The 72,089-nt window shown below is 35.4% G+C and overlaps 1 protein-coding gene across 1 annotated transcript; it reads right to left on the bottom strand.

Annotated features, from left to right (window-relative positions):
- Positions 1–29,805: 29,805 nt before the first annotated feature.
- On the bottom strand, positions 29,806–64,038 carry LOC127859583 (GTPase IMAP family member 8-like). The gene is made up of 7 exons (XM_052397085.1): positions 62,124–64,038; positions 61,817–61,864; positions 59,525–59,563; positions 59,236–59,372; positions 49,026–49,584; positions 42,719–42,852; positions 29,806–35,237 (listed from the first exon to the last, which is right to left on the bottom strand). The coding sequence occupies exons 1-7, from the start codon at positions 62,146–62,148 to the stop codon at positions 34,329–34,331; spliced, it is 1,851 nt and encodes a 616-aa protein (XP_052253045.1). The 5' UTR covers positions 62,149–64,038; the 3' UTR covers positions 29,806–34,328.
- Positions 64,039–72,089: the final 8,051 nt, after the last annotated feature.

Below are 72,089 nucleotides of genomic sequence, written 5' to 3'. Positions count from 1 at the left end.
AAAATTGTTTCCGATCAATAACTCATCAACTAATTGATCGATTGACTTGATACTTCACATGCGCATTGGCCTTGGACAGTAGATGACCCCCATGAAAATTGGGGTCACTAGTTCAAAGCCCTGTTTGGAGGGGATAATTATGTCCCCAACACTTGTTGAATATTTCTTCCAGATGCATTAAAAGCTTTATGTATGGCCAAAGGTTACTTCTAAATACTATAATCTGGTCCTGTTCAAGTGAAGGAATTTTGTGAGTGATTGCAACAAAGTACTTTGACCAGTGTATATGATGATAATATGTTTTCACTTAATATGTGGATCATTAAATCAAGTTTGATCTTGTTTTTTAAATACAATAAATGAAATTTGTGTTACCTTTAGATTGAATAAAAATGCAAACATAACTGTCAGCATATTTTACCTACCAGTAAACTGTACTAAGATTGTAGACAAATTGGTTATGAACTTTTCCTATACCATTTAAACAATAACTTGTACCTATTCAAAATGTCCAGTTTAACAAAGGCATGCATTGTTCACATGAGATAATATCAAAAATTTCAAACAAGCCGCTCTCAAATTACTGTTTTGTATGCTTGCATTAAATTTTCATCTATTCAATGTGACCTTGACCTGAAATATACATTTCAAAGATGTATTCATAACTGCTCATAAGAGGAGATCATTTTCTCTTGGCTTGCAAATTGCATCTTCCAATTGTTTGAAACTGAATGAAGATAATAAATATGATATTTGTGAACCTATAATAAAAATGGATCATTTATTTAAATAAAAAATGTTTTTGAAATAAATTAGTGGCAATCTGTGTTTATATTTGTAAACAATGCCCAAAGTTATAATAATATAAACAGTGATTCTGACATAACAATTTCTTATTATATCCTTTTTAGATGCGTGTTTTAATAAATGTTCCATTTGGACAAACTCTGTTTTACAATGCTAGCTTCCCTTAATGCACATTTGTACTTTTATTGATTTAAAGGATTGAATTTCACTAATGTAACACAAAAGTGAAATATTCAAGTCTATGTATTTGTGTCGCATAATTGATGTATTTCATGTCGCATAATTGGTGTATTTCATGTATATTCCTTGTTCGGTGTAACTGAATACATAATATCTGTCTTCATGAAGAAATGCATAAATGGGCATCATATGTTGTCGTCAAATTAGACGAAAAAATGCACCAAGTTATGGCCCATGGCTGGGTTCACTAATTTGTTATGTCTATTGTAAGCACATGCAGCACTGTTAATTTGTGTATATTTTCATGTTAAATGACAGGTGACAGTTAAACAAACGTGGTCTCGCTTAATTATTGGCATATATATGCACAAGATATGTAAGTCACACATAAAGCCATCCCGTATCAGGTAATTCAACTCATGTTAAAGTCAATCATCCAGACAGCCGTCACCCAATTTATTTGTCCATTATTGTATAAATTGGCATCTGCGTTGTATGAAGGACAGTCTTACTTAAACGGCCGAACATACAAGTCGCATTATTGCTGGCTTTCGCGGGATGGGCCCGTTGCGGGCTTCGCATGTATCTTGTATTTGACAAACATTTTGGAAACGTGTTGTGTTAATAAGCAGAAATAAAACGCAAAGAAATCAGAAATGAACTTTGTTGGTTACTGTGTCTTTTCCACGAACGATACATAATTACGTGACATTTTGTTTGTTTCTTTGTTTTAGATGTGTCATTTTTAACAGTACTTCAGTCATATCACAGCGGTCAGTTAACCTGCAACTCACTCTATTCCTTATTTGGCTGGTTAAGCAGTACAAAATTCATACTTAATGTATGCTAGTTGAGTAACTGACTGTTTTTGGTACTAAAATTCTCTCACGCTCCACACTGGTAATTGAGAAGAACAGAGCTATCTTGCAAAGCATAACGAATTCTGTCAAGTCTGCATGCTGCATGCATCAAGATGCCATCTTATACAGATCCTGATTTGAAAAATGAGCCCTGTAACATGCCGCTCTTACCTCTTTTTAAAGATTCTCTTTGTCTTACAATTTTGCACCACTTTGGATTCTATATCAAATCCTTCCAAAAGATTTCCATCTGTAATTTTGGTTCCTTTATTTTCTGCATACAGGATACCAACTTTTTCATAAGCATCCAACAACTTTCTCACTGGACACTATCAAAGGTTCAAGCAACAAGCTCAAATCTTTAAATATTTCACTGTCTTCCTTCAGAAACCTGTGCCGGATGTTTTTCTGTACTTTCGCCTCCTAGCATGTTCTCAATGATGAAAACTTATTATTAATATTTTCTGAATATCTTAAAAGTTTTTCTTCATCTAGATATTCAACTGCCTTAAAATCTTCTGTTTGAACTCAATACACTGCTTCAAAAGTTTCAAATTATCAGCATCATGGGACTCTAAGCGGTTATGTTGCCTTAGTGTGCCATCAACAAAGTGTTGTATCTGACGAAAAACAAAGATTTTGTGGCTTCAGCTGCTGGCTGAAAATAGCCACACACTCATGCACATCTAGCATCAGAGCAACTTGAAGAGACCTTTTGCTTTTGGAGATTTATCTGCGAAGCTTGTGAGTGTAGCCAAGAGGGAGCTGTATGATTCATGTACTGCCTTAACTGCATTTCTTAGACCTAACCATCTTAACTTATAAGGTTGTTTGATATTTAACTTTGGTTTCCTTAACACTGCTTACAGTCTTTTTAGGCGTTCCATTGGGATCTTAGAGTTGCTTGTAAAGTGGTACAATTCTCTCTTTAAACTTTTCAAAAATGTCATCTTTCTTAATAGAGTCAGTTACAGCTAGATTCAACCTGTGTGCAATACAATGAGTTTGCAACATAAAGGGTGACAATTCAGATCTTAGCTGCACACCAACACCTTTCTTTCTGCCAGTCATTACGGAGGCACCATCTGTAGCTAGAGACACAATCTTCCCTTGTCAATTTAAAACTCATTTTTTACCAAAACACACATTTAGCGCACTTAAAAGTGCATTAATTCTGTGATTTTTTTTAATATCTGTGTTTTCATTGTTCAAAAGTGCATTTAAGTGTGCATTTTGTGCGTTTTTTCTTTCCAAGTGCGTTATTTAAGTGAAACAGTTTGTTTTTTGTGTGTTTTCTTCATCTGTAAGTGCGCTTATGAGTGTAGATGTGAGCAGAATGTGTGTTTTTTATCTAAGAAGTGCGTCTTTTATCAAGGAAGTGCGTCTTTTATCTAAGAAGTGTGTTTTAAGATTTACAGATGTGGGTTTTTTCTCACAAAAGTGTGTTTTTCTTTTTTGATGTGCGTCTTTTTGCAAGCATAAGTTAGTCTTTTATTTCATAAGTGCGTTTTTATCATATGATCTGTTTTAAAAGGATTTATCTAAAAAGACACATGTTTAACACACTTCTTAAAGCGGGTATATACAATTTTTTATATGTGTTTAATTGTAATATATTGATAAAATATGTTACAATAACACAAAATAGGCAAGAAAAATTATACATTTAAGCCGAATTTCATAAAATGCAGCAAAGACAAATTAGCGCCCCGAGCCGATAGTGACGTACACATTTTCCTACAATAACCGAAGCATTCGTCTTTGTATTAGGATCGGAGATAGTGTTCGTGTGTCGTATGAATAGATATCGTTGCAGGAATTCAAATAAACCGTTAAACTAAGTTTAGATGCACATTTACATGTATGGTATACATGCTGGCGAATTCGGCTGTACAGCCGTTTTCAATTTCAGAATTAAATATCTGGCTTATTTCGCATTTTTCGACATATGTTCTTCTTAACTTTTATTTTAATTTATATTGAAATATATATATATAATAAGTTTTTTACACAGTTTATATAAATTCATAAATATTTGACAAAATCGTATATACCCGCTTTAAAAAGTGCGTCTTTCACAAACGTTTTGTTGTACAAAAAATTGAACAAGAAACAAAATTGTTGCAGTCTCTAACAATTTATTTGCATCAAATGAATAAACATAGACATATACCTCAGTAACCTGTTATAATATAAGGTGCAGTTTGAATTCAAAACGGTTACTGGTTGTGCATATGAATCTTTTTAATGTTAACATACTTTATACTGTGAAACCATTTATTTTCGACAGCATAAAATTTCGTCATTTTTATAAAAATGACGATTTCGTCAGCACTTAAATTCGCCGATTTCTGATTTTAAATTTAAAACAAAATGCGTCAGTCAATATCCGATTTGTGTGTAATACATATTCGCGATCAATCGCAGTTGCGAAAAATCGTTCGAATGCGGGAACACACTTGAGAATCACTGCAGGAGGTGGGGCCTGTTTGTCACATGCCAATTAACTTAATCTTTTGTTATCAAGGGACAGTAATGGACCCTCTTAATGTATGCCATTCACACGTTCATTGTTATCATTAGCGGACAAGTGGGATCGAATAACCGTTAACGAGTATTTGTAACAACGAAGCCAATTGCCCATAGTCTTTTTCTATTATTATAATTGCCATACTGATAACAATCGTAATTCTAGTTGGTGTGATTTTTATTAAAATGCTGTCAATACCGTTTTAAAACTGTTTGTGTTATACGAAAGAGGTTCCAGTTTGTTAAGTGTTTTTTTTTTCAAATAAAATGCTTTTTTTATTCTGATATCAACATTAAAATTATAAACTCTATGTGTGTGTTTGTTCTTAAAAAGTAAACTACCGGTATAAAAATCAATAATGTCAATAATTTACAAATAAAAAATTGATACATTTAAAATAGTAATAAGTGTGGTTAAACGCAAACAATCAAACAACAAACAGCAATTAAAATATTCTTTATTAATTTGTGATAAATACGCATCTTGATCACACATCATCATCTTTTCACTTGGTTTATTGTCTTTCATCGGCATTCGCTGCGTGATGGCTAATATGCAACACCCCTGAAAAACACAATGCACCTAATGGGTAATAAAGTTATAAACAATTAGCGCTAATTCATTACCATTCTACATAAAAGAAGTCAACGCATTCGATACAGCTGTACTGCACACGCGTTTTAAAGAAGTGTAACGTGTCAGTTAAGTACCTTGTGTAATCTACATCCCTTTGTGTCAAAACCGGATTAATCTTGATTACGAAACAGCAGTGATTGTGTGCATGGATTATGTTGGAATTTAATGCCTCATGTCTATGGTAAAGTTTTAAAATATTGTTCAACTCAGTGTTTGTTTTTGTTCAAACATAGAGCATGATTGTTTGTTAGGATCTTAAATTCGCCGATCGGTCGACTGACGAAATTTATGAAAATTAATGCCTGACGATTAATAATGGTTTCACAGTAATACAATTTCAATGCATATAACAGTGCTTTCGTTTTAATCTCAAACATTTCTAAAAAAATTCCACCTAAATCAGGCTGTGGGTAACTAATTAAAAATACTGAAAGTGTCAAAAATAGTATGTGGGCTTGCCAGCATCAATTTTATTTCCTCAACATAAAAAAATGGGTATTTGAACTTTCTTATACTGATATTTATACCCCAATACAATTAATGTCTACCACATTGACTATTAACATACATTTTAAAAGGCAATTAAAATTTGCTGAATGGTGATTCAGTATGTTATATTAAAATATTCACAATTAAATATAGTATGCTAAGAGTGCTGTGTATTATTCAATAAATATTTTGGTGTTGAAGTGTGCCTAATTATCAGTGGATATTTCCAAGATTGAGTAATTGGCTGAGACAGTATGATATCAGATAAGAGATTAGCATCATAAACATTAATCCCTATCAGTGCTCCATCTAAGCCTAACAAAGGGGTGTTGATAGACTTTTGATTGGTTGAGGCACCATCTATTTGAAAACAAGACACTTTTGATTGGTTAAAGGGCAGGAAGTTATTGAAAACAAGCTGGCTTCAGCCACTGACTTTGAGTTAAATTTTAGGTATAATAACATTAAGACATATTTCTAGTATAAAATGTCTTGAAATACTTTCAGCATGAAGTATTGTGTGATGAAAACAATGTTTTTTTACTACAATGTGTAAATCAACAATATGTTTGTTGCAAAGGAGATTCAAAGTGGGTGGTTAAAGTGATACGGTCTAGTCCAGCATCTGCCTGTATTTTTGGAATACTGAAGAACAGTCTGTTGTAACAGGTTTGTATTTTCAATTCTGCATGCCTTTTTTTTATTTAGTTTATTGAATTAATTATGATCATTATCATATTCATGTATTGTCACTGGAAAATGTAAATGAATGAGTAAATGTTATGCAATTTTAAGGAAAAACAACACCATTTGAATTATTATGGCTGTATTTTATGGTTATTGTCATCTTAAATGTTATTTATACCTATTTCTGGTCATTAATGAACAGATTTTCTCCCCCATATTAAATGAGAACTTTTATATTTTAAATTTAAAGGTTAAACCCCATGGTGAAATTTACATTGATCGGAAGATCCTTTGGAAAAAATGTGCATCATCGCCTGCCAAAACAGGGAGCAAAAGGGAGACTACCTGATGTATTGACTTGAATACCAGGTTTTACCCTGCAGGAGCTGGCCAACGTGAGGAGAACAGGAGTGGGAAAACCGTGCCCTGTCCTTGACCAAGAAAAGCTGGATTTGTTTAGAGGTAAAACTATACAGGGTACTGGTTATTGCATTTTAAAGGTGTCACACTTCCGACCAGTCCACACAGCCAAATGAGACCACGTATCTTATGACATTTTCAAACAGTATTTTCTACCAAACGTATTTTCTTTTAATTTTTATTAAAAGCGTAAAGTCACATGTGATCAGGGGATTAAAATTGCAAAAATTAACAACCAAAAACAACAAGAAAACAAACTAGTTTTGATTTAAATTTATAATTTTTATAGCAACGAGATTACCATAACAGCGATATTCAACACTTACATTATAAAATATCTTTCAGGACCTGATCTCAAATGAGATCATGCACGAGACGCGCCGCGCAAAGGCCATGACAGTATAATAGTTGCAAAGAAGTTTGACCGGCTGGTGGCAGACGTGGAGAGAAAGATGAGAGCCGCACTCTGCCGCCTCAAAGAAATGAAGGCCTTGATTGATTCTCATTGTCACGTAATCGTTCATAGTTCATGGACTACACATAGTTATTAGCAATGTTCATTACTCTTAAATTACTGGTGTGTAGCCTATCATTCGATATCTCGTCATGCGCGTATTGCCATGATGACGAGATTTGCATTAACTTCCATTTTCCTGTGTCGCGCATGGGACAAGTCAGTCCCTCTCTATTAATGTAAATTTCTCTGCATAATGTGGGATAAAATATTCAACAATACCATATACCAGTTTCTAGTCCAATTTAATGTCTGACATAACTTTTCAGTTATACAAATACGTTGTGATTGCTACATGATCGTGTCTTTTTCCATCTGTTCGCCATCTAGATCTTAATGCTAACTGATTATTTTCCTCCAACATTTGCCCCGTGAAACTCAGATATGAATTCCATTGGTCAGTGTTCTATACGTGCTTAGTGCTAGTTGGTTGGGTTACACCCGGGAACAGAGCGTTCAAGCTTTAACATGCATCGAATAGTATTGTTTCTGTACAAATATTGTGTGTAACTAAGGCAAACAAACACCACCGCCTAAATCCTTTATGTCAACAGCGTCGAAGCCAATATTAGATAAGAGTGTTGTTAAACACACAACCTATCTATATACGATATTTGATCTTTTACTCTGTTCTTTGTGTGACTGCACTTTTGTGACTGTCATATTTCATACATAAAGTAATCCCAAAATATTCCACCTACAAATTCCTACCATAACGTGACATCATCTTTCTTATGTATATAGATGTTCCTGTGTATATACTGTACATGTTATTATTAGTATGCTATTATTGTTTGTTTATTTATAATCTAATTATGCTAATATTTATTTCATCAAATTATCATTGATATTTAATTACTCATGTATGTTAACAAATGTTGGTGTACATAAAATTGAATTATCTTGTAATTATTTAAAATATACAAATATATTTTTATATAATTATTGGTTTTTATTGCGTATCTGAATTAAAAAAAATCTTTTAACAGCATATAATTGAATCAACTGTTAAGGAAAAAGATACACCTTTAACGCACATGTGTGTAAAATGTGCGCTTTTATGTGGGTTATAACTGCGCTTTAAGCGAGCTAAATGTGCGCTTTTTATAGGTACGGACTTATAAAAAGTGCACGTTTAACCCACATAAAAGCGCACATTTTACACACATGTTTGTTTTTATGTGGGTTGAAACTGCGCTGTAAGCAAGTTAAATGTGCGCTTTTTATGAAAAAGCGCACATTTAACTCGCTGAAAAGCGCAGTTTTAACCCACTTAAAAGCGCACATTTTACACACATACATGGCAGTCAAAAACGCACTTATAAAAATGCACACATTTAACGCACATAAAGCGCACATTTCTTGTTTGTTTGTTTTCGTTAAAAAACTCACTCGGTAAGAAAAAGCGCACAGAAAACGCCACGTTTAACACACTCAAAACGCACTTAAAACATACATTTCACACACTTTTTTGAGAAGGGTCAAGACCTACTCCCTCACGAAAACATATTACCTCTTGAACTATGGTGTGGGCTTTGCCATCTTTAATGTGTATGTTTCCTAATATTTTTGTTACAGATTCCCTATCCTTGACAAATCTTACACATAACCGATATTGATAAACTTTTGCTGTACTGTAAGTTCAGTACTCTCATCCAGCATAATGGAGTAAACATCTTAGGTTTTAAGTTCTGCTACAAGATCTCTTTGAAATACAGTCTTGATGCTTCCTTGAATTTTCGACACTGTATCCCAGCTTAGATTTGTATATTTAAAGTCAATCCCATTCAATCTCTTATGCTAAAGTAGACTATTTACTCTACCTGAGGGCAGTTACTCCATGCAGTAAAATAAACAGAGTGAAACAATTAGGTGTCATCATTCGTCACTTTTTATGCCTCCAGATCGAATGATCAGGGGGTATATTGTTTTTGGCTTGTTTATCTGTCTGTCTGTCTGTAATTGTATGTGTGTGTCTGTCCCAAAACTTTAACCTTGCTCATAAAATGAAAACTCTTGGGTCTATGTTCTTTAAACTTCACATGTGCATGCATCTCATTGAGATCTACAATCAAACATGGTTTGAGGTCACTGGGTCAAAGGTCAAGGTCACTGTGACCTTAACATTAAAAATATAACCTTGTTTCTAACATAGCTGCCGTGCGGCTTGAAAGCGCAGTAGGGGGCATTGTGTTTCACAAACACAGCTCTTGTTCACTGGTATTAACAGGCTGACTTCACCAAAACAAGAGGTCGAAGCTTCTGCTCTGGAAGTTAACATTTGCTTTTCTGCATCCTAATGTTTGGTACTATTATTGTGTTTAACTTGAATATAACATGATCCAGCCATAACCCATTCTGTTGTAACATTACCTTTCTTACAAATGTTGCACTTAAGGCACATTTCCAAACTCTCTCCATTAACGACAAGCCAGTGGAGATAATTTTTCCATGTAGGTATTTGTTTTGCAGATGCGGCATTATATGCTGTGATATTTTGTGCTTACTATTTTAGATTCTGTCACTACATGTGCTATTTAATCTGAATGTATACTATTCACAACGTCTTGATAGTATACTTTTCACGTCTTTTCCCTGACGGTTCTGGTCGCTGAACAAATTTTTAAAATATTGGGGTGTACATGCTGTTAATGAATGTTTTCTAGCCCGCCCATGTTAAGCAGCAGACATTTCTCAAAACTTATTACAACGACAGTAAATATTTATAAAGACACTGGTACAAACCCGTGTTTATATAAACTTACTACAAATAGGACCGCTGCCCTTAAGGTAATATATACTTATTCAAATCAAACGCGGTATGGTGGGAAATGTTAAACGAAAACAATTAAGTTTGATTGCGATTCGTTATTCCATTTAAACCTTTTCAGGACCATTAATTTTTTCATTTCAATTTGTTTTCTGTCAAATAGAAATCATAAAATAGATAAAACGATTCTTATCTGTTGCCCTGATATCTTTTTTAAAAGATAATTCCTTTTTTAATCTACCTCACAACAAAGTTGAAGGAGGATATACTATATATATATATATATATATATATATATATATTATACATTGATCATGACTTGCAGATGACCCCTATTGATTTTGACGTCACTAGGTCAAAGGTCAAGGTCACAGTGACTTGAAATAGAAAAATGGTTTCCGGATGATAAATCAAGAACACTTACGCCTAGAATCATGAAACTTCATAGGTACATTGATCATGACTCCCAGATGACCCCTATTGATTTTCAGGTCACAAGGTCAAAGGTCAAGGTCACAGTGACTCGAAATAGAAAAATGGTTTTCGGATGATAACTCAAGAACGCTTACGCCTAGGATCATGAAACTTCATAGGTACATTGATCATGACTGGTAAATGACCCCTATTGATTTTCTGGTCACTAGGTCAAAGGTCAAGGTCACAGTGACTGGAAACAGTAAAATGGTTTCCTGATGATAAATCAAGAACGCTTACGCCTAGGATCATGAAACTTCATAGGTACAATGATCATGACTGGCAGATGACCCCTATAGATGTTCAAGTCACTAGGTCAAAGGTCAAGGTCACGGAGACTCGACACAGTAAAATGGTTTCCAGATGATAACTCAAAAAAGGTTACGCCTAGGATCAGCAAACTTCATAGGTACATTGATCATGCCTCGCAGGACCCCCCTATTAATTCTCAGGTCACTAGGTCAAAGGTCAAGGTCACGGTCACAGTGACTCAAAACAGTAAAATGATTTTCTGATGATAACTCAAGAATAATTAGGCCTAGGATCATGAAACTTCATAGGTACATTGATCATGACTCGCAGATGACCCCTATTGATTTTCAGGCCACTAGGTCAAAGGTCAAGGTCACGGTGACTCGACACAGTAAAATGGTTTCCGGATGATGTCTCAAGAATACTCATAGGCCTAGGATCATGAAACTTCATAGGTACATTGATCATGACTGGCAGATGACCCCTATTGATTTTCAGGTCACTAGGTCAAAGGTCAAGGTCACAGTGACAAAAAACGTATTCACACAATGGCTGCCACTACAACTGACAGCCCATATGGGGGGCATGCATGTTTTACAAACAGCCCTTGTTTTTAGAGTGATTGCCTGTTATTTATTTTTGTATTAACAACTATATTAGGTATTTATTTGTAACTCAATGGGTCAGAAGATCTCGTCGACAGAATGACTTGTGCAGTGTACAAGATCCACAAGTATTGCTTCCATATTTTCAGAGATATTGCCTTTCTTAATTGTTGAAGTAATTTTGTCTGGTGCATACCTAAAATACTCAAAAGGTGTTAACGTGAAACTTCTTAGGTAGATAGATCTCAAAGGTGGATTGTAGTTCACAAGAACCAAACCAATTGCTTCCCAATTTTAAGAGTTGGTGGTCTTTGTTTTAGTTGAATAATGTTTGGACCATTTCATCAAAACTTTAAGTGGAATCTCTTTGAAATTTAATATACAAGTAAATCTCATTAAGAGAAAGTTAAGTGCTTATTTGCCTATCTTGTTCCCTTGTTCTGAGAGTAATTGCACTTTATTAATTTATTACATTTAAAGTTTGTCTTGGGTGTGTCTTGCAATCTATATAAGGTGTCAAATTTTGAATGGCCAAAATGTGTTGGTGGTCTTTAAGATAGGAATAAGATGGCACATAGCAGTGCACTGTCGGTCCGTATGTCCGTCTGTTTGGCATTCTGCGTCCTGAGCTTTTTACTTAACGCTTGCAGATATTTACCTGATTTTTTGGTGTGTGAGTCTGCCTGCATAACTTAAATATCACGTATGAGTTTCATTCTGGTTCATTAATTTTTTTGCAAAGTTATATGGGCCTTGGACTTAAAAATTTTCTTTGGAATAACAGTTTTCAAATCTATTTCCATAAATTTCTGCAGATATTGACCTGATTTTTGGTGTGTAAGTCTACTTACATGTTTTATAGATCAAGTTTGAGTTTCATTGCAGTCCATTGATTTTTGACAATGTTGCGGGCCTTGGCCTTAAGAACTTGTTCTAGAATAACAGATTTCAGGACTTTTTTTTCAACACTTGCAGATTGTCCTGATTTGTGGCATGTGAGTCTACCTATATGACTTACAGATAAAGTTCGAGTTTTGTTCTGGTCCATTGATTTTTTCAAAGTTACGGACCTTGGAACTAAAAATGTTTTTTTTACAATAACAATTATTTTCGGAAATTCTTTCAGATACTGACCTCATTTTTCGTGTGTGAGTCTACCTACATAACTTACCAATCAAGTTCAAGTTTTGTTCAGCTCCATTGATTTTTGACAAAGTTACTGGCCTTGGACTTAACCATTTTTCTCTAAAATAACACCTTTCCCAAATTCTCTTGGTTTCTTTCAAATTTGGCTGTATCATTAACTATTTAGCACATTTTCATTGTTTTGTAAAAAAACAATCCCACTCATGTTCGATGTTCGAACCCACTAATGTTCGATGTATGAACCTACATATATTTCCTTCCATCCCCCTTTCGAAGAAGGCAGCATATAGCAGTCACATTTTCTGTGCATCTTTGCCAAACTTCCCATCTTCCCATTTTTTACCAAAATCTTACCTTAGTTTCCCCCAAAATTGCCACATTTTCCCAATAAACTCAATAAGATTATAAATGTTATACAGCAATTATTCAGTAGAACTATTGCCAATGGAGCATGTCAATTGTTTGCCGAATGACAAGTGACTTAACTGTTGGGTCACAAATCTAGCCAGATATATGCGATTGTACGTTGCTATTCACATCTCTCTATATTGAGGAGCATACGGGTCAATGTATCAAGATTGAGCACGCCTGTTTTTACGTAATAATCCAAAAAGGCAGACAAAAAGAAGAGAAATTATGATGTACATTGAAAATGAGAAATAAAAATCAAATTAATTGCGGATATCATATACTTAGTAGGGAATAATGACATGCATGTGTCAATTAATGATTAAGACTACATTAAAGATATCTGCACGGTGAATGTGTGTAACGGAAACCAGTGACAGTGTTGGAATATTGGTGTTCAGTCTACTGGCAAAGTAAAAGCATTTTAGATGAGTATTGTCCGTAAATGTAAAAAGAAAAACTTGATTGTATTTATATGTTAGTGCATCTGTGTATAATCAGATCCATATGCATATTCTGCTTTAATATGTTTGTCACGGTGTACAGTTTCCTGGAATAGCATTGTACTGAAGATGTGAAATGCAAGGTATTGAAAGGTAATCAGATTGAAATTTAATGTTTATTAGCTCAGCGTTTTCTGAGAAAACCCGAAATATTGTCATAGCCAGCTCGTCGTCAACCGTCCGCTGTCCTAGTTGTGCTAAAACATAACATTTTGTTAAGGTTTTGAACATTGGCTCTAAAATAAAATTGCTTCCACCTTCAATTTTGAAACTTCAAATGTAGATGCACCTTGATGAGTTCTACACGCCACACCCATTTTTGGGTCACTAGGTCAAATGTCAAGGTCACTGTGATCTTTAAAAAATAAAAATAAATAAAATTCTTACAAGCTTTCATTTATTCAAAACTGCATCTGTAGCTGAGTGTGGCACCCGCTATGCGGTGCTCTTGTTATCCCCACGCTTTTTGAAAAGCGTGGGGATATTGTGGTTATCTACGCCGTCTGTCTGCCGTTTGTCTGTCCGTCCGTCATGGCCACTATTATCTCCTACACTATTAGCACTAGAATCTTGAAACTCACACATGGTAGTTTATAATGAGCATATGTGCGACAGTGCACTATTCTGAATTTTGATCTGACCGCTGGGTCAAAAGTTATGGGGGTTGGGGTGGGGCCATGTCAGAGATTTTCACTTATTATTATGCCCCCGGTATGGTGCATTGGCCATAACTATTGAAATATTGAAGATAGCAACTTGAAATTTGGCATACATGTGTATCTTATGGAGCTGCTCATTTTGAGTGGTGAAAGGTTTAGGTCAAGGTCATCCTTCAAGGTCAAAGGTCGAAAAAACAAATCCAAGGGAAGTAATAAGCTTTAAAGGGAGGTAAGTAAATAACCTGCCAAATTATATTAAAAAAATTAATAAATCAAAGCGGCGCAGGAGGGGGCATTGTGTTTGTTCATCCTTCAAGGTCAAAGGTAAAAAACAAATCCAAGGGAAGTAATAAGCTTTAAAGAGAGGTAAGTAATGAACCTTCCAAATTATTTTTTTTTAAAAATAAATCAAAGCGGCGCAAGAGGGGGCATTTTGTTTCTGACAAACACATCTCTTGTTTTATGTTATTTAACATTAACTTCTTTATTTCTACACAGATTCACTTCCAATTGATACTGGACATCTCTTATGACAATACAGTCAATCTCAACTATGCATGGCCCCATTACAAACCCTGGGGTGCCCCCTGGGTCAAACATGCTGCGTGGGGATACGCGTCAGCCTCTGCCGCGCCATTTCTAGTTTTAACTATATTAATTAAACTCTGTTTAATACATCATTACCACAACAAGAACATTTAATATTTTTAAATATTTGTTAATGTTTTCTCCATATGGTATTTAATAAATTAGTCATTTACTATATTAAATTCAAGCTATGTTTAAATTGTGTATTTAAGAATCTATAATCTATTTGATGCATGTAAAAGGATATAAACTAAACTTTCTGTTGATTGTAAGAAGAAATTAAAGCATCATTTATAATATTAATATAAATGTAGTCAAACATGCACTTAAAAAGAATTATCCTGATTTTAAAATTAGGGTTAATGGGCAACTGAATAGATAGTTTCCATTTGGGAGTCATTCCAGACATTTCCAATTGTATTTGGGGCTAGTAAGCAATGTTTAAGGTCACTCTTACTGAAATGAAAAAAAACTTTTTCCCCTAAAAAATTTGAGTTTGGATGGAAATATGGAGCTGAAATTTCAATTGTAGGTAGCATACTCATGCAAAGACCAAGCTTGCGTTGCCCGATGGCTATTTTGTGGGTTCTATCATGGAAGAAAAACTCAATTTTCTAAAATATATATTTATTAATGATATTATAAATCATTAATATATCATAGATATAAACTCTTTGAAAGTAAAGCATCAAATGACTATAGCAATCATTCAATGTACAAGATGGACATTGAACCTATTAGTGCATAGTGGGAGGAGTGATATATTTGTTCACAATCATTGGACGGTGTGTCATGCAAAAGAATTACGTCGATATCTCCAAGGTCAAGGTGGCCATGACTAAAAATAGATTGAATTTGACACAAGGGGGGTAACTAGGAACAATCAGTAACAATGCATATTTTGAATTATCTCCCTTTATTAGACTTTTTTTGAAATTGAAAACCTGATTTTGTGACAATTTTGTCCCTCGTTATATTTATTTTTCCAGAAAACCACTTAGTGATAAGCTCATTATAACATGAAAAACTGTTTTATATGAATCCTATTTGATCTTTTATCCAATATATTTGGTATTTCAGTAGCTTTCATTGGAATCTCTCCATTTGATCTAGAAAGAATTCACAAGTGACAAATTGAATATTGTATAAAAAGCCTTTTTAGCCAGAGATACAACCAGCAACTGAGTTATCTCCATAAATGAATCTAAGGTTTTGAATATGAACATATGCATTTTTTGTTGGAAATATGTTCAATTACCAAAAGCTTGTCATAATATTAATGAAATATTTATGTTTATATAATACATGTATTCTTCTTAAGTCCACCTTCTCTAAATAGATTAGTTCCTTCATGTCTCAGCTGAGCTTCTTTGGGCCCATGGCTCTCTTGTTTATTAAGTACAAGCTCAGTTTTAGTGGTTTGTAATCTTTGTAGCAAAATTCCTAGCGCAAATATTCTCTGTGTTCTCAAAATGCAGTTGCCTGTTTCTCAGATGATTTATCTTTCTATTGTAAAAAATGTTGAATAGTTGTTTGTAATATATTGCACAACGTAAAATGTGCGGTATAATATTACAAATAGAACACCCCATTGAGGGCCTCCTCGAATTTTAACAAAAAATCTTAGTCAGCCCGTAGACTCCAATCAACAATTTAGAGCTGACTGATCTCTGTCACAGTAGAATGTGAGGAGGCCCTCAGTGGACTGTACTATTTCTTATATAATGCCCATTTCTACTGTTTGTTACCCTTTTACTTATATTTAGCTTACATAATGCTCTTGGCGAACTTTTTGGATACTGTGCTGTTCATCATACGTCAGTCTGTGCTTATGTGAATGTGTGCGTGTGTCTTTTAACTTGTGGTCCTCTACTAAGTTTTTTAAAAGAATGCCCCTTGGTTTAAGGGGCCAATGATGTAAAAAGACTTATATAGAAAGTCACCTAAAAAAGTGTCAGGGCTTTATATTTTGGTGTTATGGTGGTTCTCTACAAAGTTTGTTCAAATATTCCTCATTGGTTTAACATTTGCCTCATCCTGGGGGTCGAGAGGTTTGGTGTTTGGCATGTAATATTATATGGTGGTCAAATCTTCTACAGCAAATCATGCCCCTGGGGTCAAAAATGAAAACTCCCAGGGATAAGAAGATATACATAGCTTTTTATACTCAATATAATTTAAACTCATTTTCTTTGAATTTACCACTAGGGTCCAACTCTACCAAGTTTGTTTCAATCATGCCCTCGGGGTCAAAGTTGGCCCTGCCCTAGGGGTCACTTGTTTTCCTTACATGTTTACAGTGTAAACTTTAAAAATCTTCTAAAAAACCCCAAGGCTCAGACATTTTTATTCGGCATATAATGTCTTATAAGAAACCTCTGCCAATTCTATTCAAATCATGCCCCATGTTGTAAAAACTAACCATGCCCAGTTTTTAGATGATTTATGTAGACTTAAATGGTAAGCAACGTTAATATTATTCTCTGAAGCAAGGGTCAATGGTTTATTTTTGGTCTTTGATATCATATGGTGGTCCTCTATTTTTAGCTCACCTGAGCACAATGTGCTCATGGTGAGCTTTTGTGATCGCCTTTTGTCCGTCGTGCATTGTCCAGCTTGCAGTGTCAATATTTGCCTTGTTAACACTCTAGAGGCCTCATTTATTGTCCAATCTTCATGAAATTTGGTCAGAAGATTGGTCTCAATAATATCTTGGATGAGTTTGAAAATGGTTACGTTTGCTTGAAAAACATGGCTGCCAAGGGGCGGGGCATTTGCCCTTATATGGCTATAGTAAAATCTTGTAAACACTCTAGAGGCCACATTTGTTGTCCGAAGATTGGTCTCAATAATATCTTGGATGAGTTTGAAAATGGTTACGTTTGCTTGAAAAACATGGCTGCCAGCAGGCGGGGCATTTTTCCTTATATGGCTATAGTAAAACCTTATTAATACTCTAGAGGCCACATTCATTGTCTGATCTTCATGAAACTTGGTCAGAAGATTTGTCCCAATCACATCTTGGATGAGTTCAAAAATGGTTTCAATTGCTTTAAAACCATCTCTACCAGGAGGTGGGGCATTTTTCCTTATATGGGTATATATGGCTTTTATAAAACCTTGTTAACTCATTTATTGTCCAATCATCATGAAATTTGGTCAGATGATTGGTCACAATGAAATCTTGGATGAGTTTGAAAATGGTAACGTTTGCAAGAAAAACATGGCTGCCAAGGGGCGGGGCATTTTTCCTTGTATGGCTATATATGGCTATAGTAAAATCTTGTTAACACTCTTGAGGCCACATTTATTTTCCGATCTTCATAAAACTTTGTCATCCCAATAATATCTTGGACAAGTTCAAAAATAATGCCGGTTGTTTGAAAAACATGGCCGCCAGGGGGTGGGGCATTTTTCCCTATATGGCTTAAGTAAAACCTTGTTAACACTCTAGAAGCCATATTTATCGTCCAATCATCATGAAACTTTGTCAGAAGATTTGTCCCAATGATATCTTTGACAAGTTTGAAAATGGTTCCAGTTGCTTGAAAAACATGGTCACCAGGGGGCTGGGCATTTTTCCTTACATGGCTTCATGAAACTTTGTCAGAATATTTGTTTAAATGATATCTTGGATGTGTATGAAAATGGTTCTGGACTGTTCAAAAACGTGGCTGCCAGGGTGTTCACTAGTCATGAAAGTTGTTTAGAACATTTTGTTCTAATGACATATTGGGCTGCAAAGAACAGGTCAGTTCCTTTGAATCTCAGGTGAGCGACTTTGGGCCTTTCAGGCCCTTACTCTAGTAAGTTTTAAAACTTTTTTTCAAATACTGTCATTTACCACATTACGTCTGTGTAATACAGAGTAAAAAACTTAGATAAAAACTATATTTATCACATAACCATACATAACAGGTTAGTTTCTACATGCCTCAGGTGAGCAACCTAGGGCTCTCTTGTTTTAATATTAATTTATAAAGTTAATTGAAACCTTGGCGCTAAGGTGCACATATATTATAAATAATCTTTGCATACAACCTAAAGTGTAGCAGGCCCTTAAAAGCATTGTAGTGTAGTCTTAATGTAGTTTTTAGTTCCCAAGTGCGAGCTTATGATGTTCTGCAATTTTATGGTTTCAATGAAAGCACACATAATGTTAAATTGGAAATGTACCAAAGGTGATAATAATGTTATAAAATACAATTAAAGGGAAGTTAATATTACATTGTTAATTTGTTATTTTACCAATATAATTATGCCCCTTTTCAATAGTTCACTATTGAGCAGTTTAAGTAATGTACAGTGGAACCCCTCAAAACCGGACATCCCTGGGACCAAGAGGAAATTCCGGTTTAGAGAGGATTCCGGTTTAGAGGGGACATTGTCTATTTTACTTTCAGAAGCTCAATTACATAGCTGATATGGAAAAAACACTTTCAGCAAAATTTAATAGTTTATTTACATATAACATTTATTGATATTGCATCACATAAGAACAACACATGTCACTTAATCTATTGATTCGAAAGCAATATCATTCACAACATAAAACAAACAGTGCAACCTGAAAAACAAATAATTTTACACATGTATGCATTTTTTAGGTGAATTTAGTTCATTTTTACACTGAAAAACATCTTCCAACGACACAGCCACCCATTAGACGCTTTAAAGTCACTTATTCCTAGTTCCTTAGCAAAGCTCTGTGCCTTTTCCTGTATGATCGGACCATAGATCGGCATTGACTTAGCCCTTACAATACAGAACCAGTCCCATACAAGTTCGTTGATGTTTCTAAATTTCATTTCATTGTTAAACCGGCTTTTGTTTGGTGAAGAGTTTTCCCAATGAGATATGTACGCAGACTATTTTCGCACGATAACCCCGATCGTCGAATTTCCTACCCTATATTTCTCTGACAGAATCTTGAGTGAAGGTTTAGGGAACATCTCTGATTCTTTTATCAATTTGATTTTGTCTTCTAGAGACAATTCCACGCGCCTTCGCTTAAAATGAGGTTCGGACATTTTTAGTCTTAGTTATCTTAATTACCAATTTGAAAATATAAATGAATTACTTAATGCAACTGCTTCAAGAACTCTGCAAATCACCATTTTATATGACACTAAATTAGAATTTGTAATAAACTACACAAAATATAATAGCATTAAGATTATTAAAATTTAACACGGCTTCCTACATCAACAACAAAACACACTAAAGAACTCTATGTTTGTTATCAGTTATTATAATCAGTATTATCACCTCTATTGATCGATATATACATCACAGGGCAAGTATCTTTAAATTGGTTTGCGGTTTTTACAGTTTACAAATTTTCGACCACCTTTATTAATTTCACGATTCTTTAATCCGCTATTCACAACTTTTCGACACTAGGTCTGAGGTGCGATAAACCGGCCCTGAGCGGTTTAGAGGGGTACAATTACTTTTGGAATGACCCAATTTTGATCCAAAGAATGACAGGTATTCGGAATTGAGGGGATTCCGGTCTCGAGGACATATTTTACGCATGGTATTATAGGGAAAAAAATGGGACCGGACAATTGGTCCGGTTTAGAGAGGATTCCGGTATAAAGAGGATCCGGTTTAGAGGGTTTCCACTGTAGATTGAGACTTGATCATAGTTTCTGTCTGAAAGTAAACAAACCATTAGAACAAATAATATTCAGCAAACTCTTTATATTTTTAACCAATATTGGTTGTGTGGGGAAAACAAACTTGACCCATCAGATAAGTAAATTCTTTATAAATTGTCCAGATAAAACATTGTTTACTAGTTTGACTACCATGAATGTTAAGTGCTGGGACAAGATCACTCTGACCCAAAAAATGTTCCGCTCAGTAAATTAACTTAGAAGTATTGTGCTAAATTGTAAGTGTAGATAGCCTTATCTGCAGAGCAGACTATGAATTTCACTGTAATTTAAAGAGAAATTAAACCTGGCATTGTGTAATGGCCGCATTTTTTAAATATACATACATTTCAAAATAACTTGATCGTTGGAACTGCAACCTTCTCAGGTTCCATTCTAATATCCTCTTATGGTACTCTACACAGTTTGTGCAACATATTTCTTTTTGACTAAAACTGGCCACATTCAAGGGTTCACTTGGTTTATATTGTCTGAAATAGTAACACCACTTTACAAATGTGCCTTAAATAGCAAGCCCCAGATGTTTCATATTTGGTATATAACAGTGTACAATGGGCCTTTGCAAAACTATGCCATTATTGTTAAATGTCAGCATGCCTATGGTTAAATACTTTTTAAGAGTGTCACTCTGAAACTGAAAGGGGTTCATATAAAGCATGGGAAATCGTATCATGGGCCTCTACAAATACATTCAAGTTTTACCCCTGACATAAATAAGCCATTAAGCAATTTTTAGGGATACATTTTTTAGTCTGGTTACAAGGTATTGGGTGAACATCCGGAGCCTGTGGGCTCTCTTGTTTGGGTTATTGATTTGGTATTAACATTTTAATTGTACAAATTGTGTTGATAGTGAAATGAAAATGGGGTCACTAATATACCAATATATACGAAGACCATACATGCCATACGTCCCGGATTGTCAGGGACAGTCCCGGAAATGAAGAACTTGTCCCGCTGTCCCGGAAATCTGTCAAATGTCCCGGAATTTACAAAATCCATATATACATGTACCTTATTATAGGCTTAACTGCACCTCGAATCTGTGTATATCTGCAGCGTCTCCATGACAATGCCTACCCGAATAGGCAGACTACGCTACGTGTCAAAATCGATCAATTAACAGGGGTCCTGTTATCATATCGATTGTATCACGTTCGTGATCAAGCCGAAAAGGCGGCATTGTTTAATGTGGTTGTTAATTGACCTTAATCTACTACGTCATTATTTCCCGCTGCGTAATGGCAAAGGATAGTTGTTATAATGTGTGTAGCAGCGAAACAAGTGTGTAACGAATGTGTGACTGTCCGGATTTTAAGTTGACGATCTACCGGTACTGTTTTGTTGTATTTGTTTTATTGTGATTGGTTGTATTTATTGTAAATTGATTTGAGTTGACGATCTAACGGTACTGTATTGTTGTATTTTTTATTATATAAATGTTATAAATGAATAAAGGCGTATCAACAACTACGTGTTACACACCGGAATTAATAACAATAACGCAGTGACGTCACCATCTATGTTTAGAACGCTTGCACTGAAAACAGGTGGCTTGTATCTAGTAACGGAAGTAGTAATGTTTAATTTGACGTTAATAGATCAAGTGTATTTCGGATAGGCTTTCGAACTTTTGCAATTAACGATGCGAAACAAAAAAAAACGTACCAAAAATTGCATATATCTATAAATATCGCTACATTTTATACATGTCCCGGAAAATCTGCAAAAGTCCCGGACAATTTAACTCAACGTCCCAGAATTGGTCTGAAAAATTATGGCATGTATGACGAAGACTGACTCTTGTTTGCTCTTGACTTATGTCCAATTTATCTAGTATTACAATTATGTAGGTGCTTCTGTATAACCCCTGATGTTTCTTGTATGTTTCCAGCACATTGTCGTTACTCCCAGCGCCATGATGGCTGTGTTCTTAGCCAGCACCACCAAAGATCATGACACTGTTGGACCATTGTTGTCAAGGTAGGGAGAATTCATCTTAATTTACGATGTATAAGGACTCAGCTAAAACTGTCTTTAAACAAATCACAGTGTCTTAAATTTCATCCACGCAAAAAAGACTACTTTTTTCAGTAGACCATTGTGTTGCCATATGATGAATATAGGAAGATTTTGCCAAAGATCATGCCATTCATTAATAAACATGGATCCTGCACAAAGAAGGCAGTCCTGTTAATTGGTATGATGGCTACTTGGGGGAAAGATAGATTTATTATGCCCTCCTTCGAAGAAGAGGGGGTATATTGCTTTGCTCATGTCGGTATGTCGGTCTGTCGGTCCGTCCACCAGGTGGTTTCCGGATGATAACTCAAGAACGCTTGGGCCTAGGATCATGAAACTTCATAGGTACATTGATCATGACTCACAGATGACCCCTATTGATTTTGAGGTCACTACTCAAAGGTCAAGGTCACGGTGACCCGAAATAGTAAAATGGTTTTTGGATGATAACTCAAGAATGCATACGCGGCCAACAGGGCGAACTCTGAACAATATAACTGAAGCAATTGGTCTATAAACCTAAATCTATAATTATCAGTCCAATGAAACATCATCCTTTGAGTAAAATAAAGTGGATCAGTAAAAATATTATCAGAATATGAGATATTTTGTATATTTTGTATATTAAATATTGTGTTAATGTTTAATTTTGTTGATTAATATAATTATAAGCAGGACAGGGGAGGTAATACACTATTATATCTTTCTTATATACAGGGGAAACAAATGCAATAAGTTTAAATTTCATGTTTAATGAATAGAGGATATTTATCATGTCAGTGTGAGATCATTTGTTATTTTTTATGATCACATTTTATTATTACTTTGACAAAACAACATTTACCTGAATACCACAATGGATTCCACCCAAACAATACCCCACATCCCTACCAGACTCCCTCCCCCCCAAACTCACCCCCCCCCAATTTTTTTTAAACATCATCTAATAAATTTCCACACCCCACATTTTACCACCCTCTCACCCCCCCACCCCCCTACCCCCCACCCCCCCTACCCCCACCCCCCTCAATTATTTTTAAACATCTAATAAATAACCCCACCCCACAGTATACCTCCCTCTCACTCCCCCCTACCTCCCCCACCCCCACCCCCCAATTTTTTTTTAAACATCTAATAAATTACCACACCCCACATTATTACCCCCCTTCCCCCCCCCACCACCACCCCCCATTTTTATGCATCTTATAAATTACCACACCCCACATTATACCCCCCTCTCACCCCCACCCCCCCACCCCCCAAAAAAAACATCTAATAAATTACCACACCCCATATTATTACCCCCTCTCACCCCCCACCCCCTACCCCCCTCCACCCCCCACCCACCCCACCCCAATTTTTTTTTTAAACATCTTATAAATTACCCCACCCCACATTATACCCCCCTCTCACCCCCCACCCCTCTACCCCCCCACCCCCAAAAAAATTAAATATTTTTTTAAACATCTTATAAATTACCACACCCACATTATACCCCCCTCTCACCCCCACCCGCCCCACGCCCCCACCCCCCCCCCCCCCCCCAATTTTTATTTTTATTTTTTTAAACATCTTATAAATTACCACAACCCCACATTATACCCCCCTCTCACCCCCCCAACCCCCCGCCCCCCCCCCCATTTTTTTTTACATCTAATAAATTACCACACCCAACATTACACCCCCTCTCACTCCCCCTACCCCCCCTACCGCCCCCCCCCCCGCCTCCCCCCCCCCAAACAATTTTTTTTTTTTTTAAACATCTAATAAATTACCACACCCCACATTATACCCCCCTCTCACTCCCCCTTGATCATGACTGGCAGATGACCTCTATTGATTTTCAGGTCACTAGGTCAAAGGTCAAGGTCACAGTGACTCGAAATGGTACAATGGTTTCCGGATGATAACTTACATTATGTCAAAGGTCAAGGTCACAGTGACAAAAAACGTATTCACACAATGGCTGCCACTACAATTGACAGCCCATATGGGGGGCATGCATGTTTTACAAACAGCCCTTGTTGATTTCCAGGTTGAAAGGTCAAAGCTTGTCATCAGCTTAACTGGTATGCTGATTACATGGGAGGAAAGGAAGATGTATATTTATTAAGAGGTCACCTGGTCAAAGGTCGCATTTTGTAATTTGGTTTTTCTTCAGTACATAGACAACGCTCAACTTATGATAATGTAAATTAGTATGCTGATTAGTCTTGAGAAAATTATGTTTTTTAAACAAAAAAGAATATGTCAAGGTCACAGAATATTAAAAAAACAAAAACAAAAGACAATTGCACATTATTATAGACAACTTGGCCTCAAGTCATTGCTGCTAATATTTTATTTAACTTACACCACTTGTCCATGTAAAAAGTATAAGTATGACCTCCATGCACAATTAATTAATGCAAGTTGACAAAGCTCTGACAATATTATTACGTTAGTAAAAATTAGCTTTTTTAATATTTGAATTGGTATTTTTGACTTGAGTTTTCTCCGATAAACAAATGCAATAGAGAACAATTTCAGGTCTTCTTGTTTACTCATGATGTTCTTTTCTTGTGCTCTTTTTTTGGATTGTATTGCTGAGGATTTATTTCATTTAATTGACATGACATTGTGTGGATTTGGAAACTCGATCATATTTGTTGGATCTTCAATTCGTATTTTTTTGTAATGACTGATATAAGACTTGAGACGTAAATGTTTCTAAAACATTTAATTTAATTCTTGAGCTGACCCACCAAAAATCCTAGAACATTAATGTCCAACAATAAATATTGGTTTTGCAGTATATAACTTATGCATTTATATGGATATATTCATATTGATGCAATTTATTTATGGAAACCTTTTGAGGTAAAACATTAAGAGAGAGGTCATGGTATTGTTAGAATTCTTATATGTTAAATACAACAACAAACACTATTTTTCAGAAGAAATTTTTATTCACACATACAGAAGATATATTATGCTATAAAGTATGTGCTTTCCAGAGTTTGTGAGATAGATTGTCATTTGTAAGTTATTGTTTAAGTTTTTATTTGAATCTGAATAATAAATTTATTATACATTTCATGTGGTATTAAAAAAAGAATATAAAACAATTATTATTAATTGTCTTACAAATTGTCTTGTTCTTTAAAATTTAATAAAATCTGAATTATTGTTTAGTTATTATATTTAAATTTATACAATAATAACTCATCTTATAAAAATGTGTTCAAGAGAAAGTTAATCAACTTAAAAAAAAAACATATCCAAGTTTTTGCATATTATTCAGGCCACAACATATTGATCAGTTACTCCACTGACTAAATCAGAGGCAAACTCAAGGCGCTGACTAATAAAACTTATTATGTACATATTTGTTCACTATTTGTGCCACACACATTCATTGATTGCTGTAAGTTTGTACTATTAACTGTTAAACTAAAAATAACAGTTTATGTTGTAAACTATGTAAACTTAACTAAAATAAACAGAAAAAACAGAGGTACCCAAAAAAGTCAGGTTAATATTTCAAAGTGTTTTGGAAAGAAATCAAGAAAGTTTTATTTTATATAAGAACGATTAAGTCCAAGGCATGTAACTGCATAAACAATCAATGGATTGGAACGCCTGGACTAGACAATACACAAAAAATCAGGTCACCCAATATCTGCAAGCATTTAGGAAAAAGTTAGAAAAACTGCTATTCTAGTGAAAAGGCCCATAACTTTGCCAAAAATCCTGAACGAAACTCAAACATGATCTGTAAGTCATCCAGGTTGACTCACAAACCAAAAATCTAGTTAATATCTGCAAGTGTTAAGGAAACAAACTCTGGAAACAGACTGATGTGCGAGTGCTATATGCCACCCTACTGGACGCATACAAATGTTGAATTCATTTTACAAATTTTAGGTGCGCCAAATAGGATGAACAATTTATCATTAATTATGTATATATAGGACTAGTTATGTTGCTATTATATCATAGTGCATGTACTAAAATTTGTCCACATGTGCAATTTGTCTTCAGGAAATGTTGTAAATAAATCTTGAAAAATCATGAAAATCTGTCAATTTGTTGTGGCCTCAGTGTCAAAATTAATGTATTTTAGGAAAACATTGATCAAAATTTCTTTTATCAGTAAGCTTGACAAACAAATAAACTTCATTATATATCCATGAACATAAAAAAATTAATATGAAAGGCAATCAATCTATGCTGTTTAAATACCACAAAAATGAATGACAAGGAATATTGTAAAACAATGAAATTAAAAACTTCTAAAAACACAGAAAGCAATTGTGTACACATACAGACAGTTCAATGTTAAAACAACGTTAAGTATCAACAAAACTGTGTGTGTTAATAGTCACACTTTCTGTAAAAAAATACTTATTGCGAATGTAAAGGTCTTCTGGAACAAATATAGTCATATTGAAAAATTGTTTTTACTTGATAACAATATAGAATTTTGTTTTCAAAAATACAAAGATACTACATGGATTGACTACAATTATTTTCTTGGACCTATATGACCAGCTTACTCTTAGATTTAAGATGAAGCATTTTATGTTGATTTTATTTAAATTATGTTGTTAGAGTTTTGGTATTGAGTCTATAATTATTAACTTTTACCACCTCTACTTTCTTAATTAAGAAATAAGGAAAATATGGTGAATGACACAAGCATTGTTGCTTTGTATATATGCAAACTGGAAAGTTTTTGTTATTGAATTTGAATCTATTATTTATTCTTAATCCTAAGAATTGGTGGAATAATATGGGCCCTGTTTAGATTCTCATTGTTTTTGATCAGTGCTAAAACCAAGACGGAAAGAGCAAGGTGCTGTTCTTTTTTGGTTCCTAATGTTTGCCACATGTCAATATAATGAACATTTGTTATATATTGGTAAAATTGAGACAATAAAACGTATTATATACATGAGTATACCCATTCCAAACCCTTTATAAGTATTTTAATACTTATGAATATTAAAGTAATCCTTTTTAAAATATTCAATATCCTGTAGCCTTTGTTAACAGAGATCTTTATGCATTTTGTGAAATGTCAGTCCAGCTTAAGTTGAATTCTTGAACATCGCGTTATTTATACATAGACCACACATAGTATTATAAAAAAAGGCCTCTCAAACAGCTACATACAAAACCAAAAACAAAGATCCCATGGACTAGCAATAAAATTGTTAAATTGATGCTGGTTTTCTTCAAGGCATGTTGTTGTTTTTTTATCTTGCTTTCTTTACATAATTTTGAAGGCCAGCATTTTGTTGAATCATGTCTATATTTGAAACCATTTTTCAAGGCCATTACTTCCAACAAATATTGTATTTGCACTCAAAGCTATGCAGACCAATAAAATAATCTCATGGCCCATGGAATCATTGAAGGGGCATACTAATGGTAAATTTCATAAAAAATGTACTGGTTGCAGGAAAAATAGTTCATTAAAAGCAAATTAAGCTGTTAAATGCACATATACATTGACTTTGACATTAAAATAAAATATTATATGTTTGAAACAATCTTAATATTTTGATTTTGTAATAAAAAGACACTTAACTTGTTTCGTAAATAAATTACATGGATTTCAATGGAATACAAATACTTGTTTTAAAAGTAAAATTGCTACTATTTTACGCAGGTAATTTATGTAAAAAATCATGATTATGCCCCTTTAATATTATAATTAGTAAATCATAATAATGAATAATAAAACACCTTGCCCCACAAACAACAGAAAAACATACAGAGGTCCCTATGACAAAATAGAAATAGAAATATCTGTATAACGAATCTTTGTGTCTATTAATATAAGGACAAGGACCAAGTTCAATGGCCTGTGCGTTCTCTACCCCTTTTTTACCATGAAATGGATTTCAGTGATACCGTAAATCTACGAATATAATACGCACTTTTTTACCTGCCGATTTTTTCTTCAAGTAGGGGTTGCGTATAATATACGAGTTTAGAGCAAAACAAAATTTTTCCTGTGCAAATTTTCAACTTAATTGCTTAATTTTGAACTACACCATTACATCAAAGGGGTGCAACAGGGCTCGCGCTGTGGTTCGCCATTTGAGTCATTTGCGAAAATATTGGCTCAATAAAAATCTTATTTGTGAAAATGCGAAAATCTAGTAAAATTTCATTGAAAACATCCGCCATTTATATCGGACTGGTTTTCTATATTTGTTTCTTTGTTTTGATGAAAGTGTTCGCAATTCGAACAGTAAACAAAACCCTGTCTGTGCCCGATTATGAGACATCGCTTGACCTTATTGTTATTGAAGTGCGCATGGTAGCTGGCCAATCAACATTGAGCTCACTGACACATGAAATGACATTGTCGAATGAAACGTGAGCACGGGAGGAGCTATCCGATAATATTGGGTTATCCATGCGCAGACACTGTATACTTTGAATACACAGTTAATATTGTCGTCTGCCTACAAAAAAGCGACTGGACGCTAAGTCGTATAAAGAGATTAGCAAATGAAAAAAAACAACTGACAATACCTGTAAATAAATATTTCTTAGCTGACCACTATTTATCTTTCTACCGCATAATTACCATATCTGAAGTAAAGAGTGGTAATTAAATAATTAGTTTAATAGAGTCTATTACACCTGTCTGCCGATTGCCAAATTAAATTGAAAGGTGATAATTAATTAATTTGTTTTTTACTCCCAAACTAGCCTTAATGACAGCAGCGTAATTTAATTAACTAGATCATGAAAAACACGAGCGGTTTAATTGTATTTTAAGTTATATTAAAGTATTAAGTTTGTTACTCGAAAAAAGAAAAAGTAATTCATCTAGACAACTATAAAAACGGAAGTAACCATTTTGTCTTCTTATTACTTTATCATTATTATAATTATTATCGCCCCGAATATTGTCAAATTGAATTAAATGTGAAAACAAAAAACAGCGTCTCTGCTTCTTTCTTTTGTAATTATGACTGCTTGATCCGGATGTCAGCAAGGGGCCCAAGTGTTATCGGTAACAATCAATGGTAATATAAACAATAGACAGAGATATTTATTATGCAACTGTCATAACAACAGCACTATAACACATCCCGATCAATATACCGGGGTAACAGATAGTTGACAACACCAAATTGATTTGCTATTTTCACAGCACAAAAATATATTGACACATTTTTTCGGAATTGGCTGATTTCGGACACTGATTTTTTTAGTGCGTATTTTACTCGGATTTTCAATTTTTACCGATAAATTTTGACCAAATTCGGGGGTGCGTATTATGCACGAGGGCGTATTATATTCGTGGATTTACGGTAGAATAACTGCAATGGTTGAATTTCGTTGTTGAAACATACTATGAAGTGCAACTCTTACAACTAAAACCATATTCTGCTGGAATGTTTTTGACCTAATATGAACCATGCAATTTAAACCACTAAAAATCATTAAGACAAATGCAGCTTCGATAAATAAGTGGATAACTTGGTCCTTGATGGATGCAACATAAACAATGTCTGGTTAATGTTTGAAAGCTTAAGTATATTTACCCAATCTCATAAAAATGCATCTTTTTATGCCCCCTTTCGAAGAAAAGAGGGCATATAGTGATCGGACTGTCCGTCCGTCGGTCCGTCTTTCCGTCACACTTTGCGTTTAGGTTTCGAAAAATGCTCATAACTTCTATGTCCCTTGAGATATAACTTTATATTTGGTACGCATGTGTATATGGACAAGGCCTTTCCATACGCACAAATTTTTTCACCTTTGAAGTTAGGGTCCGCGTTTAGGTTTCGAAATCTGCGTTTAGGTTTCGAAAAATGCTCATAACTTCTATGTCCCTTGAGATAAAGCCTTCATATTTGGTTTGCATGTGTATATGGACAAGGCCTTTCCATACGCACATAAATTTTGACCCCTGTGACCTTGACCTTAGGGTCCGCGTTTAGGTTTCGAAATCTGCGTTTAGGTTTCGAAAAATGCTATAACTTCTATCAAAGCGTTTATAAGGGGCATATGTCATCCTATGGTGACAGCTCTTGTTACCAGTATGTTTGTTATAATATTACAAACACTAAAATGTCTGTGCCAAGATCTTAAGTCATCAGAACCAAACTGCAAAAACTCAAAGCAGTGTAAACATTGGATAGAATGAGATTGTAATAGAGGACCAGATGAAATGTGTACTTATATCTTCCTTTATTTTTTGTATAGCATGATCATGTATACAATAATAAAGAAAGATAATTATGAAGATACCCTATGAACAATATTTTTTTTTATATAGTTAACTATTAATTGTGAAGCTTTTAAAAATCATATTCATGCATTTTTTGTGTATTTTATTTAGATAAGTTGCATACAATTATACATATATATTTTTTATTTGTTGTCCAACCAACAACCTTTCAATGGCTCTCATCTTTTGCATGCATTGTTTTTAAAGCTATTTGATTTTATCAAAAATTGTTTTAACAATTATAGCTATATAATAATAGTTGCACACAACAATTTAACAAAATGCTCAACTCAGTACAACACAAACAAACACCATTAGTATAATATGTATACAAATGATTAACTGTACATAGGTTTTTTACTGTTTCTATGTGAAACTTTGTACACTATAGCCAAACATACCATGCCCAGATTTTGTCATATATATAAACATGTAATTGTGCACATGCTTCAGCTGATGAATCATATCATAATAGTAAGTAAGAGGGATATCTTTTTAGTGGCCAAATCAAACTCTATGACAAAAGCTTATGTATTCATTATGACGTTTCTTAAATATAATAAAGCATACAGGTCAGCATAAGGTCAATGTTGGTATGATATTACATACACATAAACATATGCATTGACAGTTCTAGTATGTTGGATTTCATACATACACATAAATCATTTACAGTTCTAACGTAACATGGAAACAAAGTTATGTTATCATACATTCGCATGAACATGATTATTGACAGCTCTAATGTTATATGGAAATTAAATTAGGATTTAATTGCAATGACAATTCCAATAAGCAACTTGGAAATAAAGATAGGATGTCATTAATATCAACATAAGTAGGGATAAAGTATTCACTTTTAATTCACATTATAAGTAACATTCTCAGGAGAAAAGCTTTCTACATTTCTCATCTGTAACATATACAGGGGAAAATGTACGAATGCTGAAATCAGTATCACAGACAGGAGAAAGCTGCCCCTGAATTATTCTAATCAGTAACTTATATAGGGGAAAAGCAATTTTTAAATCAGTAGCATCTACAGGAGAAAGGTACCTTATGTTCATATCAATAATACGCATGTAGACAAGCTTTTTGTCCCCTACTGGAGGGGACTTATGGTTTGCGCTCTGTGTGTCAGTCTGTCAGTCCGTCACACTTTTCTGGATCCTGCAATAACTTAAAAAGTTCTTCATATTTTTTCATGAAACTTGAAACATGGACAGATGGCAATATAGAGATTATGCACGTTTATTCATTTTGTTCCTACGTCAAAAATTCTGGTTGCTATAGTAACAAATATAAAGAAAAAAAATACTGACAATGGTGGAGTTTCACCGGTAGGGGACAATATTGCTTGGCAATCTCATGTCTCAGTTTATATCCAACAAACATACATGAGAAACAAGTTTTACATGTACAGTCCACTCTCGTTATCTCGACATCGGATATCTCGATATTCTCGATATGTCGAAGTAAGTTCAATGTCCCAACTTTTTTCCTTCTTTATTTATATAAATAAACATCGCATATCTCGATTTTCGTTATGTCGAATAATTCGATATCTCGATATACAATTTTGTCCCGAGTCCCGATTTTACATGTATTTACTGTAGTTTATCTCGAAGTGCGAATAACTGTTCCAGTGTCGGCAAAAGGTGAGAAAAATTTTCTTTGATACTTCAACATCCCGCTTCGCCCGGCTGCTCCCGATACTGTGCGGATGGAAATTGATCCGTTAATTGCATTAATGATCACACGTGTGTAATGTCGTTAGCCCTTAACACTTGAGTAAGGCCTGTCACTTTAACTGTCACTTTAACATAAATTAACTGCAATTTATACATAGCCTGTATCTAGATCTGGGGATGTTGAGTAATAAAGATAATAAAGACAAGACTCAAAATGGCTTTTCATTTTTATTTGATCCTGTTCTTATAATCGATTGAACTTTGCATTTTAAAATACAAGATGTACATGTACAGTTCAGTTTTCGGGAACGGGATTTACGCATGTTCAGATTAAAAAATCTTGATTGGACGTCAATTGCATCACAACAATAAATAGCAACATTACCGGATGTTTACTCGACAGTTTAGAAAAATTATAACCGCATGTGTTCATGCAATTCTGTAATACTTAAAACGTCATTTTAAGCATTTAAATAGCAAAATTAATCGATCCTCGTAAAAACGCGTATATATCAGATAGAGAGTATTATGCCACACGGTGACGGCTTTAGTTAGACCACTAAGCAGGCATTTAGATGTTATAAACAAGTTAAATTTTCGTCTGATTTTTTATTTGAAAACGCCTTATCGGATATCTCGAACTCTCGTTATCTCGATTTTTATTCTTGTTCCCGCCGACTTCGAGATAACGAGAGTGGACTGTATTATATTTACATTTTGGAATGTAAGTGCAAATAAGTTTTCGATGTTCACATCATTAATGTGCGAAGGATACAAGTCACACCAGCAATAGAGCTAATACTGAAATATCTACATAACAATGTACAAAACAAGAATCTTGTTCAATGGTAAAAAGATAGAAAGAGAAAAATGTCATGCATTAAATCTTCATATCCACACGATACATACATCAATATCTTCTTAAATGACATAATATACACAACACAGAGAATAATACAACCTTCTTGGCAACAATTTGAGAAGGCACACTTGCTTTTGGCTACCACAAAGGAAAGCAAAGTTTGTATGGTTTATACAGCAAACTGTACAGAGAGTTAAAAGTATATATGAAAATATTGTGTCATGAATTTGGAAAATTTGAATTTATACTTAATTTGTTGAATTGATGCATCAAAATGTTGTTTTGTATTGTGAAATGCATCAATCACTTTGTGCTATACAAACCACTGGAGCACCACAGACATGTAATAGTCCATTGGTATTTCATATTGGTGTTTTTTACCAGGTTTTCCGAAGGAAAAAACGGGTTATTAGATTGGCGCATGTGGGCGGGTGGATGGGCAGGCGGAACAAGCTTGTCCGGGCCATAACTTTGTCATATATTGTGAGATTTTAAAATCATTTGGCACATTTGTTCACCATCATGAGACGGTGTGTCGCCCGAAAGAATTACATCGATATCTCCAAGGTTAAGGTCACAATTTGAGTTCAAAGGTCAAAAATTGCCATAAATTATCTTGTCTGCATGGGCCATAACTATATCATTCATTTTGAGATTTTAAAATCATTTGGCACATTTGTTCACCATCATTGGACGGTGTGTCGCACGAAAGAATTACGTGTATATCTCCAAGGTCAAGGTCGCCACGACTAAAAATAGATTTATTTAAAAAACAAATAGGGTTAATTTTAAACAATCAGTTCAGTTTGAATTGTCTCCCTTTATCAGACTTTTTTTCAACTGAAAACCTGGTTTTGTGACAATTTTGTCCCTTGTCTGTTTTGTATCTATATGTTTATGACTGGCAATATGTAATAATGTAAAATAAGCCGCGAAAACTCCGCGTAACATCCCGTACTTCGTGTGATGCAGCTAAGAACTGCACAGAAAAAGACATTCGCTTTCCATGATCTCATTCATTGAACTCTTTACCTTTCACAAACTCCAACCACAATCAACGCCGTATATCTTTTTTAAATATATTTCTTGTTTGTCTTTTTTTTGCCTTATTGTCTTTATGCTTAATATTTTAGTTTAAACCTATAATATTTTCGAGTGAAGAACACTTAATATGTTGTTTTGTCATCACATAAAATCAAGTATTTTGAATAAGATTACCACTAATTGTAACATATCTACCATATAAATTATAAATTATATGACAATATTGCCTTCATAATATGATACAACTTTTCACTGAATTTACTGAATTATACATGATGATTTTTGATTTTCAAGCTTCATTTTATACAATTCCATTTCCAACTTTTCTCTTCTTTGTTCTTCTCTATAATATTTTTTCTCCCTTCGCTCATCCTCTTCCTGCCTTGCCCTTCTTTGTTCTGCTTCATAAGCTTTACGCTCCTGTCGATCTTCCTCATCCTGTTCAGCCTTTAAAGTAAGCTTAGCCATTTTCTGTTTTGTTTTATAAAGTTCACGCTCCCTTTCAAGTTCCCTTTTGTGAGCAGCTTCAGCAGCTTCAGCAGCTTTAGTGTTTTGTTCAGTGATTTGTTTTTTTAATGCCTTTAGAGCCTCACGTTCAGCTTTTAGAAGTTCCTCTTTGTGCTTTATTTCAGCATCTCTTGCAGCTTCAGCAGCTTTAATAGCAGCTTCAGCAGCTTTAGCAGCTTCTTCAATTTTTGATTGTTTAAAACGTGAACTGAAGCAGGGAGAAAGCTTTCTTGCATTTGCACTGTCAATGGAAGTGAATATATCTTTTATAATTTCTTCCTTTTCTGTTTGTGAACCCTTATTGTCTATGTACAGCTCCTTATCTTTACAAAACCTGAATACAGGTGTAACTTCCGAATATTTCCCCCCAAAATTGGCATGGAAGTGTTTTTCAAGTTCATCTTCATCTTTAGTAAAAGTCATGATTACAAAAGCATAATCATTAGCATCATCTCCAAAGTATTCCATGACTGGTTGCAATTGGTCTTTAACATCGGTGATTCTGTTTGGATCAATTACAAAACAAACTGCATGAAATCCGGGATGCAAATGTTTCTCTGCTTGTAAGAGTTGCTCCTTAAAATCTGCATCACTTTGGCTGGAGGGATCGATCACTTGGAATTCCAAAATCTGTACTTTACGACCGTTGCTCTCCCAAATCTTAAAAAAAAAATTAATTTTTTTTTATATATATAGATAGATGTATATAGATAGATAGATAGATAGATAGATAGATAGATAGATAGATAGATAGATAGATAGATAGATAGATAGATAGATAGATAGATAGATACCGGTAGATAGATAGATAGATAGATAGATAGATAGATAGATAGATAGATAGATAGATAGATAGATAGATAGATAGATAGATATATAGATGGATACAATATATAAGATAGATAGATAGATAGATAAGATATACAGTACAGCCAAAGCGGCACAAACATAATCCGCGGCTACGCCACGGCCAGATTATTAGTCCGCGGCGGCCGAATCGTGTGTTCACGCGGCGTATCGCCGTGGCACTCGGCATCGATCCGCGCAACGACGCCGAGTCTGTAGTAACCTCGCGTACTTTCGCATACGTACGTGGCGGATCGAGTGAAAAGATATCCACCTACATGTACATACATGTATGTGTAGCGTAGAATTAATTACGCGCAACTGCTTATGTTTCGTTCGATTATCATTATTAAATTTGTAATCCGAAACACACTTCCGAATTTTAATGCTAACGCGTCCTTTGGCAAATTCTAGCGTCAAATAAACAGTGCTAAAATATCCTTTGTTTCATAAAAAGCGCGCGAAAATTATGCAGACATGTAGAACGTCGTTTGGAAAGTTTGGGTGTATTTTGTGTTGTATAAATACATGAACATCACGTCAGGCGTAAATCGTGTGTTCAGTGGAGAAAAAAAACGCCATGATTAGACGTTATTTCATCATCTCTATAAATAGTAACAAATGCCAAAATGTATTTGATACTTAAGGAAATATCGAGAATGTTTGTGTATCGTAAATATTTACCAGCATTTGCTTTAAAACTGGAATATACGGGATTATCGGGTAATAAGTAGCAATATTAACTGTATAATATGAACAAAATAAAACGTGTTTATATACGCATATTCAAACAATAGTTATAATAAGCTGATAATTAACAAAACTACAAATACGTCGTCACCGTCTTGATTATTGATGTGGCTTCAAACTGCTAATTTTCTCAGCTAAAATATAATAGCGGAATCAACATGCAATTAATTTATAAATCCACCATATGCTGGAGCCTTGACCACTTGTATGTGCGAAAACATAATTACGTGACCTTGTTTATGTGTGAAATACATACGCTACGGGCGGGAAACAAACTTAATAATTGGCCAGACACATTAACTATGCTTACATGTATATGCTAATACAATCCGCGCACAATAAATTTATTATGATTTTAATTATTATTATAATTGTTCTTTCAAAATTTGTTAACTAAATGTAACTAATAATTTAAAAAAAATTATTTCATGATCGCATCGACTCGGCATCATGTCGCCGACAGCGGCATGCCTCGGCGGACAGATGCGAAGTTTCGCGGCGAAATGCGACTTGCCGCCGCATACTGACGCGGCTTCAACGACTGACGCGGCATCGACTTGTTTCGCCTTGCCGCCGCGGATCGCGAAATACGTTTGTTCCGCTTTGGCTGTACTGTACGTGTAACAGTATTGGCATTGTATTTATCTGCATTTGATGTGCATTTAATACACTTAAAAATGCAGACAAGACACACTTCTAACAGAAACAAATGTATTTTTTTCTGCATTTTTCCAGCATTAATACTCTTCAAGTGTATTTTTTATCATCCCAAATACACTTTACCAGGAAAAAGGTATGTTAAAATGCATTTTTAGTTTGTTTTAAGTATATTTTCAAATGCATTAGGCCACGACTTTTATATTTCTTGGTTTACAAAACCGCCGACCCTAATTTTTGGAAAATGGGAAAAAAAAATAAAATCGGAAAATCGTCTTTTTTTTAAATATTTTATTCCCGACCGCACTGCAAAACGAGCAAAACGAGAAAAAAAACGATCCGGTTTGAGTACGATTGCGAATAAAATCAAGTAAGTACAATCAACGATTGGTTCACATATATTGCAGAGATCGGGATATTTTTCAATGTGACACATTATGTACCAGTCCTTTTATGGGCACTTCTCAAAATTTATTTCGGGTAAAAATTACAGACAATAAGAAAATCAGCGTCAGTCAAATGTCGACCCCATCAAAATTTATTTCCGTGTCTGTGACGCAACTATATTGTTTAACATGTTAATTATATTAAACAAACCCGATAGTATTTGATAATAAGTATAAATAATCCAATAAAACACTGCCATTATTTACGATATATGTGTTTAGGAATTTTGTAAACACGTCCGCCATAGTTTATAGGAACTGTACAGAAAGTTTGGAAATCGGAACAAATCGGTATATCTCGGAAAATCATTGATAAATGTATTTGTCGTTTCAATGCTTAGGGCCGAGTAATTATTTCGACAAATCGGAACTCAACTTGTGTAAAACACTAGCTCAATTAACCGTTAAACTCCGCCTCCGTTCTCTGCAAAAGATTCGAAGGCGGAGCTATGCACGTGCTTTTATTAAATTGGAGGATTGCAATTGAGAAACAAACACACGATTGGTTCGGCATGTTGATTGCTAGACAAAGGAAGCCAATTTTTTCGGCGCGAAATTTGTCGCTTTATTGCTTCCGACAGAAAGCGGCTTTCCTTTGATGACGTCAAACTGTCAATTCACACAGACTGCACATTTTCGGAAGACTTTAACTGACTCCTTGTTTACAATTCCAGTAAAAAAAACACTTGCTAACATTAAACTTTGGATTAAATTATCAAAATAAAGCAAAAGCGAAGTTGACAAATATGATTAAATTAATTCGCGTCAGTTCAAATAAGACGTTTTGCGTTGTAAATCAACGAGTTTTCATGACAACAACAACTTTGACAAACATTTCCGCGACGACGCATGGATCGATCTACCTCGATTTTTTTTTTCATGTACGATCTCATAAGTCGAGTAAGAGCAAACACATACCGGGTAATTTGTGTATGAGTAGTTTATCTTATATAAGATTTATGCAACGGGCATCGCATTGCGTAATGGTGCGCATCCAATTATGGAAATGAAGCGCAGTTTTTCGTTTTAATGGGAGAAGAACGCATGTCATGTAATGGAGTGTTTAAAATTGCCTGATGTTACATAAGGTGCTGTTAGGACTCATTTTATTTGAAGATATAGATGTGTTTCATTGCATAATTTGATTTTTTGTCTCTGTGTTAAGGTTATAAAAGATATGTTGTCTTTGTTCTGATGTTATTAGTATTAACTTTTTTTTCAATGATGTTTTTTTTTTTTTTTTTTTTCGACCGCCCGATGGACCATTTTCAAAATAATTTTTGTAAACCAATAAAAAAAAAAGTCGTGGCCTTAAGACACTCTTTTTTTTTTGCAAAAAATGTTGAACAAAAACTTGAAAATATTTAATATACTAAAGTGTAGTAATAATTAAAGTTTTGTATGAGCATCAAAAACAGTGTCAAATTCATACCAGTGCCTATTTAGTAGCAGTAGGCCTTATATGGTCTACTTGTGGTAGAAATAATGCATTTTGTATAATACAACATACACTGTACATAAATTAAAAAATATTGCTGCCCATACAGTTCAATACAAGGTTCAATTAACTACACTATGCAAAGTTGAAATATGACATCAAGCTTGGAATAATCTTTTCAATAATGAATAATTTGCTGTTTTAATTTATAAGTGAAATAGACACTTGCATATAAAAACTGATTTTACATCAAAACTAAATGTTTAATTTGATTTTTAGCTCCACTGGCCATAGGTCCTGTGTCCATCGTGCGTCCGTGCATTAACTTTTCCTTTAAACATCTTCTTCTCCTAAACTACTGGTCCAATTCTGATGAATTCTTAGGAATGTTCCTGGGGTGAACCTCTTTCAAATTTGTTCAAAATATGCCCCTGGGGTCAAATTTGACTTTGCCCTGGGGGTCACAAAATTTAAAATTTGCTTATATAAGGCCTATTTTGTGAAAACTTTCAAAATCTCTCATCCATAACCATTGGGCCTAGGGCTATCAAATTTGGTATGTAGAGACATCTAATAGTCCTCTACCAAATTTGTTCAAATTATGCCCCTGGGGTCAAATTTGACCCTGCCCCGGGGGTCACAAAATTGAACATATGCTTATATAGGGTATATTTTGTGAAAACTTTACAAATCTTCGTGTCCATAACCATTGGGCCTAGGGCTACCAAATTTGGTATGTAGTGGCATGTAATAGTTCTCTACCAAGTTTGTTCAAATTATGCCCCTTGGGTCAAATTTGACCCTGCCCGGGGTCACAAAACTGAACATACGCTTATATGGGGCCTATTTTGTGAAAACTTTAAAAAGCTTGTTGTCCATAACCATTGGGCCTAGGGCTACCAAATTTGGTATGTAGTGACATCTAATAAATCTCTACCAAATTTGTTCAAATAATGCCTCTGGGGTCAACTTTGACCCTGCCCCGGGGGGTCACAAAATTGAATAAACGCTTATAAAGCGCCTATTTTGTGAAATCTTTAAAAAATCTTCTTGTCGAAAACCATTTGGACTATGGCTACCAAATTTGGTATGCAGTAACATCTTATAGTCCTCTACCAAGTTTGTTCAAATTATGCCCTTTGGGTCAAATTTGATCCTGACCCGCAGGTCACAAAATTGAACATTATATAGGCTTATATCTTGCTTATTTTGTGAAAACTTTAAAAATATTCTTGTCCTTAACTCTAGGACCTAGGGCTACCACATTTTGTATGTAGTGAGATATAGTAGTCCTCTACAAAGTTTGCTCAAATTATGCCCCTGGGGTTAAATTTGACCAAGCCCAGGGGGTCACACTAGTGTACATGTGCTTAAATAGGGCCTATATTTAAGTATTTGCACATGCAGAGAATATTTGTTTCAGCCTTTTTTCAGCAGTGGAGCAATACAGGGCCATCATGGCCCTCTTGTTTTGTAATATATTAGAATCAGCCCGAATAAGATAACAAAACAATTTTTGCTTAAAATAACTTTGGGATTTTCCGTGTCGTTCTATTTTCCTATTCTATTTTAAAAGAAATAATTTGCAACTTAGAAAATTGATGGGATAAATCGAATACTAGGTTGGTGCCGAATAAAGCGCAGTTTATTTTGCTCGCCAAGGCTCGTGGTTCAGATTTTCTCAGCCTCGCAAAATAAACTTCGCTTTATTCGGCACCGACCTAGTATTCTCTATATATTCATTGCTGAATAAAAACTTCATAGCACAGAATTCATCTTGAGATCTTTTACTTTGGTGAACAGTTTGGCTATGTATTTTTATGTCTCCCAGTCAATACTGGGGGGCATATTGTTTAATTGCCCTGTCTGTTTGTTTGTTGGTTTCTTTGCGTCAAACTTTAACATTTGCCATAAGTTTTGCAAATTATTGAAGATAGCAACTTCATATTTGGCTTGCATGTGTATCTCATGGAGCTGCACATTTTGAGTGTTGAAAGGTCAAGGTTATCCGTCAAGGTCAAAGGTCAAATATATGGGGGACATGGTGTTTCACAAACACAGTTTGTTAAAATTTGTTTTTATTGTGAATCCTTCTTAATTGTGTTTTCTGTAAATTTAGAAAAAACATTTTGTATAGCACTACTGTGTTCAGATAGGTCAGTATTGTTTCAGTTAAAATGATATATTTTTTTTAGGGATGGCAAAATTATTCGAATATTCGAATATTCGATTGAATGGTCAGCATTCGAATAATAAAAATGATATTCGCAAATTCGCATTTTTATTCAAACGTAATTTCACCAATATTTAATGACCTGCGAACCGCTTACTAAAAAGCAACCGAAGCCACCTGGGAGTAACATGTTTGACGTGACGTTCTTCGTGTCAAACTGATAACGCGGCCCGTATCAGTGTTGATTGCGCAATGCAATATACACGCTCTAAGAAAGGCCCCGACTGTTGTTTGCCAATGGGGTGCCAATTAACGGTTTCAATTGACTGGCGAATATTAATTAAGTATTGTGATCACAGTATGTACAGCCATTTAAATGTGTGAATTACTTAAATCGCGCAATGCAATATACTTACTATAAGAAAGGGCCCGAACTGTTGTTTGTCAATTAGGTACCAATTAAGGGCTTCAAATAACTTGCGAATAATAATTTAGTTTTTGTTATCACAGTTTGAACAGACATTTAAATAATGTGAATTACTCAAAAGTAACAGATGATATAAACTAAATAATCATCAAGGAATCATAATTCAAATCTGAAAATGCCACCAGCCCCTTCTGCAGTATGGAATACTTTACACGGTCTGTGGATAAGAAGACCGCAACGTGTAATGTGTGTAAACTTAGTTTTACATATGCGCGGTCTGCTACAAATCTGTGGAATCATTAAAAAATAAAATTCTATGACACGATGTTTTACATTCTATTTGTGCCCGATCACAGTACCGGTCATAGTATTAGTCGACAGCGATACAATTTTTCGATAGCAACGTTAATAAACAGCCTCGTATTTAGCAAACGGATATAACTTACAAACCAATGGAAATTAACACATAACAAGGTAAAATCAATCCAGCCGTTTTATGCGAATATTCGAATATTCGATTGAATGAATTTGCGAACATTCGAATACCGATATTGGTATTCGATGCCATCCCTAATTTTTTTATGTCCCCCAGTCTATACTGGGACACATATTGTTTTTGCCCTGTCTGTTTGTTGATTTGTTGGTTTGGTGGTTTGTTTGCGTCAAACTTTAACATTTGCAATAACTTTTGCAATATTGACGATAGCAACTTGATATTTGGCATACATGTGTATCTCATGTAGCTGCACATTTTGAGTGGTGAAAGGTCAAGGTCATCCGTCAAGGTCAAAGGTCAAATATATTGGGGACATAGTGTTTCACAAAAGCATCTTGTTTTAATCTGCAGCCGGATGATGTGTTTAAGTTGGTAAGATTATGGAAAAGAAATTGATTGAAAGCTGTGAAAACTTTCCTGTATTTAGTAATGTAAGTAAAACATTCGGGTATCTGCTATAGAACAAAGAAATATAAACTGGACGCTGTCTGAGTGCAGAGACCAGTGTTTGAATGACATAACTATGCCTGCTATGCAGTTTTTAAAAAGTCAATGAAAATGTTGTTTGAGTCATGTGTTTAAAATTGATGTGCTCTTTGTTGAATAAGACATAATTAAAACAATATATAAGCCAGTTTAAATGGATTGTTTAAGCATACTTTTGTGATTGGATACTGTTTTGGAATTTAACTTTGTTTTTTGTGATATTTATCATTGAAAACACCTTTAAGGTGGTCCAAATTAAAGTCCCCCCTTTTGAAAATTTAACTGTCCCTCAGGCATTGAAAGGTACCATATGGTTAACAAATAATAGTGGTAATTTGGTGATTGCAAATTATACTTTTGCAAGTATTGATGTAAACCAACATCTAAATAGCTTAACATTACATAGTATTACATGTACATACTTGGTTCTGTATTGCTGTGTTCTGCTGGGTTGATTCTGTTGAAGCATTTTCATTAAACAAGCTTGTTCTCAGAAGAGAGTTCCCAGTTGCACTTTTTCCATGGCCAGGTAGTCCAAGGAGGAGAATTCTTAGATCTAAACATATGAAAAACATATAGTATTAATACAATGTATATCAATCAAATAAAACTATATAATTCTTACAACAGACCCAGAAGGACATTTTCTACAGACTACAGCTCCCAGGTTTTTTGTAGATCTTACATATCATTTCCATAATTTGAAACAAATCTTCAAGTTATTATTACATAAAGTAATATGCTGCAAAACCATGAGATTGTCGCATAATTGGTGTATATTTGATAATAATGCATGCCCTGGTTTACATCAGTATGGCCGAAACTCATTAATTTGTTGACAGTAGACGCACAGGTTCAGTCCGTTTAAAGTGTAGATCATGACAGGTTTGACCCACAAAGTGGACATGTTTATGTAACAATACCTGTATATAAGCAATGCGTTTTGGACACTAAAACAATAGGAATTTAACACATAGGAGATACGCTAGAGGTTTTTCCTCAGAACCCATCCCCAGGTGGGGTGGGGTGGGGTGAGGTGGGGTGGAGTCCTGTCTGGATGGATTCGGACGGATTTTGTCATGTCTTGGAAAAGTTGTTAGTTACTTAGATAATTATATGGACTTAGAAACTTTATGTTAACAATTGAATAAAGAGTAAAGAACTATCCATCGAGTTTATTTATATATGAGTCGCTATTATGGCACAAGATGTAGGTATGCAGTAATCACTACAGTCAGGTAAAAAAGTGTGTATGTTTGGGAATCAATAAACTTTGGTTTATATGTTTTTATTGGAAAAGGATTAATATTTATCCCCACGCTTTTTGAAAAGCGTGGGGATATTGTGGTTATCTCCTCCGTCCATCTGTCTGTCCGTCCTGACCACTATCTCCTCCTACACTATAAGCACTAGAACCTTGAAACTTGGCGCCCCGCCCACATAGGCCACGCCCACCCAAAATTGCAGTTTTACTATAATTATGCCCCCCTTCGAAGAAGAGGGGGTATATTGCTTTGCTCATGTCGGTCTGTTGGTCGGTCGGTCTGTCGGTCGGTCCGTCCACCAGGTGGTTGTCAGACGATAACTCAAGAACACATGGGCCTAGGATCATGAAACTTCATAGGTACATTGATCATGACTTGCAGATGACACCTTTTGATTTTGAGGTCACTAGGTCAAAGGTCAAGGTCACGGTGACCAGAAATAGTAAAATGGTTTTTGAATGATAACTCAAGAACGCATACGCCTAGGATCATGAAACTTCATGGGTAGATTGATCATGATTTGCAGATGACCCCTATTGATTTTGAGGTCACTAGGTCAAAGGTCAAGGTCACGGTGACCCGAAATAGTAAAATGGTTTTCGGATGATAACTCAAGAACGCATACGCCTAGGATCATGAAACTTCATAGGTAGATTGATCATGACTTGCAGATGACCCCTATTGATTTTGAGGTCACAAGGTCAAGGTCACTGTGACCTGAAATAGTAAATTGATTTTCGGATGATAACTCAAGAACGGTTTTGCCTAGGATCATGACACTTCATAGGTACATTGATCGTGACTCGCAGATGACCCCTATTGATTTTCAGGTCACTAGGTCAAAGGTCAAGGTCACAGTGACAAAAATGGTATTCACACAATGGCTGCCACTACAACGGACAGCCCATATGGGGGGCATGCATGTTTTACAAACAGCCCTTGTTTCTTCATTTCTACACCGATTCACTTCAAATTGATACTGAACCTTTCTTATGACAAAACGGTCAATCTCAGCTATGCATGGCCCCATTACCAACCCTGGGGCACCCCGCCTACATAGGCCACGCCCACCCAATATTCCCTTTTACTATAATTTCTTCATTTCTACACCAATTCACTTCAAATTGCTACTGAACCTCTCTTATGACAATACGGTTTAAATCTCAACTATGCATGGCCCCATTACATTAACCCTGGGGCGCCCCGCACACCCAAAATTGCCTTTAACTATAATTTCTTCATCTCTACACTGATTCACTTCAAATTGATACTGAACCTCTTTTATGTCAATACAGTCAATCTCAACTATGCATGGACCCATTACCAACCCTGGGGCGCCCCGCCCACATAGGCCACGCCCACCCAAAATTGCCTTTTACTATAATTTCTTCATTTCTACAATTTACTTCTAATTGATACTGAACTTTTCTTATGACAATACGGTCAATCTCAACTATGCATGGCCCCATTACCAACCCTGGGGCGCCCCTGGGTCAAACATGCGGCGTGGGGATACACATCGGCCTCTGCCGCGCCATTTCTAGTTTTTACTGGTTTCGTCATGCCTTAAACAATTCTTATTTGTTTTAATGCTCAGACTTCTGTTCTGGTTCACATAAAAATATGGCTGCCAGGGGGTGTGAATGGGTCATTTGTGTTCCTTAAAACACTTAAATGAAACCTTGTTAACACATTTTAAGTAATATTCATTATCATGAAAGTAGCTCACAACATTTGTTTGAATGTTTTCTCTTCCAAGATAAACAAGAGCTTGTCACAGTAGTGCCAAATCATGTTCGAAATGTGTTTGCTTGTATGACAACATTTGTTTTAGAGAGTAGAATAATATTTGTAAAACAAAAAAAGGGAGATAATTCAAAATCTATGGCTGAAAGAGTTATGGTTCATGTTCACTGCAATTCTTTTTCCCCCCTTCAAAGAAGAGGGGGTATATTGCTTTGCTCATGTCGGTCTGTCGGTCAGTTGGTCGGTCTGTCGGTCTGTCGGTCGGTCCGTCCACCAGGTGGTTGTCAGACGATAACTCAAGAACACATGGGCCTAGGATCATGAAACTTCATAGGTACATTGATCATGACTTGCAGATGACCCCTATTGATTTTGAGGTCACTAGGTCAAAGGTCAAGGTCACGGTGACCAGAAATAGTAAAATGGTTTTTGAATGATAACTCAAGAATGCATACACCTAGGATCATGAAACTTCATGGGTAGATTGATCATGATTTGCAGATGACCCCTATTGATTTTGAGGTCACTAGGTCAAAGGTCAAAGTCACGGTGACCCGAAATAGTAAAATGGTTTCCGGATGATAACTCAAGAATGCATACGCCTAGGATCATGAAACTTCATAGGTAGATTGATCATGACTCGCAGATGACCCCAATTGATTTTGAGGTCACTAGGTCAAAGGTCAAGGTCACGGTGACCCGAAATAGTAAAATGGTTTTCGGATGATAACTCAAGAACGCATACTAGGATCATGAAACTTCATAGGTAGATTGATCATGACTTGCAGATGACCCCTATTGATTTTGAGGTCACAAGGTCAAGGTCACGGTGACCCGAAATAGTAAATTGATTTTCGGATGATAACTCAAGAACGGTTTTGCCTAGGATCATGACACTTCATAGGTACATTGATCGTGACTCGCAGATGACCCCTATTGATTTTCAGGTCACTAGGTCAAAGGTCAAGGTCACAGTGACAAAAATGGTATTCACACAATGGCTTCCACTACAACGGACAGCCCATATCGGGGGCATGCATGTTTTACAAACAGCCCTTGTTTCTTCATTTCTACACCGATTCACTTCAAATTGATACTGAACCTTTCTTATGACAAAACGGTCAATCTCAGCTATGCATGGCCCCATTACCAACCCTGGGGCACCCCGCCTACATAGGCCACGCCCACCCAATATATTCCCTTTTACTATAATTTCTTTATTTCTACACCAATTCACTTCAAATTGCTACTAAACCTCTCTTATGACAATACGGTTAATCTCAACTATGCATGGCCCCATTACATTAACCCTGGGGCGCCCCGCACACCCAAAATTGCCTTTAACTATAATTTCTTCATCTCTACACTGATTCACTTCAAATTGATACTGAACCTCTTTTATGTCAATACAGTCAATCTCAACTATGCATGGCCCCATTACCAACCCTGGGGCGCCCCGCCCACATAGGCCACCCCCACCCAAAATTGCTTTTTACTATAATTTCTTCATTTCTACAATTTACTTCTAATTGATACTGAACTTCTCTTATGACAATACGGTCAATCTCAACTATGCATGGCCCCATTACCAACCCTGGGGCGCCCCTGGGTCAAACATGCGGCGTGGGGATACACATCGGCCTCTGCCGCGCCATTTCTAGTTTTTACTGGTTTCGTCATGCCTTAAACAATTCTTATTTGTTTTAATGCTCAGACTACTGTTCTGGTTCACATAAAAATATGGCTGCCAGGGGGTGTGGATGGGTCATTTGTGTTCCTTAAAACACTTAAATGAAACCTTGTTAACACATTTTAAGTCATATTCATTATCATGAAAGTAGCTCACAACATTTGTTTGAATGTTTTCTCTTCCAAGATAAACAAAAGCTTGTCACAGTAGTGCCAAATCATGGTCGAAATGTGTTTGCTTGTATGACAACATTTGTTTTAGAGAGTAGAATAATATTTGTAAAACAAAAAAAGGGAGATAATTCAAAATCTATGGCTGAAAGAGTTATGGTTCATGTTCACTGCAATTTTCTAATTGCCATCTGTTTATATTTCTAGTTTCAAGTTAATCCCTTCAGTAGATTTAGAGTTATGCTCCGGACAAAAATTGACTTTGTAATTAAAAAAAGGGAGTTATTCAAAACCTAAGGTAGATAGTGTTATGGTTCTTAGTCACTGCACTTCTCCTACTTGCCATCTGTTTATATTTAAAGTTTCAAGTAAATCCCTTCAGTAGATTTAGAGTTTTGCTTCGGACAAAAAATTACTTTGAAATTAAATAAAGGGAGATAATTCAAACACTAAGGTAGATAGTGTTATGGTTCTTAGTCACTGCACTTCTCCTACTTGTCATCTGTTTATATTTCAAGTTTCAAGTAAATCCCTTTAGTAGATTTTCAGGTATGCTCCGGACAAAAATTTACATTGAAATTATATAAAAGGGAAGATAATTAAAAAACTAAGGTAGATAGAGTTATGGTTCTTGGTCACTGTACTTCTCCTAGTTGCCATCTGTTTATGTTTCAAGTAAATCCCTTTAGTAGATTTAGAGTTATGCTCCGGACAAAAATTTACTTTAAAGTTATAGAAAAGGGGAGATAATTAAAAACTAAGATAGATAGAGTTATGGCTCTTGGTCACTGCACTTCTCCTAGTTGCCATCTGTTTATATTCTAAGTTAAAAGTAAATCCATTGAATAGATTTGGAGTTATGCTCCGGACAAAGTTTCGGACGGACGGACAGACGGACGGGACCAATTACTATATCCCCTCTGAAATTTTTTCGGCGGTGATAAAAAGCTTGTTTTGGTCTGTTGAAAATTATAGCCACCAGGGAGCAGGCAGTTTTCCTATTAGTGGCTTTAATATAACTTTGTGAATACTGGAGAAGTCTAATTTTTGGTAAATCATCATAGCAGTTTTGCTCAGAACATTTGCTCCAATTATATGCTCTAAACAGTTGTGTTTGGGCCTTAAAGAGAGTGACCTAGGAGATTTGTCCATTTTTATTGTCCATAAAAGAAGCATGGCTTCCAGAAAGCCTACCATTATAAATTACTCATCATTTTCGGACACTTAAATATAATAAGAGAGACAAAATTACAGATTTTTGAAAATTAAGATACATTCTAAATATATTGCATGAACAATCGAATATCAATATGCAATTTATAAGCAGTATAGTTAACATTACTTTTCTATATCTTGCACTATATGCTGTTGGGTAAAATCATTGTCTATTAACGGGTTTCATAGTTATTTAGTCAATAATGCAAATGTAATTGTTCTTTGCTTTGAGGAATTAGTCTGCCAGGTTTTATGACCTAAATGCAATTGCAAAAATGTATATTCAAAGTGTCGCCAGATAAGTGCAACACGGCAGAATTCTGGAGAAATAATAGCTCCATTGTAAAAATACAATGTCAGAAAATTTAGTGTCATTTATTATGGACGAAAATCAATATGTGGGAACATTTAGGGTCACGAAAAGTAATTATTTTGGCATAAAACGTGGATGTCGGAAAATTAAGAGTGTCAAAATAATTAGAGTAATAGCAGTAGTTTAACCTTATGTTGCTATAGAAATAACTTGTGAATATTTGTAACCTGCACAGACCAATTACATTTTGAAGCATTTTGCCCTCTTGTTTAATACCTAAAATGTTGAAAAAATTGTAAATTGTTATTAGGACATTGTTTGAATGATTACCCTCTTTTGACCGGTCAGATCCCAAACCACAGACATGTATCTCATAAAAGTCTTGTGCTTTCCTTTCCAGCTCTCTGGTGATTTTGTTTCGGAAGTATGGTCTTGATGCTTTGGCATTGGCTTCATCCACTGCTTTTAAGATATTCCAAACCATTTCTTCCTTTTCATCTTTGGAAGCTTTGTTTTCAATGAACAACAGTTTGTCTTTACATCGTTTTCTAAGCTCTTGAAATGCCTTCTCTCCATCATTGTCTGGATTTTTGTCACCGTCTTTTATGAAGTTTTTCAATTCATCTTCTGATTCAATATGGGTAAAAAGGACAAACACGTATTCGTCAACATCTTTTCCAAACAATTTAAAGAAAATGTCAACAGTTTTTACCAATTCTGATGTAAACCGATCTTCTGAATTAAGTACTAAGAAGATAGCATTGAAGCCTGGCAATGTCAATCCTATGCATTGGACTATTTGTTCATAAACAAATGCATGCTCAGTAGATGTATCGAAAATTCCAGGAGTGTCCACAACTTCTAATTTTCTTCCAAATCTTGTTTCTACCTGCAATAAATTATTTATCATATTACAACAACATAATTAAACAAAGTTTAAAATATAGGTTGTATTACTTAATTCACTGTAAAAATGTGTATTATGCATTAAATATTGTTATAACAATGTGTTATAACAAGTGGGTCATATTTTGTGATGTTTCAAGGTTTTGATTTGTTTAAATGCTCTTATAAATATTTCGCCCAAAATATTATTATTATTAATATTATTGTTATTATTATTTGCCCATGTCCAAAAAAAAAACAACAGATGAATTAAGGGAACACCATACTTTGCAGGGGGGGGGGGGACAGGAGAGTGGTGCACACAAAAACTAGGTCCCTCAATCCAAGTTTAAGGTCACAATTCAAGTTTATGGATGTTCACATTACTTGCCCTAAAGGCCCAGTCTCACTATAATGTCGGTGGAGCCCCGGTAGGTGATCTGGGATCTACCGGGATGAATCGGGGCTCTACCTGGAAAACTGGGGTCCACCAGGGACAACCGGGATGAACCGGGGCTCCACCGGGAAAGTATAAAAATGTTGAATACCTCCGGGATGAACTGGAAGTCACGGGGAAGGACTGAAAACGACGGGCCTGGCACCGGGAACAACTGGGATGACACTAGGAAAAACTGGGATGGCACCGTAGCTCCAACGGGCCCATACGGACCCCGGCAGAGCTACAGCAAAGCCCATGTTGTCGCCGGGTGTGCCCAGGTGGAGCCCTAATGAATGCCGGCAGAGTCCCGGTATAGCTATGGAACATTGGTTAATCTACGCTCTGCTGGGACACCACTGGCAGTCACCGGAGCATTACTGGCGACGACCGGGGTTAAACTGGGGCATTGCCGTAGCTCTGCCAGCATCTGATGCACGTACAGCCCCGTCTTCGCCAAGAAGCCGCCAGTGTTCACCGGGGCTCCATCGGGGCATTATTGGCGACATTCGGGACTCTGCTGGGGCTTCACCAGGATAAACAGTAGCTAGTCCGGGGTTGACGGGGACTATGCCAGGTTGTTTACCGGCTTCAACCATGGCAGCACCAGGAAATAGTGTGACCGCGTTAAAAAATTTCTACTAACCATCCCGGTTCTCGCCGGTCGACCGGCGTTAGCAAACCGAGATTGACCGGGGCTCTACCAGCAATAGTGAGACATGGGCTTAAGTGACCAGTTTGATGAAAAAGGTAGCATACTCAAAGGTTCAAGGTGAGAGTTAATTATTTTAAATCAAGTTAAACAAGTGCTTTATATGATGGGAAGTAGTGTAGAAAATCAGGTCTCTAGGTCATATGAAGAAAATTTTAACTTTGTCATGATCATTACTGTGCTCACCCTTGATGGATTGTTAATGAACATGCAAAATTGCAACTGGGTTGAATGCGTCTGAAAACAAGGTCCCAAAGTCAAATCTTTAAAAAAACTTGTTATCTTCTAAAAGCCATATTCACCACTCAATGTGGATGAAAGTTGGTGATAATGTTTATTTAGATAATATAAAGACCAAGCTTGAAACTGGCCACATTAAAACACTAGGTCACTAGGTCAAATCTTAGAAAAACTTTGTTACAAATCTAGAGGCCACATATATTACTCCGTCCTAATAAACATGGTCATAATGCTAAACTTTATGAAATCTAGACCAAGTCTGAATCTGGGTCATGTACATCCAAAATTCAGTCACCAGGTCAAATGTTAAAAAATCTTGATATCCACTGTAAAGGTTAAATTTGTCACTCAATCTTTATTAAACTTGATCAGAATGTTGAGCTACATATTTTTTAGGCTGAGTTGGTATCTTGTTTAAGTTCTGTCATTAACGAGGTCCAAAAAAGGAAGTCAAAGTAATTAGGTCAAATCGTAGAAAATCTTTATTACCACTTTAGATACTTGATTTATGATTTAATCTTGATGAAACTTGGTCAGAATTTTCTTTTTTGCAATATCTATGCTGTTTTTTGGATCTAGGTCCTGCACATGAAACAACTAGGTCACCAGGTCATATAGAAAAAGCTTGGTACCACTCTTGAGACCATATTTATGACTGCATCTTTAAGAAACTTGATAATAATGTATCATGACTGAATTAAGGCCAAATTGAAATCTGGGCCACTGCATCTACAAACATGTGCACCTGGTCAAATCTTTAACAAAAAATATCTTTAAAAAAGATATTCCGCGTATATCCTGACTTTAAAATAAACTTAGGAAATTTACATTTCTAGTTTTTTAATAAAAAACAAAGGCTTATGTATTTTGTATTATTTTTTCACTTTATAGTCGCATATTCACGGCATTAAATGTTTATAATGAAGTGCACGAATTATAAACCGCATAATTTTACCACGTGAGATCATATGTGTCCTAACATGGTTTATTATGAATGTATTTCTTCGTCATTGAAACATAATTATGGTATGTCGATATTTGATTTGACGCAGTTTTCTGTCCACACATTCAAATAACACTGTTACATCTGTGTGATGGAAAAATTGGTATTATGACATATGTGGCTAGCGTAGCTTTAACCCATCCTGTGCATTTGCACAGTCTCGTTAGAGGTCACACTTTCTGCTACAAAAAAGCATGCACGGTTTCATGGTATCTCCAGAGAAGCCATTTTAATTATGCATATCCTCACAAGACTGGGCGGATGTGCAAGCTGGACTGGAGTTACGCAGACATGATATGACAAAAGACCCATTTTCGCATGACACAGGTCTTGAAAAATCTCATTGCATCTTGTAAATGGAATATCAAACCGCGAGAACTTTCCAATAGGAAATTGAAGTCACACTGTGTTATTAATAGCAAACTAGCAAATATCATTAGTCTATTCTGGCTTGCATACGTCCTACATGTGTGGCTAAATAATTGAACAATTTCCCTTCTATCAGGGACACAAGACAAATGACATGTTCTGTTATATTTTCATTCATTTCTTTCCCTTAAATTTGTTTTATTTGATATCTTGAAAGCAATACTGTGTTATCAACATAAGGCGTTTATTGATAGTATATTCCGTCTTCCCCTGATATACTGGCACAGCACAGATCCTGAAAGTCTTGGGGATGGAATTTACCGGCAATGCGCAATTGTAACTTGGCAAAACTGTGTGTCTAAGTTTTGTTTAAACATGCAGAGAGACGTCCGCATCTCTCTACACTGAACACTGTTACGTCCTATACTACTCAGACATGGTGACTTTGCCAATGCTTTGGGGGATATATAATATGCTCAAATAAGCCAATGGAATAAATGAAGTGTACACTGTAACTCCAATATATCACGGTCCATTATATCGTGTTGTCCAATATATCCCGTATTGGCTATGGCTCCGGAAAATCTGACAAGCATGATCCCGAAATGACATGTTTTAATCTGAGAATTTGCTGAGAAAAAAAAGGATTCTAGTTAGTATTTCAACCTTTTTATGCCCCTGAAGGTGGGCATATAGTGATCGCACTGTCGGTCTGTCTGTTCGCCTGTCCGTCACACTTTTGTGTTTAGGTTTGAAAAATGCTCATAACTTCTATTTCGCTTCAGATGTAACCTTCATATTTGGTATGCATGTGTATATGGACAAGGCCTTTCCATATGCACACAAATTTTGACCCCTTTGACCTTAACCTTGAACTTAGGGTCCGGGTTTAGGTTTCAAATCTGCGTTTAGGTTTCGCAAAAAGCGTTTTTCGGGGGCATATGTTTTCCGATGGAGACAGCTCTTGTTTCACCCACTTTAATTTTCTGTATAGTCCGACATTCATAAATCCAGTTTTGTCCAGATTGTTTGCTTTAATTGTTAATCACTTGCACACTTGTGTACTGCGATAAACAATAACACCACTTGCCAAACTTCACAGGTCATTTCGAATGTCACCATTCTCTATTGAATTCGCTTTGAATTGCTGGATACACACCAGTCCACACATGAAGGTGTATACAATTATAACTGTAAATGTCACAGGTAAATACTTACGTATCTCAACAATCTTTGCGCGCTAGATACAGTGTAAACTACTTGCTTTGTATTTAGAAGTAAAGATCCCTCAGTTTGTCAAAATGCACTACTATTAAAGCCCATGGTTTCCATGAGGATGAATGTCATGATATTGTGCATGGGGTCTCATTTGTGTATGCTTTCTTGAACAATAAAACTTGGCAATGGTTTCAATACAAATTTAATTATACGAATTAAAAAATTATACTTACATGGAATAATGTTTTTATGTTCAAATGTATACCAATGTATAACATATGGACATAACACATAATTCAATAAGGTACGTAAATAGCATGTTTTGAAATTGTCAAACTACTCTAATGCATACATATACGTGCATGAACGACCCGACAAGTTATATCGCGCGCCAGACATGTCGCGGTTGCCATCTTTTGACCCCACAAACAGCGATATATTGGAGTTGCAGTACATTCATTTATGACGGGTCTGCTGGCGATAATGTAAAAGGTGAAAAGCTGGGTTAAACAGCTACGCCGAAAAAAAATCTTACCACTCTTGGGGCAATATTTGATGACTCAAGCTTGATGCAACTTGGTCATGCTGTTTATCTTTGCAATATCTAGGCCAAGTTGAACCCTTGGTCAAATGGGTCTAAACACAAGGTCACTAGGTCAAATCTGAAAAAAAGGTACCACTCTGAGGCAACATTTAAGACTCTTAATGTCTTAGGCTTCTTGGTCAGAATGATAATTGTGACAATATGACGGCAAATCTCTTCAGCAAGACTAGTGGTATACCTGAATTCAGGTGAGCGCTTAAGGGTCATCATGTGCCTCTTGTTAGGATTGTTCAACTAATTTTATAATAGTATTTTTGTAAAACCCACATATTTTATCCCACTTGATGAAACAGAATGTTTATCTGGATAATATATTGGCGAAGTTTCAATCCGGATCATACGTTTTAAAAACTAGTTTCTCTGGTCCTTTCTTAGAAAACCTTGTCTAGAGGCAACAATTATGACTTGGCCTTGATGAAACTTGCTCAGAATTACCTTGGCATTGTTTAGGCTGAATGCAAATATGGATTGCATGTATATAAAAACTCTTCTTTTTCTTAGAAAAACATTGTTAACACTCTAGAGTTCACATTTATGAATCAATCATGTGGAAATGTGTTCAGTATTTTTAATTGGACAATATCTAGACTGTGAAAACTACATGTATATTCTTTTGTACACACAAATTGCAGATGACTACCATTAAAGAACAGAATAGTAGCATTAAGCGTTTGACAAAATGCAATGTTTAACCCTCAGGCCCTTACTCCAAGGTCACAATTAAAGCTCAGTTTAAAACAAAGCCTCAAGCATGACACAGATTTTTTCTGCATAGCTGTTTAACCCAGTTATTCACTTTGGTTGACCTTTTTAAGCGTCCCATGAAATGTGAATAAAAATATCTTACCAATAGGCCAGACATTTTTTGTAGTATAAAAATCTACAAACAGTTGACTTTTTGTTTTGTGAGGTATGTGATATAAAGGGATACTACAGTGCATTTTGCAACAATGTGAACTGCATGTTCAGCATGAAACAATTTTGACTCAAGCCTTTTGCTTGAGGGACAGAACAGACAGACAGAACTCTCAACATCAATACAGTTTGTGTGCGCCCCTTTATATTTAGGAGATTGTCAGCGCTAGAGCATTAGTACTCAAAGGCTATGTGCTCATATTAAGTAATTACTACCATATTGCATTCTGTGTACTAGTATATTTTAGAAAATAAAAGTGTTTTTTTTTCTAGGGATGCAAGAGGTTAACCGGTTGACGTACTGAAACGACCAGTTGATCGGTTACATTTTCGGAAAAAGGTTAACCTGACAAAAATAATTTGAATTTGCTTTTTTGTTGGAATATTTTTTCTCTTTGTATGTTCCCCAAAAATCATAGCGCCTTCAATATTTTACCGATTTCTTACATATTTGCATGTAGGTACCTTGCATAGACCTCTATCTTTTGATGATGTTTGAGGTCACTGGGGTCAAGGTCAAGGTCACCAAGGCTAATAATAGATTTTTTCGTCACAATTTTGTTAGAGTTTCTCATGCATAGCACCTTCAATATTTTTCCGATCTCTTACATATTTGGCATGTAGGTACCTTTTATGTACCTCTACCTTTTGATGGGGTTTGAGGTCACTGGGGTCAAGGCCAAGGTCACCAAGGCTAATAATAAATTTTTCTGTCACAATTGTGTTACAGTTTCTCATAGCGCCTTCAATATTTTACTGTTCTCTTACGTATTTGGCATGTTACTGTAGGTACCTTGCATGGACCTCTACCTTTTGATGAGGTTTGAGGTCACTAGGGTCAAGGTCAAGGTCACCAAGGCTAAAAATAGATTTTTCTGTCACAATTTTGTTCGTTTCTCATAGCGCCTTCAATATTTTACCGATCTCTTACATATTTAGCATGTAGGTATTTTGCATGGACTTCTACTTTTTGATGAGGTTTGAGGTCACTGGGCTCAAAGTCAAGGTCACCTAGGCTCATAATAGATTTTTTAAGTGGTTATCAACACATAGATTGACAAAGCACATCATCAGGGAGCATCCATCAGTTTAACTGATATTCTTGTTCATAAAATAATTCGTACGAATTTACGTTTTGCGCCCAACATACTTCCAATTGGCGCTGACGACTAGTAAAAAAAAACATGCCGCACCATCTACGGTAAAAAATAACGTGTCAACAAACAAGGCAATAAAACAATAAATCAGTTCCTTTATGGTAACAAATAGGGGGTACGTTTTGATAATTGGCACTTTTGTTTTGTTTAATTCGCTAAAATATAACTAGCAAACTTCGGGGATAGGGGGCTATAAGCAAAGACGAAATTGACATGTTTATTGAACTTGCGATAAAATTCAGTTGAGACATTGGATGGCTTATTTTGATGTTTTGTTAACCAATATTCAACAATGATTTCTCGCAAATATAAATTATTTATAAGAAACAGGTTTATCAAGATTTGCATTCATAGATAAAATCTTGTCGATGTTGTAGTTAACGTCTTATTTGTTTTATCAGAAATTAAAATAATTGTTAGTAATTTACTTCATCCACGATGCCACCACTACCGTCTGAGGCAAGTTTAATTTAAAAAAGCAACAATTAAACTGATTTAATAAATAAACATTTATAATAAAATTAAAACAGAATAAACCAAGAAACACACCATGTGTGAGCGATGCGACACAAACGTAATGTAAGCGGCCCAACCAAAATTAAGTTGATGACATGTGAAAATGAACATTGTGTAATTCTTAAATTTTTTACTCATATTCTTTTATGCAGGAAAAATAAATACAATATCTAGCAAACATTTACAAAATTATTAAAGGGGCCTTTTCACACATTTTTGCATATTTTGAAGTTTGTCATTAAATGCTTTATATTGATAAATGTAAACATTGGATCTTAAAAGCTCCAGTAAAAAATCAAGAATAAAATTAAAAAAAGGAAAAAAAAGTAGCCGGCACCAGGGCTCGAACCAGTGACCCCCGGAGTACTGGAGTTAGTCTGAAGTAAAAACGCATTAGCCCTCTTGGCTATTCCGCCGGGTATACACAGTTCAAGTATTTTATACCTTATATAAGCAATTTCGTAGTTTCGTAAATTTAAACGACAACAACTGAACTCTCCAAATGATTCAATTGTTTCGCGTTGCAATGCTTTATAATTTTTATGTCCCCCACCACTATAGTGGGGGACATATTGTTTTTGCCCTGTCTGTTGGTTGGTTGGTCTGTTGGTTTGCGCCAACTTTAACATTTGCAATAACTTTTGCAATATTGAAGATAGCAACTTGATATTTGGCATGCATATGTATATCATAGAGCTGCACATTTTGAGTGGTGAAAGGTCAAGGTCAAGGTCATCCTTCAAGGTGAAAGGTCAAAAATACTAAGTCAAAGCGGCGCAGAAGGGGACATAGTGTTTCTGACAAACACATTTCTTGTTAGGTTTTCAAATCGTCAAAAGATACATATAAGGGCTATATTGGACTATGGTAAATGTTCAGGAATAATGTTTCCTCACAAATATCATAACTAAAACGAAAATTTGCGAATCTGAAACAACTTTTTTCAATTTTTTCAATTTACCAAACCGTGAAAAGATCTTTTTAAAATAATTGTTACAATACATTTTATTCAGAGACAGACATGTTATCAACACATGCGATTTCAAATTACTTTTGTTTCTATAGAGAGTACAAGTACAAGCGGTATGACATTATTTATGTATACTTTAACATTTTAACTACTTAAGGTGTTTTGGTAAACCAGTTACTAACTGGTTTTAGCAAAAGGTTAACCGGGTAATGATTTTTGTAACCTCTTGCATCCCTACTTTTTTCCTTTTTTGATATTCGTTTTGCTAAACATAGTTTAAATTGTTTTTGATTTTGAACATTAAACATGTAAAAGCATTCATTTTTAAACAAGCCGTCATTCAAGTAGTTGAAATTTGACCTCACTTTATGCATTGTATTCCAACCCACAAGGTATCAGGGTCAGTTCATGGTCAGGTTAAGGATGTATAATATATCGTGTTTACTAGGTGAACTTGAATTTTATTTTACCAGAAATATCTTAAATGTTGATATTCGTCTATATAATTATCGTATGTCAATAATAGATTCTCAATGTGTTTTCAACAAAGACATGACAAATACAAAGAATTATTCCATCATATTTAACAATTTATTAAGCATGAGCGCGATGATTCTCAAAACTATTAATAATCAAATAAGATAACAATGTTTGACAAACAACTAAAACAGGTCTATTAGAAACACACGCTTATACATATTTAAAAAGTACAGATAATTTAGCGTGAGCTGGGTTTACTTATATGTTTTCATTTAATTTCCATTCTTGTTTTGTATTTCTGTTCTGTATCCAGATATATGATCATTAATATCTAATAATGTGAAATAAGTCATTAAATCTGGCATAACACCCCGTAATCTATTTGCGTGTGATGCAGCTAAGAACTGCGCAGATATAAGACATTCACTATCTTTGATCTCATTGATATAACTTTTTATCTTTTCCCAAAACACCAACCACAATCAACAACGAATATCTTTTTAAAGATATTTCTTGTTTTAAAGCCACATAATACTCAAAATCAACTATTTAAAAAAAATAATATTACTTAAAATAAAGTTAACCGGCCATAACCAATCAGTGTTCCTTATAAAAATAACCAATATAGCAATATATTCCATGTGAAATTCCTGCAACCATATCTGAACATTTACTATCAAATGCGAGATTGTCTTCAGGCATTGGTGGAAGCACAACATAGATTTTATGAGCTTCCCGAAGCTAATCTCGCGTTCGCGCGTTCATTTACAAAATTGTCATTGATGTTGAGTGTTAATGGGCTTTTAAATAAATGGGATGAATGGTAGAAAGAGTTGCATACACCTAAACCCAGTCCCTAGGATAAGGTCAAATCAAGTTCCCATAACAAGGTTAAAAAATGAGAATTTAATTTAGTCGCTTTTGCCATTATTTCGCTTATTAAAAAACTTGAATAACATACTGATATGAAGACAATGACTCTCTTCATTAAAGCTCAGGCTATAAATTCACATGAAGGCCCTAGTTAATACATACCAGCCTTTTATACTTTTCTGTAACAGAAACACGACTCTTTTTATCATAGAATCCGTTTTCTCTCGTGATTCCGAGGAGGGTGTTCCCAGTTGCACTTTTGCCATGGCCAGTTTTTCCAACAAGAAGAATTCTTAAATCTGAATACAATTCATAACTTGCATTATATGGTGGCATAAAGGTTGAATGGTTTTTATGGTATGATAAAATAAAATAGTTTATAATACATGTATACATTAATACACAAATCTCTTCTAAGAAGATATTTCACTAGAAACCTATCATACATTACCATGTTTGCACTCCATTTGTCTTGATGGTTCTGCCTCGTCTGAAATAAATTTAATTTAGTTAACCTATTTATTTTAACTTGATCGCATCAAAAAGCCTAAGGATTATTGAAAATGCTTTTTGAGTCCTTTTTCTGGGTAGAACCAGTACTTGGTGTCTAACGGGACAATTTATAGAACAGTGGGAAACAAACCTAATAACCTCCCAGTAACATAATGGGCACCTTATCCACAACGCCACAGCGACATTTAAGTTATATATTTGTTATGACACTAATTAATACATTAATTGGATGCAATTGATAATCTTAAGTCCATATAGCTAAGCTTGTTTTTGTCCCCTACCGGTTTCACCGGAAGGGACTTGTGGTTTTTCGCTCTGTGCGTCTGTGAGTCTGTCTGTCTGTCTGTCACACTTTTCTGGATCCTGCGATAACTTTAAAAGTTCTTCATATTTTTGCATGAAACTTGAATCATGGATAGATAGCAATACGGACATTTTGCACGCTATTTCATTTTGTTCCTACGTCAAAAATTCTGGTTGCTATGGCAACAAATAGACTAAAAAAAACTGCTGAAAATGGTAGTTTTCTGGATCCTGCGATAATTTTAAAAGTTCTTCATATTTTTTCATGAAACTTGAAACATGGATAGATGGCAATATGGACATTATGCATGTCATTTCATTTTGTATCTACGTCAAAAATTCTGGTTGCTATGGAAACAAATATATATAAAAAAATATTTTTAAATCAGACAATGGTGGAATTTCTGACAATGGTGGAGCCGGTAGAGGACATAAATTGCTTGGCAATAGTCTTGTTATATTTACAATATAAGTAACAAGTCATGTAAAGTGCATCTTTAAAAATGAAAATAAGGCATAATAATTGTTTTTCAGAAATAACCCATTATTATTTGTAAGTTAGTAAAAATCACACACTCTGATGCCTCCACAACATACCGTAAAAAGTTGTGTATAAGGCGCACTTTTTTACCCCAAAATTTCATTTTAAAAACTTGATGCGCGTTATGCACAACTACAGCCATGCCAAGACATTTTTTCCCTGTCAGTTACCCAGTTGCGGTAATTCATATCATTCTGTTTCCCGGTGTTTGAACTGTAACTATGTTTATAATAGTGTTATATTTACGATCTGAATAAGATGTACAAACATTATAAAGTTAACATAAATATTTTCTATCTTTTTCAGGTACGTACAGAGCATTGAAATCAAATAAATTTGAAGAAGAGAATGAACAACGAAGGAAGCCATTTTTATTTAAATGTTATTGTTTTCCCACAATATTATACCCTACTGTACTAGGGTTAAACAATTTATTTGGAGGCACTTGTCGATTAACAATTGTATATCGGCAAGGTCTTTCCCGATATATTTATGATTATTTTTCTTGCTTTTCAAATGTGTTTTTAAAATTGACGTTGTGTTTGTTTACACGTTTTCATACGTCTTGTCAAGATTGAGGATGTGGTTATCGAGCAATTTGCGTCACCTGTCAAGTTTTGTGTAGCTGGGCTATTATCAAAACATGCGAACCGGCAAACGGCTTCACACCTCCATTGTTTGTTTATCGCCGGAAATGTTGTAATGGTGTTGAGAAGTTTAAGTCGTTTAAGTCTCCTGTCAATTATAGACACTCAAAAAAAAAACGCATGATATCAGCAATGTAAATAAACGCGCGGTTGTGAATAAGTCATGCATGAATAACCACGTGACAATACCAATCGATAATGTCAGTTTCTTAGTTATAACTAATCCATCCGTTTAGTGTACTCCTCCACGTTAAAATCGTGGACAGTTAATTCGGAGACATATGATGAAAACCTTGATGGTTTCCTCGTGGAAAGTGTGCATTTCATGCATAATTCATTTAAATCAAAACATTTATTTTTACGCATAATATGATAAAAAAAACACACAAACTAGTTGTATCGTTATAGTCTTTAAAATAGTTAATAATTGAAGCAATAAAAGAACACGGAAGATCGGCAATGTAAATATAACGATTTTCAGTTAGCCTGTGGTACGGAATTTTCCCCCGATTTTTTTGCTTCACAAACTTTTTTTCCCGATTTTTATCTTAAAAAAGTAGATGCGCGTTATACACAGCGTTTTACGGTATGTTTGGACATTAACAAAAAAATAGGAATTTTGTGAAGTACCTAAGTGAAACAGTTATTTCAAGAAAATCCTGAACGGTTAGGAATTTTGTGAAATGCCTAGATTCATAAATTACAGTAACATATAAACATGTTCAAACTCTTTTATTACCTGATAATCCTGTGTAATCACGATCTCCTGTGTAATCACGATCTTGATCTACAAAAGAAAATAGGGCCTGTATTGATAATATATGTGACTAAGAATATAGTGCCATTATACACAGAAAATTAAAATACAGATTGATTGTTCTTTATGGTGGTCAACCTTTGTAAAAAAAAAAATGTAGTAGTACAATAATTTTATTATTTTAAATGAAATGTACATTAAGTGCAGTTATAAACATGTCCAATTATATAAATAACTGGAAATTCTTATGTAAGTCTGTAATCAGTTGTTTAACAATTTAGGTTAATACCGTGTTCTTGATGGTAAACAGCCATTCGCAGTTCTTAGTGTAACAGTTCCGTATTCACACCGAATGTCAATATGTCGGACAGCGTTGTCATCAGCACAATAAAGGTGCGACTAAACTGGAAGCAGGGGCCAAGGTGCTTCTTGTAGACTGGAAAGATCAAAATGCCTCTGTATTTCATTGTTCTTGTTTTTTGTGATAGATCAACTTTTTGCCCGTCAAGTGTCGTGCGGCGTCAAAATTTGCCTTGTTAACACTCTAGAGGCAACATTTATTGTCCAATCTTCATGAAATTTGGTCTCAATAATATCTTGGATGAGTTCGAAAATGGTTACGTTTGCTTGAAAACATGGCTTCCAAGGGGCGGGGCATTTTTCCTCATAAAAATATGGCTATATGTGGCTATAGTAAAATCTTGTTAACACTTTAGGGGCCACATTTATTGCCCGATCTTCATGAAACCTGTTCAGAAGATTCATCCCAATAATATCTTTGACAAGTGTTAAAATGATGCCGGTTGGTTGAAAAACATGGCCGCCAGGGGGCGAGGCATTTTTCCTAATATGGCGATAGTAAAACCTTGTTAACACTGTAGAGGCCACATTTATTTTCCGATCTTCATGAAACTTGGTCAGAAGATTTGTCTCAATGATATCTTGGATGAGTTAGAAAATGGTTGTGGTTGCTTTAAAAACATGGCCACCAGGGGGCAGGGTATTTTTCCTTATATGGCTATATATGGTTTTAGTAAAACCTTGTTAACACTCTAGAGGCCACATTTATTGTCCAATCTTCATGAACTTTAATCAGAAGATTGGTCTCAATGATATCCTGGATGAGTTCAAAAATGGTTGCGTTTGCTTGAAAAACATGGCTGCCAAGGGGCGGGTCATTTTTCCTTATATGGCTTTATATGGCTATAGTAAAATCTTGTTAACACTATAGGGGCCAATTTTATTGTTCGATCTTCATTAAACTTGGTCAGAAGATTCATCCCAACAGTATCTTGGACGAGTCAAAAAATGATGCTGGTTGGTTGTAAAACATGGCCGCCAGGGGGCGGGGCATTTTTCCTTATATGGCTATAGTAAAACCTTGTTAACACTCTAGAGGCCACATTTATTTTCCGATCTTCATGAAACTTAGTCAGACAATTTTTCCCAATGATATCTTGGATGAGTTCCAAAATGGTTTTGGTTGCTTAAAAAACATGGCCACCAGAGGGTGGGGAATTTTTCCTTATATGGCTTTATATGGCTTTAGTAATACATTGTTAACACTCTAGAGTCCTATCTTAATGAAATTTGGTCAGAAGATTGGTCTCAATGATGTCTTGGATGAGTTTTAAAATGGTTACGTTTGCTTGAAAAACATGGCCACCAAGGGGCGGGCATTTGTCCTTGTATGACTATATACATGTATGGCTAAAGTAAAATCTTGTTAACACTTTAGAGGCCACATTTATTTTCCAATCTTCATGAAACTTGGTCAGAAGATTCATCCCAATAATATCTTGGACGAGTTCAAAAATGATGCCGGTTGGTTTTAAAAAACATGGCCGCCAGGGAGCAGTTCATTTTTCCTTATATGGCTATATTAAAATCTTGTTAACACTCTAGAGGCCACATTTATTTTCCTTTCTTTATGAAAGATCAGAAGATTTGTCCCAATGATATTTTGGATGAGTTTTAAAATGGTTTCAGTTGCTTGAAAAATATGGCCACCAGGGGGCTGGGCATTTTTCCTCATATGGCTTTATGAATCTTCATGAAACTTAATCAGAATATTTGTTTAAATGATATCTTGGATGTGTATGAAAATGGTTTTGATCTGCAGAAAAACGTGGCTGCCAGGGTGTTCACTAGTCATGAAAGTTGGTAAGAACATTTTGTTCTTATGACATCTTGGGCTGCACAGAAAAGGTCAGTTCCTTTGAATCTCAGGTGAGGGCCAGTTGGTGTGTTTTTTTAGCTCACCTGTCACGAAGTGACACGATGTGCTTATGTGATCATGTGATGGCGGGCATCCATCGTGCGTGCGTCCGTGCGTCCGTCAACAATTTGTTTGTGTAGACAGTAGAGGTCACAGTTTTCATCCAATCTTTATGAAATGTGGTTAGAATGTTTATCTTGATAAAAACTGGGTTGGGATTGTATTTGGGTCATCTGGGGTAAAAAACTAGGTCACTAGGTCAAATAATAGAAAAATCTTGAGAAGACAATAGAGGTCACAGTTTTCATCCAATCTTTATGAAATTTGGTCATAATGTTTATCTTGATGTAATCTGGATTGGAATTGTATTTGGGTCATCTGGGGTCAGAAACTATGTCACTAGGTCAAATCATAGAAAAACCTTGTGTAGACAATAGAGGTCACATTTTTTTCAGATCTTAATGAAATATGGTCAGAATGTTTGTCTTGTTAAAATCTGGGTTGGGATCAAATTTGGGTCATCTAGGGTCAAAAACAAGGTCACTACGTCAAAGTTTTAAAAAAGCTTGTGAAGACAGTAGAGGTCAGAGTTTTCATCTATTCTTAATAAAATTTGGCCAGAATATTAATCTTGACGAAATTTGGGTTGGCTTGTATTTGGGTCATCTGGGGTCAAATAATAGGTCACTAGGTCAAATAATAGAAAAACCTCGTGTAGACAATAGAGGTCACAGTTTTCATCCAATCTTTATGAAATTTGGTCATAATGTTTATCTTGATGAAATCTGAAATAAGATTGTATTTGGGTAATCTGGGGTCAGAAAGTAGGTCACTAGGTCAAATCATAGAAAAACCTTGTGTAGACAAAAGAAGGTCATAGTTTTCATCTGATCTTTTTTTCAATTTTGTCAATGTACCAAAACGTGAAAAGGCCCCTTTAAAATATAAAAAAGTGACCTAAAAAGGAACTTAATATCTAATTTTTCTGGATATGACCGTAATAGCACACAAAGCAAACACTTTTGCCAAAAATTATGTGAAGAAATATTGTTCAAAGTTTTATGTGATCAAACATTCATAACATTGCTATATAATGTTCACTTTTTCACTTCCAATTTATAACTATAAAATCATTCAGACTTTCTTATCTAGTATGATGATAATAATTGTGTATTCTTTAAGTTGTTTTCAAAACATCGATGAATAACCTAAATATATGAATCAATTAGTTTAGTTCAAAATTGCCTGTTATACAAATGTGTTGTAACTTAATAAACATAGTAGTTATTATAATACCTAATTATTTTGGGTTATACCCATTTCTTACAAATGAGGTTGACCAATTTACCAAAGTTATTTACAAAGTAATTGTCATACCTGTAGTTAAATTCTTTTAAATTTTATTATAAATGATCACTGAGCCTATAGCCACAAACAAATTGTTTGATCACTGTTTTGCTATGGCAGCAGTCCAACAAGGTGCAGCTGCATTGAAATTCAATGATTGGTTGTAGATAAGTATGCTTAAATAACCTTCCTTTATTTCATGCTGTAAGCTAAGCTGAGATCTTAAGTTACATTTATTTTAAACACTTTTGTATTTATTTCAATAGATAACAAATCTTTTGTAACAAGCATTACAAAGAGACCTTAATTATTTTGTCTTTGTCAAACAAGTAATTATTTTGAAAATGTTCAAAATATTAAACAACAGTTCAGTGGTGGGTAGACTGTAGTGATAGGGTTCACAATCCTCAAATATTTTAGCAGAAATAAGTTTGGCTTTCATAGCACACAACGTCTAAGATTTTAATTAATCTAATCACAGCCATATGGCCCCTTTGGTGCAACAAGATACCATGTGACATTAAATGTTACCTTTTTGCACCAATGGGGCAAATTATATACCTCTGATAATGTTATATTTTGTAGGTTACAGTAGAAGCATGATTATGCTACTGGCTATCATGCAAATTTTTTTAGCTTTGTACCATGACAAACTATTACCACTACATCATATGGCCTAGTTCATTAACTATATCAACAAATCCATCATACTGAAAATGCAGTTACACAAACTGTTGTTCAACCCAGTTCACCATTATAACCCAAAGTTCATCCCAGTGCACCATTATATAACCAAGTTCACCCCAGTGCACCATTGTAAAATCAAGTTCACCCCAGTGCACCATTATAAAACCAAGTTCACCCCAGTGCACCATTATAACCCCAAGTACACCCCAGTGCACCAATATTACCCAAAGTTCACTCCAGTGCACCATAGTAAAAGTTCACCCAGTGCACCATTATAACCCCAAGTTGACCCCAGTGCACCATTATCACACCAAGTTCACCCTAGTGCACCATAATGAAACCAAGTTCACCCAGTGCACCATAATAAACCTAAGTTCACCCCAGTGCACCATTATCACCCAAGGTGCATCATAATTAAACCAAGTTCAACCCAGTGCACCATTATAAAACCAAGTTTACCCCAGTGCACTATTATAAAACCAAGTTCACCCCAGTGCACCATGATAAAACCAAGTTCACACCAGTGCACCAAATTTTACCCAAAGTTCATCCCAGTGCACCATTATAACCCCAAGTTCAACCAGTGCATCATTATTAAACCAAATTCGACCCAGTGCACCAGTATTACCCAAAGTTCACCCAAGTGCACCATTATAAAACCAAGTGCACCCCAGTGCACCATTTTAACCCCAAGTTCACCCCAGTGCACCATTATAGCCCCAAGTTCACCCCAGTGCACCATTATAACCCCAAGTTCACCTCAGTGCACAAATAATACCCCAAGTTCACCCAAGTGCACCATTATAAAATGAAGTTTGACCCAGTGCACCAGTATTACCCAAAGTTCACCCAAGTTCACCATTATAAAACCAAGTTCACCCCAGTGCACCATTATAAAACCAAGTTCGACCCAGTGTACTAGTATTACTCAAAGTTCATCCCGATGCACCATTATAACCCCTAGTTCACTGCAGTGCACCATTATAACCCCAAGTTCACGCCAGTGCACCATTATTACACCAAGTTCACCCAAGCTCACCATTTTAACCCCAAGTTCACCCCAGTGCACCAATGTTACCCCAAGTTCACCCAAGTGCACCATTATAAAACCAAGTTCGACCCAGTGCACCAGTATTACCCAAAATTCCCCTAAGTGAACTAATATTAAACCAAGTTCACCCCAGTGCACCATTATTACTCCAAGTTCACCCCAGTGCACCATTAGTTTAAATATATTTATTTCTTTTGTCAAGTACAATATATCAAATACACAATAGATATCAGAAAAGGATTGAAACCAAATAAATAATTCTTATAGTTTTTCTCCTTGGGATTATGTTTACACATGATTGGCAGTGTATTAGGAACAATATAACTTAGTTGATGCTAGACATAGGAAATAGGAGTGATACATATACGTAGGTTTTGAAAGAAAATACAAGAAATAAATAAGAGAAAAAAGAAGGAAAACAATAAGCAAATAGGCAAGTAAGGATTAAAGATTGTAGATGCGAGGACTAGGATTAAAAACAGCAACGACTAATCGTAACCGGATTGTTAAGCGATTGGCTGGGATTCTTTAAGAAATTGTTGAACATGTATGAGAATTTCAGAGCTTTCAGTTTCGTTAAGATGTGTATTACCAAAAAGTAGAATATCAAGCTCAACATCGCTGGTTATTCTGGTGATACTATTCATTAATGTAATCAGTCATCTAGCAAAAAAGTTTACTCTTTCCTTTTAGGTGCCGCCATTTCCTTCGCTGGTTGAAGTGTGATTATTTAACCAAGTAAAATGTAAAATGTTCTATTTTTAGAAATGGGAATTCCAAATTGCGACGAAGGTGAATGGTTACAAAATGACATACCGTCTTTATCCTAATAAACGCTCCCCCCCTAATAAACGCGCCCCTATCGTAAAATAAAATGAAGGAGTGATGAAAATAATAGCGCCCCCTTTTCTCGGCTGCTAAGGGGTAAAGTAATTGCATTTTATTGACAGAACATTCTTTTTTTATCAACAAGGTACAGTACAGCTCACGCAAAACCAACAAATTCCGCGATCCGCGAGCAAGTCTCGTTTCCGAGATTAAACTGTGTAAATTTCTTTGATATGGTTACTGACCTACATTGTTTTGACGAAATGTTAAAACAATCGCGTATAAATAAGAATAACAGGGTATTATCTGTATCTGTTTCTTATATTCTTTAATTTGAAATTCTTTTATTCGTTAATTTGAAAATTATTTAACATTTGTTATAGTATACAATCAATATTTGTACATATTTCTCCTCAGGGAATCGCCGCGTGTCAAGACGCGGCGTGATTCGGCGGATCGATGCCGAGGCAGAAACAGAATGATAATGGGGTGCAGTATTCTGGTAAAACTAATTGTGATATGTTTACGATTGCTCAATGAACTTGGAACTTTTCGCAAATACCGGTAAACATATTTTACACGTCAGTTCATATTATACCTAAAGGGGGGTGAAATAAACGCGCCCCCTTTGTGATTTGCATCGCGCCCGGGCGCGTTTATTAGGATAAAGACGGTAACTGAAATCGCACTTAATTCGATGCACATTACAACTGTTACTCTACTCGTAATGTTTTAGTGATTTATGATTATTTGCCTTTTTACATAAACAAGGATTAAGTCCAATAAAGAGTTAAAACAATGTGTTTAAAGTTTTAAAATACATTACAATCGAGAATTTGCATGAAACATATTGTCAAAGTAGCAGCCATTTTAAATCTGTTAAGCACTTGCTTTTGGGCGGTCACTAAAACGCATACGTAAAAAACGCAGACAATAAAGATAAGGTTTGAGGTTGAATTACACTAATTCTGATATGGGTCAAAATCTATTTCCGAGCCACATTTTCAACAAAACATCAATATTTAAGTATCAATTATGTATTTTCAACATCAAACATTAAAATTCAAACAACAAAACCATAATAAACAACATAATATCGGACACCATCACTGTCTGCATTGTCCTTCTTTGTTAATATGGAATGTATTTTTTAACGTTACCTACCAGTATATTGTAAATTGTCTGTGTTTCCCATATGCGTTTAGAGTCAAAAATGTAATGAAAATTATTAATTAACTTAAGGTCCAGTCTCACTATGATGCCGGCGGAGCGCTGGTGCGTGATCCAGGCTCTTCCGGGATGAACCAGGGCTCTACCGCCATGAATCCGGGCTCCACCGGGATGCACTGGGGACAACCGGGCTCCATCGGCAAATTATTAAAATGTTTAATACCTCCCAGATGAACCGGGAGTCACCGGGATGGACCGGCAATGATGGGCGCCGCACCGGCAACAACCAGGACAGCACTGGCAACAACCCGGATGGCACCGTAGCTCCACCAGGGCCCATACAAACCCTGGCAGAGCTACGGCAATGCCCTGGTGGAGCCCCGTTGAATGCCGGCAGAGTCCTGGTATAGCTACGGTACATATGTAAACCGGCGCTCTGCCGGAACACCACCGGCATTCACCGGGGCATTACCGGCGACGATCGGAGTTAAACCGGGGCATTGCCGTAGTTTTGCCAGGGTCTGATGCCATTATAGCCCTGGTGAATGCCGGCGGAGTTATAGTTTACCAGGGCTCTATTACTTGGGCATTACCGGTGTCAACCAAGGCTCTGCCGGGGCTTCACTGGGATAAACCGTAGCCAGTCCGGGGTTGACCGGGACTCTGCCGGGCTATTGACCGGCGTCAACCGGGGCAGCACCGGGAAATAGTGTGACCGCATTGAAAAAATTCTACCAATCATCATGGTTCTCGCCGGTCGACAGGCGTTAGCAAACCAGGATGAACCGGGGCTCTACCGGCAATAGTGAGACTTTACTGAACCAGCTTAAAGAGTTAAATAAATGGTTATATCCAATCAAAATCTCGCTTACGCTCACATCTGCTTAAACACATCTCACTTTTGGCTTGCTTTTGCCACAAAAGTACTGTGTAAACCTACTAATAAGTAGTTTTACAATGAGTTTTGGGTCACAGAGTTTTTTTCTGGGCAAGACTAGTAAGCTAGTAATGATAACAGACATCTACAGATTTTTGGGTGAGAAAAAATTTCAATATAAACAACTGAACATTAGCCTTTAATATCCATGTTATAAAGTACATTCATTTTATATGAACAATTTTCTTCTTTATTAATTTTTGTTTTATAAATAAAATTCAAATAATATACATACTATAAATAGATAAATAGACATGCTTCTCCAATTTATACTATCAAACTGACAAGTGCCTTAAAAGAATATCCAGTTTTTAATTAAGAATGTGACTGCGCTTCAAAGATAAAAATACATAAATAACTTGTGGAAATGTTACTTGTCTTACCTGTCTCTCAGAATTTTGCAAGCTCAGCACAGGTAAATCTTTTAAATATGTATGTGTTTGTGAACCAAGATAATTCCACATATTGATCTCATTTGTTCCAAACCTACTTGTTATTGGCAGAAATGAGAAATTTGAACCAGCTGTCTGATCTTTTTCAGCTCACCTGAAAACCTTTTTGTTTCATGGGTGTTGCAATGACAATAAGTCATCAAATTTGTTAACTGCCAAGTAATTGCATAAACGGAATTAAAAAATGCAAAATCATTCTTATTCTTGTGACATTATTTTTATCGATTGCATGGGTAGACAGATTTATGAGTTAAAGATCCAGACAAAAAATTACTCGAAATATTTTAACTTTTTAAGACCGAATTAAGATAGACATGACAGACATTAAATTGAATGAAATCCTTACACATGTCCTGCGTTGTTGTGCAATCCAGATAAATTTAAGCCAGATACTGTGCAAACAATATACATAACATAACATACATACATATCAATATGTACTAAGCTGACACTTGACATTCCCTTTAAATTGCTAATGAAGTAAAGTAATATGGATAAAGTCAACTTTGTTTCGATAGAGTAGTATTAATATTATTGGATAAGCACTAATTTTTAACATCCTTCATCCACAGTATTTGTATTTTGGTTTACTGGGATGTTATATTTATTATAAGCCAACTTGCAGCAGATCAAACGCAATATTTGCCTTTATAAGATAATGATTAACATCCTTATTGAAATAGTGTCTGTGCTTTTAAATACATCTTTATTTACAGGAAGAAAAATAATTTGCCTGCATCAATTACAAACAATAACATTTGCTCCTTCTCTAAACGGCCCTGAATATGGTCAGATAACAATGGACTAGTTTATTGGAATTTGATGAACAGAACCCACCTCCTGTAAGTGACTTCCTTTCCTCACAGCGATTTAGAGGATTAGTATTCGGTAGTACCATTCTTTTTGGTCCACTATAACATTTTGTCAAATTATGCCCCTAGGGTTTAAACTTACCACCACCCAGGTAAATTACTATTTATATATACTTTATAACTAACTTTTTTTTGCTGAAACCTTTTCATACAATTTGGTTTGTAAAATTGTAACTATAGGTGAACAAAGTGTTTAAACTTAGAAATTGCAAACCATTTTCTTTTAGCTTTCAATGTAATAATCATCCATTCTTTTCCAATTAATGTCCTATTTACTTAAAAATAATTGAACAAGTGTTCTGCAGTCGGAGACATATGCCCCCTCCCCCCAAACGTGGCCTTGACCTTCACCTTTGACCTAGTGACCTGAAAATCAATAGGGGTCATCTGCCAGTCATGATCAATGTACCAATGAAGTTTCATGATCTTAGGCCTAAGCGTTCTTGAGTTATCATCCGGAAACCAAGTGGTGGACTGACCGACAGACGGACAGACCAACAGACGGATGGACGGACTGACCGACATGTGAAAAACAATATACCTCCACTTCTTTGAGGTGGGGCATAAAAATAGGGAGTAGTGGAGCAAGTTGTCTTCTGACATCTCTAGTCAAGTCAACTTTGGAAAAATGCCATATTGTGATCAATATGGTAAGGTAAAATGAAAAGCTTTTCAAATGTCTTTTGTATACGT

Source organism: Dreissena polymorpha, chromosome 1 (assembly GCF_020536995.1).
Source record: "Dreissena polymorpha isolate Duluth1 chromosome 1, UMN_Dpol_1.0, whole genome shotgun sequence".
Lineage (NCBI taxonomy): Eukaryota > Metazoa > Mollusca > Bivalvia > Myida > Dreissenidae > Dreissena > Dreissena polymorpha.
Note: the sequence above shows the minus strand (reverse complement) of the source record. Positions and strands in the feature narration are given on the sequence as shown.

Coding starts and splice junctions, on each gene's coding strand:
- LOC127859583 (XM_052397085.1), bottom strand. CDS start 62,148: ATGGCTGTTTACCATCAAGAACACG. Junction 61,865..62,123: donor TGTTTACCATCAAGAACACG/GTATTAACCTAA, acceptor TTTCTTTTGTAG/ATCAAGATCGTGATTACACA. Junction 59,373..59,524: donor ACAAATGGAGTGCAAACATG/GTAATGTATGAT, acceptor AATTGTATTCAG/ATTTAAGAATTCTTCTTGTT.